The sequence below is a fragment of the Neoarius graeffei genome, chromosome 5 (assembly GCF_027579695.1).
Source record: "Neoarius graeffei isolate fNeoGra1 chromosome 5, fNeoGra1.pri, whole genome shotgun sequence".
Classification (NCBI taxonomy): domain Eukaryota; kingdom Metazoa; phylum Chordata; class Actinopteri; order Siluriformes; family Ariidae; genus Neoarius; species Neoarius graeffei.
The window spans coordinates 10,652,790-10,724,878 of NC_083573.1; the positions used below are offsets into that span (position 1 = coordinate 10,652,790).

A 72,089-nucleotide genomic window follows, 5' to 3' on the forward strand; every position below is an offset into this window, starting at 1 on the left:
GTTGGCAGAGTACTGCTTCCCCCTCCTGAGGCGCCGGACGGTTTGCCAGAATTTCTTCGAGGCCGACCGATAGTCCTTCTCCATGGCCTCCCCGAACTCCTCCCAGTTCCGAGTTTTTGCCTCCGCAACTGCCCGAGCTGCAGCACGCCTGGCCTGCCGATACCCGTCGGCTGCCTCAGGAGTCCCGGAGGTCAACATGGCCCGATAGGACTCCTTCTTCAGCTTGACGGCATCCCTTACTTCCGGTGTCCACCACCGGGTTCGGGGATTGCCGCCACGACAGGCACCGGAGACCTTGCGGCCACAGCTCCGAACAGCTGCGTCCACAATGGAGGTAGAGAACATGGTCCACTCAGACTCAATGTCCCCCGCCTCCCTCGGAAGCTGGGAAAAGCTCTCCCGGAGGTGGGAGTTAAAGACCTCCCCAACAGAGTGCTCGGCCAGACGTTCCCAGCAGACCCTCACCATACGTTTGGGCCTGCCAGGTCTGTCCAGCTTCCTCCTCCGCCAGCGGATCCAACTCACCACCAGGTGGTGATCAGTTGACAACTCAGCCCCTCTCTTCACCCGAGTGTCCAAGACATAGGGTCGGAGATCAGATGACACGACTACAAAGTCGATCATCGACCTCCGACCTAAGGTGTCCTGGTGCCACGTGCACTTATGGACACCCCTATGCTCGAACATGGTGTTCGTTATGGACAAACTGTGACTAGCACAGAAGTCCAATAACAAAACACCACTCGGGTTCAGATCGGGGAGGCCGTTCCTCCCAACCACGCCCCTCCAGGTGTCACTGTCATCGCCCACGTGAGCATTGAAGTCCCCCAGTAGCACAATGGAGTCCCCAGTCTGAGCACCCCTCAGTACCTCTCCCAGGGACTCCAAGAAGGCCGGATACTCTATACTGCTATTTGGCCCGTAGGCACAAACAACAGCAAGAGCCCTCTCCCCAATCCGAAGGCGCAGAGAGGCGACCCTCTCGTTCACTGGGGTAAACTCCAACACATGGCGGCTGAGCTGGGGAGCTATAAGGAAGCCCACACCAGCCCGCCGCCGCTCACCATGGGCGACTCCAGAGAAGTGGAAAGTCCAGCCCCTCTCGAGGAGCTGGGTTCCAGAGCCCAAGCTGTGCGTGGAGGTGAGCCCGACTATCTCTAGCCGGTACCTCTCAACCTCCCGCACAAGCTCAGGCTCCTTCCCCCCCAGCGAAGTGACATTCCATGTCCCAACAGCCAGCCGCTGTGTCCAGGGGTCAGGTCGTCGAGGCCCCTGCCTTCGACTGCCACCCAATCCACACTGCACCAAACCCCTACTGCTACCTCTGTGGGTGGTGAACTGTAGTTTATCATGGATTTCTTGTTTTTCAAATCAAAGCTAATATGAACCTGAGTAAGCTATCGATAGCTGGCTAGACTCCAAACTAACATTCTGTGTTGTTATCCACCGCCCACAAATTAGGCTGCATATCAGTAACTTTACAGCATGATAGTGGGCTCACAGAAAGTGTGACTGAGTAACTCTTGACTTACCTCCTGAAATGTTTTTTCTTGCGATCTTAAATCCGAACTTGCTTAGGTCTTGCTGTCCACTCCGCTTGGCCATGATGCTGCAATCCGCTGCTGTCACTGACGCCGAATGAAATAAAAAATAACGCAACCCCAACTGAATGTCACCTCCTCAAACGCTTCGCTTGCGCGCGCCCTCTCTCGCGGGAGCTTATTGTATGCTCAGTTTCAGCAAAGCTACGTGGAATGGCATTTCTAATTCCAATGTTAAATAGAAGTAATGTCCACATTTATTGATAAAATTGCTCAAGGGAAGGGAGGGGGGATGCCCGTTTTAGAGGGGGAATGATTTTGACCATTTTTTATTCCAGGGGGGATGGCATCCCCCCCATCCCCCCTCAACTCGAGTACAGCCTATCTCTCGGAGAAAAAAAGGTTGGAGATCCCTGGTTTACACTGTTATGCTAGACTGTGCACAGCATCAACAAGAGTCATTTAATTTAAGAGAATACACTAGTTTGTTTCCCTTTCTATTCACTAGCAGACTTATGTGCAGCAATAAGCTGACTCTAGAATAGGCCTATGTCCCCATGGGAAATGTAGCTCTTAAATGTTATTTCTTAAATATGAGTGTGCCTACTATTAACTAACTATTGTGCACCTTTATTCTTCACAGAGAAAGCATCCATCAAAACTTACTGATTTTAATGCATGTGCACGGAAGGCACAGGAGCAAGGAGGCATAAGAAAGCAGAACATGCAACCAGACAAGCAAGCCAAATTTGAGGTGGGTGGTGCGGTCCGTGTGTCTCAAGTGACAGTTGACAGGCTCCTTATCAGGCTTATTTGCGAAGGTCACCAACCCTTCTCCTTGGTTGAACTACCAGCATTTAAAGACTTCACTGCAGCACTGAATCCTCAATGCAAAGTGCTCTCCAGACCCACACTTAAGAATAGAATTGCAGAGGCTGCCGGTCAAATGAAGACAAAAATAATATCGCACCTTAGTAATGTCAACTATGTCAGCACTACCACAGATTGTTGGTCTGCACACCAAAAAAGCTATATAGGTGTCACATGCCACTGAACTGATGAGGAGACCTTCGAGAGGAGATCTGCTGCGTTGGCATGCAAGAGGTTAAGAGGGTCACACACCTTTGATGTGCTTGCAGGTGCCCTGGATGATGTCCACTGCCACTATAGAATACGGGGGAAAGTGGTTAGAACTACCACAGATAGTGGTTCAAACTCTGTGAAAGCATTCAGTATTTTTGGTGAGCATAGCCAGTCTGAGGATGCAGAGTCAGATACAGACGAAGACTGTCCAGATGACGAGTTTGATGTCGAATACCAAGACACATTCAGCATCCTAGAGCAAGATAGCGGCCTTGAGTACCAACTTCCCACACATCAAAGATGTGCGTGCAACTTATTGAACTTAGTTGCCACAACAGATGCTGACATTGCAGAACAGAAGAACGACACCTACAAGAGGTTGTCACGAGCCGCCTTTGGGAAATGCCAATGTGGAATAAGTCAGGCCGCTCACACACTGCAGCAGAAATTGTGGAAGATAAATGTAGTCTTCAGCTCATCTGACCCAACAAGGCACAATGGAACTCAACATACATGGCTGTGGAGAGAATCATTCGAATCATACAAGAACAAGGGGAAGATGCCATCAGGAGTGTTTGTGAAGAATTCAAACTAAAAATGTGAGTTTTTCACATTTGCAGCCAAACAAATTTACCGTCTAGAAGCAGACTCAATAGGTCCCCAAAACATCTCTCTGCCGCTTCCCAGTTTAAAAACTGGGACATCATGGAACATGGAATTCGAAAAAAATGGACAGTTAATGAAATGAAACGAAAACCCCAACGTTTATGCTGGTAGATGCTAGATTTCAATGCTTTTCCGACTTCAAACTTCCAACTTATGAGTACAACTGAACGCACCATTAGTCGTAGCAGAAACACCGCTGCTATCAAATGGATCAGCTGTGCAGTGTTATTAACCGAGAATTACGTGGAAAATTGAACACCTTGCTTTCCCAACTCTGCAAGGATCTGCTCCAGCCTTTCCCCTTCTTGAATCGGTGTAATGTGGATTAATCACAGACAAGGCTGCTGCTGCTGCCATTTCAACTTTGTGCTGCAATGTAAGTTAGCCTAACTAACGGAACATTAATCCTCACTTTTTCTACCTATGTTTGGCGCATTACGTAGGGACGGTGGGGGGGACAGATAGGGGTCACTATAAATCTGGGGGGGACATGTCCCCCCCCCCGTCCCCAGTGCCATCTGCGCCCTTGAGACTACAACTGCCATCATCATTTTCAGAATGCAGTTGTCATGAACAATTGTCAGGAACATCCAATGCTTCAATCAATTTTGGGTTTTTGTGACAGAACAAGCCAGTACAAGTGCTGTCTGTCATTCTGTCTAGAATGTACTTCAAGTGCACTGGGTGTAAATCTAGACGGTATTTCAGATGAGTAAGCTCCTCCGAACCAGAATATACTACATGTTGTGACAGGTACCCTCCAGACAAGAATAAAGACAAAAATACCTGCCAACGTGCTCCTCTGAAGTCAACCTGTCAAGCAAGAAATTTTGGCAGTTGTGTCACAGTCTTTTAATGATTCACACACAATAGGAGCAAGGTGCAAAACATGATGAACTTTTTGGAAATAAAACTATTGAAATGAAAAGCTGATGCTGAAAGTGGATTCTTTTAAAGATACTTTGAAGTCCTTCAATACAAAGATTTAAAGATTTTTAAATTGAGACAGATGCTTGAAAGTATTATGAAAAACTTACTTTTTCCATGCTTGTTGACAACAATTTTGTATCTAGAGTGCCTACCAACCCACAAACTCTGAAATAATACAAATCAAGTCAGATTATTTTGGGCTGCTTATTTCAGAAAACGTGTTTCAACAAACTGTTGAAATTTACCTGTCAGCAAAACCCTGTTTATGTATATCTGACAGTCAGTAATAGCACTGAAAACCTGAGTTCAGAGTAGCCTCCAAACATGGCCACTCCAGACTACAATTCCCAAGCACCACAGCACCCCTCAGCTCCAGAATTCTAGGATGTACACCTGTTTCCCATTTCCCCATAATTACTTCCCTATATACAACCCCGATTCCAAAAAAGTTGGGACAAAGTACAAACTGTAAATAAAAACGGAATGCAATGATGTGGAAGTTTCAAAATTCCATATTTTATTCAGAATAGAACATAGATGACATATCAAATGTTTAAACTGAGAAAATGCATCATTTAAATAGAAAAATTAGGTGATTTTAAATTTCCTGACAAGAACACATCTCAAAAAAGTTGGGACAAGGCCATGTTTACCACTGTGAGACATCCCCTTTTCTTTTTACAACAGTCTGTAAACGTCTGGGGACTGAGGAGACAAGTTGCTCAAGTTTAGAGATAGGAATTCTTGTCTAATGTAGGATTCTAGTTGCTCAACTGTCTTAGGTCTTTTTTGTCGTATATTCCGTTTTATGATGTGCTAAATGTTTTCTATGGGTGAAAGATCTGGACTGCAGGCTGGCCAGTTCAGTACCCGGACCCTTCTTCTACACAGCCATGATGCTGTAAATGATGCAGTACGTGGTTTGGCATTGTCATGTTGGAAAATGCAAGGTCTTCCCTGAAAGAGACGTCATCTGGATGGGAGCATATGTTGCTCTAGAACCTGGATATACCTTTCAGCATTGACGGTGTCTTTCCAGATGTGTAAGCTGCCCATGCCACACGCACTAATGCAACCCCATACCATCAGAGATGCAGGCTTCTGAACTGAGCACTAATAACAACTCGGGTCATCCTTCTCCTCTTTAGTCCGAATGACACGGTGTCCCTGATTTCCATAAAGAACTTTAAATTTTGATTCATCTGACCACAGAACAGTTTTCCACTTTGCCACAGTCCATTTTAAATGAGCCTTGGCCCAGAGAAGACGTCTGTACTTCTGGATCACGTTTAGATACGGCTTCTTCTTTGAACTATCGAGTTTTAGCTGGCAACGGCGGATGGCACGGTGAATTGTGTTCACAGATAATGTTCTCTGGAAATATTCCTGAGCCCATTTTGTGATTTCCAATACAGAAGCATGCCTGTATGTGATGCAGTGCCGTCTAAGGGCCCGAAGATCACAGGCACCCATTATGGTTTTCCGGCCTTGACCCTTACGCACAGAGATTCTTCCAGATTCTCTGAATCTTTTGATGGTATTATGCACTGTAGATGATGATATGTTCAAACTCTCTGTAATTTTACACTGTCGAACTCCTTTCTGATATTGCTCCACTATTTGTCGGCGCAGAATTAGGGGGATTGGTGATCCTCTTCCCATCCTTACTTCTGAGAGCCGCTGCCACTCCAAGATGCTCTTTTTATACCCAGTCATGTTAATGACCTATTGCCAATTGACCTAATGAATTGCAATTTGGTCCTCCAGCTGTTCCTTTTTTGTACCTTTCACTTTTCCAGCCTCTTATTGCCCCTGTCCCAATGTTTTTGAGATGTGTTGCTGTCATGAAATTTCAATATGTCTCACCTCCGACATTTGATATGTTGTCTATGTTCTATTGTGAATACAATATCAGTTTTTGAGATTTGTAAATTATTGCATTCTGTTTTTATTTACAATTTGTACTTTGTCCCAACTTTTTTGGAATCGGGGTTGTAAGCCCAGCATTCACAAATGCTCACTGCAAAGTATCGTTCTGTGTCCCCATGCCTGATCGTTCTGAACCTTCTGACAGTCTGCCTGACTTTTCGTGCTTTTGACGTTATGTTTATTTCTGACTTCATTTACTCGCCTGCCCTTTGCCATTCTGTTTGTGACTCGACCGACCTTTGCCCATGCCAGACTATGTCTTCAGGTTGCTGTATTGGATTTGGTTATGAGTTTGCGATGCACCCGCTCTCCCCTGCGCTTGCATCCGTAAGTGCCTGCACCCTGACAGGATACTTCGCCAGCAATGAATGCAGCAGAGGAAGTGAAGTAAACTGCTCTCAGTGCTCAGGGGTGATTGTTAGAACATCAGCAAATGATAAATGAACTTAACACCAGAATGTCGCAGTTAATGGCTGTTTTGCAGGTCATCCTGACATGCCCCTCATCCTCCGCCAGTGCAGCCCTGATGGCTCCTCGACCCGAAAAGTCTTCTGATGAGATGTCGGGGTGATCCAGCAATCCTGAGGCACAATGCACTCAATTTTTTGGATATTTTTGAGGGTTGTGCTCATGAAGCATTTCAAGGGTCTCCGGTGCCAATTTTCTGAGTTTGACACACAATTTGATGTTTGCTCCCTGGTCTCTGTTTGAGGTCTATAGTAAAACCGAAAATGTGCACCTGCACCTTGTCACAAAACTGTGTGTAACACGGTTTCCGATGTTGACAGGGCCTGATGTTGAAGTTAGTTATTGCTCCTGCTATAAGTCTCAGAACTTTTTGATTACACCCCATATCGGAACAAAAAAAAATTCAGAGAGTTCAAATTAAGAGGTGCGATATAATTTAGAGAAGGTGCATAACATTGTCCAACACATTCGGGAAAAATAGTGTCACCCTTGCAGAAAAAACCATGCCTATATGGGATTAGCAGACAATTTATCACAATTATCACAGCCACTCTCATACATCAGTTGCATGCTGTGATCATACTAGATATTATATCATGACAGTGAAAAGTAAATTTAACCATTCCAAAGAGGCACAATCATAACTACAGAACTGAACAGCAAAAAGTATAGCACTTCCATATTTTAAAGAGGAGCTAGTAACCTACCATTTAATATATATATATATATACAGTAATGTTCTTGAAGACCAAATGTCATACTATGCACAAATCATCAGCATCAATCAACTTTTTTTCATAACATCTTGTATTGACCATACATGTCCATGACCAAGATAAAAGTTTACAACAAATATGTATCCAAATTGCTGTCTGAACATAGAAAAATATCAGCAGCTCTTTTTTTTCTTTTAATCAAATCTTATTTGCTTAAAATTAGGACAGTTTAAAACAAAGACAACACGTAAATAAAGTAGCCATTTTTAATCATGTCTTGTGAAATACAATTTTTGAACACCTTGGGTTTATTTATTCACTTGACTTTTTTCAGCACAGAATGATAAGTCAGGACAATAAAGCACCCACCAAATAAAAAAAAAAGAAGGAATCATCCTTTGTCATGATTCATTCCAGAGTGCTCCTGAATTAATCTAATTGGTCAGAAGTGGTTTTCTGTAACAATTTATACATAGACTTGTTTGCAGGAAAATGTACATAATCTCAGGGTATTCATGTTATTTTACAAAGACGAATGTGTCTAATTATTGATATGCTGAAGTTTTCTGTCAATAAATGTTTGTTTAACATTTTATTTATAAATTAATATTTAATGCTCATATAATTGGTGACATTCTTCGATTATTCTTCAGATGGGCTTGTTCCTTGTTGTAGGCAATATTTGCACAATTAGATGAAAATGAACTAATTATAGAAAGCAAGTATAAACCATATAAAACAATCACCAACCTACTGTAAAAAAAATTGGGAAACTCAAAGTATTATGGTCTTTTTACAAACTGAAATAGGCTTTGGGGATAACAAGCGATAACAGTTACACTTTTAATTTTGTCTTTGTGGTGGAAATCATTGAGGCGCGTGAGTACATGGAGGTTGTTCTCTCTGAGGACTTGCTTTCAACTGTTGTGCAATGCCCAAAGCAAAGAGGAAACCACTCTTTCAGGATCTTTAAAAATAAATTCCTGAATTTCTGCCCCACAAAGGCATAGATTATGGGGTTGAGGCAGCAGTGACAGAACGCTATGGATTCCACCCACTGTACAGCCATGTGCAGGTCCTGATTGCAATGATGGCTGGTCATGTAGCCCAGTGCTTGCAGGAGCTTCAGGTAGATGACAATGTTGTAGGGTGTCCAGAAGAGGAAGAAAACCGTGACTATGACCACCATGAGCCTGACAGCTTTGTGTTTCTTCTGAGAATTCATGGTCATTAAGATGGGGATGATACGCAAGTAGCAGAACAGCATCACTGAGAGAGGAATAATAAAACCAAGGATGTTCAGCTCAATGTAATGGAATGGCTTCCATATGTTCCTTGGATCTGTCACACTGCATACTGATACATTTGATACATTACTCACATTTGAGATAATTATGTTTGGCAGAGAGGCTCCCAAGCTCAGTGTCCACACAAACAATGCTAGCGCTATGCTAGCTCTGACAGAGCGGAACTTGGAGATGAGGGAGGTATAAGTGTGGACAATGACAGCGTAGCGGTCCACCGTCATGAGGATCATGAAGAAGATACTTCCATAGAAGCCCAGCATGTAGAGTGCTGTCACTGCATGGCACATGAACTCTGGGAATGCCCAATAAGATTTGGCAGCGTAGTCGGCCCAGAAAGGCAATGACATAAGGAAGAGGAGGTCTGAAATGGCCAGGTTGAAGAGGCACAGATCTGACATGTTGAATGGTTTGTGATACTTGACCAGGACACACAACACCAGGCCATTGCCAATGAACCCCACAATGAAGACAATGCTGTAGACTGTAGGGAGGAAGACTTGGCTAAAATCCATTACATTGCTGTTGTTGCAGATGAGGGGCTCGTAAACACCTGGAACTAGGCTGTCGTATTCAGAGAAGTTGTCCGCTGTTTAAGAAAATAAAATGCCTTTGTTATCATGCATCATTAAATAATGTAAATAATATTTACATACAGTACATTACTCAGTAGATTTTTTTCATCAATCATCTGTTTCTAAAAATAATACAATGCAAAAAAATAGTAAAAAAATTCAAAATGCTAATGCATGTTTTTCGGTGACGAAACACTGAAAGAAGAAAGCCTATTCATAGTTTGGCTTCTTAACCAGTTGTTGAACATTTAAAAAGTTGAACAGTAAAGAAGAAAGCCTATTCATAGTGTTCTGCCCTCTGATAATAGTTGTGATTTGCCCTTTAATTTATTTCATTAAAAAAGAGGAGTTCATAATTTATGTAATGTTAAATAATATGATTTACAGCTAAAAGGTTTACATTGCTTTACATTATTTCATGATGTACTCTTTCTTTGAAGGCTTGTAAGGGATACGCTATGCATTATGGGATAGAGATTAATTGTTATAAATAAGTAGCTCCGATGAACGTGATGGAGGTTTTCCTTATGTCTCAAACTTCGTCAAGACACCTTCGAAAGCAACGGCTGTAAGTTTTGGTTGTTTAGTACCTTAAAGCACAAGTTTAAGTGTGTTAGATGTTTTTTTTGCATAGAGGAAAAGTTCGTTTTTTGCATATTGGTTTTGATAGTAGCTAACTGACTTTGCTCGCATTAATGCTAATCAAGAAGCATTTTAGCCTATTGTTTTACTGTGTTAGCATGCTAATAGTGTTTCAAGCCTTTTGTCACTACATTAGCATATCAATTATGTTTACCCTTCATATTTGCATATGACGTTAGTGTTTGTTTTTATCTTAAAGATCTCCTTGCATCGTTTTTTCATTAATTGTGCAGTGGTCTCTAGTATGAATGAATGCCCTGTGAGCCGGTTTTGGTGAAAAAAATGCTGTGGTTCTCCTGTTTCAGGCTGTTCTAGTTTGGTGGAGGAGTGGGTGGCGGGAGAACGACAGGATTTCAGCTCTTACTCATGAATATTCATTACATGTAAACGTGTTACCTCTGATTGGCTAACAGCACTGTGACGCTACCTCCAGTGAGTCAGAACAAGCGGATGTGGATGTCTTTGTAAAAACTGTTTTGATTGGCTATTATGGTCTTGACATCGATGTTTTGACCAATAACAATGTAGATAACACGAATTTTACATCACATTCAAGGAGATTTAAATGAGACTAAAGATGGCGACTTACAAATAATGTGTAAACATCGTTGGAGTTAATAAAGTTTGAATAGCATGAAGGAACATACCCCAACCCCCCGAAATTAATTAAAAAAATTCTCAACGGATTTGGCATAATATAAAGAGGTCGTTTTTTACTCAGAAAAAGCAGAAATCCGCCGAAAAGCAGAAAACTCTCATCCCTGCCTAGCTTGTGACCATGTCATGCATGCTAACATGGAGAATATGAACATGCTATTTTGTAACAAAAACCTTCGAACAAAAAGTTCATGCTTTACTTACAGCTTGTGAGCTGGTGGTCGATTGTCTTGACGGTATAGATTAAAAACAACCTCGAAGCAAAACCACTGCTGAAGGCACCAAAGTTTGAGAAGTCACTGTGGTTGAAATGATCAGAACACAGTACTAATGTTGCATTATACTTCGCTGGTGGTGTTCCAAAGATAAATTCCAACCATTTCTTCTTCAGCTCTTCTATCTTGGGTAAGAAATGCATTGTTGATGTGTTACTGCCACAAAGAACACAGGCACGAACTTGTTCAGACATGTTTTCAACTTGCTGTTAGGTCCTCTTCGTGAGCTACTGATGAGATGGGCTCTGCTATCTCTCCTCGCGCTTAAATCCGAACTTTCTTCCCGTGGGCGGTCGCAAGCCAAGGTGGGTGAGGCCATGAATACTAATTTTCAAAGTGACGTAACTTCATATGGCTTTTTCTGATCCGCTCGTTTTTCCGACTATTTTCTTTCATAAGCTAATACAGGGAATGGGAGTAGAATTACATTTTCACATGCAGCATGCATATGCAACTCGGAGTGAACTATGGTATTTCAAAAAGAGCCAGTATTAAACGTTTTTGGTGGAAGGGCACCTTTAATGGCTAACATTAGCATTTAAAGCTACCTATGTCAGGGATGAGAGTTTTCCGCTTTTTGGTGGATTTCCGCTTTTTGAATAAAAAACAACCTTTTTATATTATGCCAAATCAGTTGAGATTTTTTTTTTAATTAATTTCAGGGGCTTGGGCTTATGTTCCTTCATGCTGTTCAAACTTAGAGTAGAGTGGGGTAATACGCCCCCGTGGGGTAATACGCCCCCGGCCTGTTTTACCCAAAATAACCACCAGATGGCGCAAAGTTACATTTCTATTGTTGCTATGGACTGGCTTGACAACGGGGATATACAAATATCCACTGTGGATTGCATATCAGCAACGCAGCAGAGAGAAATCAAATTTCATGGTAAGTGATATAATTTTCAGATATCAGTAAAACTGTATTTAGATAGCTGCTATTTCGTCAGATATCACAGCTGTGTATGTGGTATGAGTAGACAAGTCAGTACATTAAAAAAATACATTAGGTATAAAAAGTTGAAACACATTTTGAAAGTAAGACCCTTTTTTGTAAAAGTGTAGTCTGTGGGGTAAAATGCCCCCTTAATGGCGGGGTAAATGGCCCCCAGGGGGCATCGTTTCCTTTTATCATAATTACTGTATTTCATTTATTTTTGAATAGCAGATAGATAGTTTTTAATAACATCTCGCTTACCTGGTTGAGTAAAGCAAGTAATTTGAACTTAATATTAAAAATAATTGAAATTAAAAAAAATTGAAATTAAAATGCGAAAAATAATAAAATAATGCATCTATTCATTAATTCAGGGATATTTTCTTGTTTCTTTCACATTATAGGCTTAAGTAAACACTTTTGCTATCCAAACAGCTTTTTTTGAGTGAGGGGGCCTATTGCCCCACCTCAAGGGGCCTTTTACCCCACTGGGGGGGTAAAAGGCCCCCTTGGCACAATGTTTGTTTTTGTTAAAAAAAAAAAAAAAATTATTAACTTTAGGCAAACTTTAGGTGGCATTATTGTTCATGTCACTGTTGTCAAAAACTATGATTAAAACTAAACACATGGTTCATTTCAACTTGGAGAAAAACTGAATTTTCCTTAAGGGGGGCTTTTTCCCCCATTCTCCTCTAATTAACTCCAAAGATGTTTACACATTATTTGTAAGTCACCATCTTTAGTCTCGTTTAAATCTCATTGAATGTGATGTAAAATTTGTGTTATCTACATTGTTTTTGGTCAAAACATCGATGTCGAGACCATAATAGCCAATCAAAACAGTTTTTACAAAGACACCCACATCCGCTTTCTTTTATCAAAACTTACACATGTTCGTGAGCTGCATATCAAAAATACACTCCTCTAATCGGCATGTTTTCTCAAGATGCCAAATACCATGGACAAGCGAGATAAAGCGAAGGTATGTGAAATTGATGCTGGTATAAAAAACAAGTTTAGCAAAGCAAAAGGAAAGCAAGAGAGGAGTGTGAGAGAGCGCAGAAGAGAGCCAGGTTAGAGCATGTAAATACACAGGAGGAGCTGGCTAATGAAAGAAAAAGGAAAAAAGAGAGGACTGATGAGCTTTTGGCTTTGGCCAAGAAGCTGAAGAAGTCTAAATGATCAAATGAAAAATTGTTTAAAAATAACTGGGAACTGTAAACAACTGTAAAAAGTGTGAATAGACATATGCTCTTCCTTTTGAAGAAAACATACAAGTGATGTGGACAATAAGATAAAGACAGTCCCCATAAAATATGCATTTGTTTGATTCAGTACATTGAATATATGATGAATTATAGCTGACAGTGTTGATAACTGTATAACTTTAAAGTTTAAATAGACATTGTGAAGAAATCATATACAAGTAATGTGGACATTAGGAAAAGGTCAGGCTCTAAGATATATATATATATTTTTTTATTTAATTCAATATATTGAATATATGAACATTTGAATTATTAATGGAACTGTAAATAACTATGGATTTTAATGGACATTTTTTAGAAAAACAAGTAATGTTGGCAATGAGTAATAACCAGTCCCCATAAAATGTACATATTATTTTGAATTAATGCAATACACATATTGATTTTGATACATATTGTTCTATTTAATCGTGTTTTTATTTCAGTAAGTATGAAAATAGGCATCAGGTGTTTTAATTAACTACAGCTCAGATTGCAGGAAATAGGGTGTGTAAGGTCTCATTTTGGAAAAAATTTCACGGAGGGTGTCCCCCCGGACCCTCCTTATTACTTCGGGCGCCTTCGGTGCCCTTAGGACATTTTACAGATTTTCTGCTTTTTTCATCAGGACCCACTCTCATCCCTGCTATGTTTTGTCATTCAGTAACAGTTTTATGCTAATAGAGATTTTAGCTGGTTTGGCTGGCTGTTTATCTACCTTAACATACTGGACGTATATAACACGTAGTGGGAACAGTACACCATAGTTTGGCTTCTTAACCAGTTGTTGAACATTTAAAGAGTTGAACAGGAAAGAGCAGTAATTAGTTTTACACTTTTATTATGCTGGAACACAATCTATCGGCAGAAACAGACTCTTTTAACACTGTTCTCTTGGGTTTCAAAGTATACCATGGTCTAACAATTGATTGCTATCATACCATGTACATTTATTTATGCCTGTTATTTTGGGGAAAATGAAATCCAACAGAGAATTTCACCTGCACTCAGGATTGGTGTCATGGGAGCTACCCCAACAACTGCAGGTCAAGCCTTTGGCATCATAATTAGGTTTTTATTAATTCGTTTATATTCATCATATTAAACATGAAAAGCTTTTTGATAAATTAAATGAAATAAAACCAAAACAAAAGAAAAAAAGCATGTTGCTGGTCATATTTGCATCAGGCCGCATTTGAAGATTTAGCTTGATTTGTTGTCATTACGTGAAGAAAAGCCCTAAGGGCTTATAAGGTACAGTTAGTATTCGCAAGACAGAATGGCACTTGGCACTAATGTTTGAGAGCAAGCCTGCAACTCTTCTTATCTCTTTTTAATTTGGCTTTCATGATCATTGTACAAAATGTTGAATGATTTTGGGTCTGTTTGCATTTATTTGGTAAGAGTACATGAATCTCACTTCATTTTAGTAGAATCATAAAAACATTTAGACGTCGTGTGAATAATTTTAAACGTGCAATTAGAAACACGAGGGTAAATTTGGGTAACGATTGTACGCAGTTGTATGAACATTTGACGTCGAATGTACATTCTCAATCTAATTTGTCCTTCACCATTGTACAGGTCTCATCTCATCTCATTATCTCTAGCCACTTTATCCTGTTCTACAGGGTCGCAGGCAAGCTGGAGCCTATCCCAGCTGACTATGGGCGAAAGGCGGGGTACACCCTGGACAAGTCGCCAGGTCATCACAGGGCTGACACATAGACACAGACAACCATTCACACTCACATTCACACCTACGGTCAATTTAGAGTCACCAGTTAACCTAACCTGCATGTCTTTGGACTGTGGGGGAAACCAGAGCACCCGGAGGAAACCCACGCGGACACGGGGAGAACATGCAAACTCCGCACAGAAAGGCCCTCGCCGGCCACGGGGCTCAAACCCGGACCTTCTTGCTGTGAGGTGACAGCGCTAACCACTACACCACCGTGCCGCCCCATTGTACAGGTGTGTTCCAAAATTCAGGATCTACTGGAGGCAGTAAGAGATTGGATCTGGAAACTAAAACCAGTGCACCCTTCAGGTCTAAATGTTAATGACGGGTTCTGTAGTCAGCTTAGAGGCCCACGTGCCACTCGTTCTTAACCGTTTTCTGATTGGCCTTTGGCTCGTTGTTCTTTATTGGTCAGTTTCCCGTTGTAAAAATTTTTTAGCTATTTTTGATTGGATGAACTTGACTTTCATAATTATTGGTTGAATTCATGTCATTCGTGCCACTTTGCTCATGTTTTGACACTATGGCTTTCCGTTGTGTGTATATATACCCCTCCTGTCTTTTCTCATTCACTCCGTGTACTGCTGTTTGTACATTTAAATACAGAGCCCAAAGAAGATCCTCGTGTGGGATGGAATCATACCTGTCAACTTTGAGGTTTGAAAAAAAGGGACATTTCCCAGATTTTTAACTCAAAATAAGGGAAAATTTCGGAAAGTCGGTAATCGAACTGACTTTTCTTCACAAAATTAAATTCGTCCTGCCATTTGGGCAAGTAGCAGCAATACACCTTTTTTGGTTTTGCCTCGCTCCTTTCTTTAGTCATGTCTCTAGTCTCGCCGTCTCCTGAAACTCGCTCCCTGAGGACAGTGCTTGAAGTGGAAAAAAAAAAGAAGTGCAGGAACCCTGATTTTCTGACAATGCCATTCCGGTCATTCAAATAAGTTCAAATCAAGTTCAAATTTTTTAATTGAAAACTTCACAGTTTTTGTATTGCCGTCACGCATTTTGCAAAACTTGGCTCATAAGGACAATGCTCTACTCGTTTCATCTGTTGTTGTGCTACAGTATTTGTTGTTTGAACAGATGTGTTTTCACAATGACTCTGAGATATTATTTTTGAACGAAGTGTCTTAGTTTGTAGACAACTGAAGTAAAAACAAATCAGAACCAAGAACCACAACCATATTGTCAAGTTGTGTATGATTTTCCCCAGTTTTGTGCCCCAACTTCAAAAGAGCTTTGATCACACAAGGAACACTCAGTTTTTCCCCTTTTTTGTTTTTTATTGAAGTTCAAAGGTGATGAAGGGGTTGTTTAGGGCTTGATTAGGTTGATAACCTTAAGAACAACAGAAAAACATTGCATCATTTTAAGTTTAAACTAATAAAGTCATCACAACATTACTTTAAGTTTCAAAAATAAAAAAATGAGTAATTAGTGCATGTATTGCACTAAAAGAAAAGCAAAAGAAGGTTTAACACCTTTAAGTTTACTATCATAAACATCTTTAAGTTTAACTAAGTTCACTAATCACCAAACCGCTCTCACGGTGCGCTCACTGGATGCGACCCAGCGCACGGAAAGGACGCAGCCAATAACAAGAAGGAGCTGCTCAACGCGCTGCGCACAGCTGCTCAGCTCGCGCTGATTTTTTTGGCGAAGCGTGATAAAGGCTGTACAGCTTGTCAAAGAAGATCTTAAAGTTGTTCATGCCATTGATCTGCTTTAAAACATCCCCAACTGCTAGTTCAAGCCTGTGGTTGAGGCAGTGCCAGACAAACAAATGGGGAAACTTCGCACACAACTGCGCTGCCACTCCGGTGAAAATAAAGAAGTGCAGGAACGCAGTTCCGGTGCGTTCCGGCCCACTTCAAGCCCTGCCTGAGGAAAGAATTACGACCATCTTTTAGTTTTGTGAGAATTTCCGAGCAGTGACCTTGGTCAGACTAGCGCTATGGTTCTGACAGTCTTCTTCACAGACATGCAATTAAAATTAATGTGTAATTACTAGCTTGCCACCTGCTGTACTGGAGAGGGCGGGGACGTGAATTCATGGCCCGACTTCCTGCTGTAAACTCCTGTCAGAGGCGCGTCATGAATTCTGGACCTACCGACTTTTATATAATGTGAAAATACGGGATATTTTCGGGAAAATAAAAAAACGGGAAGACAGCGGGAAATAAGTCAAAATAAGGGATTTCCCGGGAAAAACAGGAGGGTTGACAGGTATGGATGGAATGCACCCAATGATGACAAAAATAAGAGAATAAAACATAAACTAAAAATTGGGACAAGGGTGGAAGGACAAAAACAATGGTATTGCACTGTCCAACAATGAAGGTATGCAAACTGATGACAGTAATGTGCTTTTATGAGGTAAAGCCCAAACAGAATATAAAAATGGGAATGACGCTCTCGGTCACTCAGTTGCTCTCAAGACCAATTCATTTATTGCATGATTTTCTGGAACATCAATAAATCTATTCATTCTGCTTCCATGTTGTACCTGGGATTTTCTTTGAATTGGAGTTTTGGTTCTTTGCAACGACAAGTTAGATGCTATTTTTAATGTTTATAATTCTGATAATTATGTTCATAAAAAATATAATAATAATAATAAATTCATCCATCCATTATCTGTAGCTGCTTATCCTGTACAGGGTCGCAGGTGAGCTGGAGCCTGTCCCAGCTGACTATGGGTGAGAGGCGGGGTACACCCTGGACAAGTCACCAGATCATCACAGGGCTGACACAGAGACAAACAACCATTCACATTCACACCTAGGGTCAATTTAGAGCCACCAATTAACCTAACCTGTATGTCTTTGAACTGTGAGGGGAAACCAGAACACCCGGAGGAAACCCACGCAGACACGAGGAGAACATGCAAACTCCACACAGAAAGGCCCTCGTCGGCTGCTGGGCTCAAACCCAGAACCTTCTTGCTGTCAGGTGACAGTGCTAACCACTACACCACTGTGCCTCTCCAATAATAAAAATAATAATCACAGTGAAATGCTGTAAGATCTGATGCTTTGAAACCTTGATATTTACCGAGACAGTTATCATACCATGACAATTTCATACCACTGCAACCCTACTGTACCATAAGTTCCTCACAAAAACATATATTAAATCTTCCCTGAAATTTTACAAATCAGAATCATTAACAAAGAGTTAAAAAGATGTTAACGATTTTCATTTCCCTGATGTACAAAGGATCAGAGAATGTATACATTCATCATTACAAAAGCATTACTCAAGTGGTAAAGTATTCCTTTACTTCATATTATTAATATATTTGTGTGTTTTATTGTAAAGTACTGATAGTTTCAATTTTCAGTCATCTTTTACACTGCAAAATAAGGCAAGTAAAAGAAAATGTGCAATCAGCAAGTTTTGGAGACTCAGTATTAAATTCAGATCAAAGAAGAGGGAAGCCACTCTTCAGCTGCACACTGTCAGTTTTAATACAATTATCGATACATTTTAAACACACTTTACTCATTGGAGCAATGATCACAAATGGCTACCAAGCAGTTGCTGGATTTTACAATAATGTAAAAAGAAAAAGGTTCACCTACTGGTTGGCTTGCTGGAGTTATTCATGGCAACGTTTCCTCAGTCCAAGAATGATTGCTTGTGAAAGAAGACTGCGTGTATTAATACATGACAAGAGGCTGAGCTATGATGTCATGACATTTCTGAGGTGGGGCTTTGATCTGCTGAAAGAACAGTGAAGTCCATAATGGTGAAAGTACTTCAGCTAATTTTAACACATCCATGTGAGAACAAAACATGTACATGCAATTCTAAAAATATCCGTAAACTTGAAAATCCATGACCTTGACATTTCAAAGTCATTCAAGGTCATAGGTCATGGTGGCAAATGAAAGCCCCTATGGCACTTCCTGGAAGTTGATAATGGTAAACATCTGTCTACCATCGACCGTTTTCAAGTTATAGCTCTCTGAAAATACGTGATTCGTCTGACCACAGAACAGTTTTCCACTTTGCCACAGTCCATTTTAAATGAGCCTTGGCCCAGAGAAGACGTCTGCGTTTCTGGATCATGTTTAGATACGGCTTCTTCTTTGAACTATAGAGTTTGAGCTGGCAACGGCGGATGGCACAGTGAATTGTGTTCACAGATAATGTTCTCTGGAAATATTCCTGAGCCCATTTTGTGATTTCCAATACAGAAGCATGCCTGTACTGTATGTGATGCAGTGCCGTCTAAGGGCCCGAAGATCACGGGCACCCAGTGTGGTTTTCTGGCCTTGACCCTTACGCACAGAGATTCTTCCAGATTCTCTGAATCTTTTGATGATATTATGCACTGTAGATGATGATATATTCAAACTCTTTCCAATTTTACACTGTTGGACTCCTTTCTGATATTGCTCCACTATTTGTCAGCGCAGAATTAGGGGGATTGGTGATCCTCTTCCCATCTTTACTTCTGAGAGCCGCTGCCACTCCAAGATGCTCTTTTTATACCCAGTCATGTTAATGACCTATTGCCAATTGACCTAATGAGTTGCAATTTGGTCCTCCAGCTGTTCCTTTTTTGTACCTTTAACTTTTCCAGCCTCTTATTGCCCCTGTCCCAACTTTTTTGAGATGTGTTGCTGTCAGGAAATTTCAAATGAGCCAATATTTGGCATGAAATTTCAAAATGTCTCACTTTCGACGTTGGATATGTTGTCTATGTTCTATTGTGAATATAATATCAGTTTTTGAGATTTGTAAATTATTGCATTCTGTTTTGATTTACAATTTGTACTTTGTCCCAACTTTTGTGGAATCGGGGTTGTTGATTATAAATAATCTAATGTCGGTTTATTCTATAGAACTATTAGTTTGTGTGAGCAAAGTGACTGTGTACTATTACTCCAAAGCAAGCAGTGTCTTTGCTTAATTTTTTTTTTTTTCTGACAAGGTTTGAATCTAGGTATTGGAGAATTCATTTTGGGTTTTTTGTGACAGAACAAGCCAGTACAACTCTTCTGTTATTCTGTCCATAATGTACTTCAAGTGCACGGGGTGTGAAATCTTGATGGTATTTCAGATTCATAAATTCCTCCAAACCAGAATGTACTACATTTTGGGGCAAGTACACTCCAGACATGAAGAAAATATAATAATCCCTGCCAACATGCTCCTCTGAAGTCAACCTGTCAAGCAAGAAATTTTAGCAGTCGTGTCAGTCTTTTCATGATTCACAGAGAAAAGGAGCAAGGTGCAAAACATGAGCTTTTTGTAAATTAAACTATTGATTTGAAAAGTTGATGCTGAAAGTCGATTCTTTAAAGATACTTTGAAGTCCTTCAATACAAAGATTTAAAGATTTTTAAATTAAGACAGATTATTGAAAGTATGATGAAAAACTTATTTGTTCCATGCTTGTTTACAACAATTTTGTATCTGGAGTGCCTACCAACCCACAAACTCTGAAATAACACAACTCGTCAGATAATTTTTGGCTCCGTATTTCAGAAAAGGTGTGTTTCAACAAATTGCTGAAATTTACCTGTCAGCAAAACCCTGTTTGTATATATCTGACAGTCAGTAATTGCACTGAAAACCTGAGTTGGGAGTAGCCTCCAAACATAGCCACGCCGCACTACAATTCCCAAGCACCACAGCGCCACTCATCCCCAGAATTCTAGGAAGTACACCTGTTTCCCATTTCCCCAGAATTACTTCCCAATATAAGCCCAGCATTCACAAATGCTCACAGCAAAGTATCATTCTGTGTCCCCATGCCTGATCTAGATGCCTGACTTCCTGTGCGTTTGACATTATGTTTATTTCTGACTTAATTTACTCACCTGCCTTTTGACATTCTGTTTGTGAATCGACCAACCCTTGCCCATGCTAGACTATAGCTTCAGATTAGTGTATTGGATTTGGTTACCAGTTTGCAATGCACCCGCTCTCCCCTGCGCTTGCATCTGTAAGTGCCTACACCCTGACAGGATATTTTGCCAGCAATGAATGCAGCAGAGGAAGTGAAGTAAACTGCTCTCAGTGCTCAGGAGCAATTGTTAGGAGAACATCAGTAAGCGATAAATGAACTTAACACCAGAATGTCACAGTTAATGGCTGTTTTGCAGGTCATCCTGACACACCCCTCGTCCTCTGCCGGTGCAGCCCTGATGGTTCCTTGACCCAAAAAGTCTTCTGATGAGATGTCAGGGCGATCCAGCAATCCTGATGCACAAGACACTTAATTTTTTGGATATTTTTGAGGCTTGTGCTCATGAAGCATTTCAGGGGTCTCCGGTGCCGAATTTCTGAGTTTGACACACAATTTGATGTTTGCTCTCTGGTCTCTGTTTGAGGTCTTTAGTAAAATCGAAAATGCGCACATGCACATTGTCACAAAAATGTGTGTAACATGGGTTCTGATGTTGAAGTTACTTATTGCTCCTGCTCCAAGTCTCAGAACTTTTTGATCGCACCTTATGTAGGCACAAAATAAATTCCGGAGAGTCCAAATGAAGAGTTGCAATATAATTTAGAGAAGGTGCATAACATTGTCCAACGTATTCGGTAAAAATATTGTCACCCTTGCAGAAAACACCATGCTAATATGGGACTAGTAAACAATTTATCACAATTATCACAGCCAGTCTCATACATCAGTTGCATGCTGTAAGCATACTACATATTATATCATGACAGTGAAAAGTAAATTTTAACCATTCCAAAAAGGTACAATCATACAGAACTTAACAGCAAAAAATTACAGCACTTCCATATTTTAAAGAGGAGCTAGTAACCTAACATTTAAAATATACATCCAGTATTGTTCTTGAACACCAATTGTCATACTATGCACAAATCATGAGTGTCAATCAACTTTTTTTCATAATGTCTTGTATTGAGTATACATGTCCATGACCAAGACAAAAGTTTACAACAATAAGTGTCCAAATTGCTGTCTGAACATAGAAAAATATCAGCAGCTCTTTTTTTTTAATCAAGCCTTATTTGCTTAAAATCAGGACAGTTTAAAAGAAAGATGACACGTAAATAAAGTAGCCATTTTTAATCCATCCATCCATCTCATTATCTGTAGCCGCTTATCCTGTCCTACAGGGTTGCAGGCAAGCTGGAGCCTATCCCAGCTGACTATGGCTACATCCACACGACAATGGCAACGAGATGTTATTTAAAAATATATCGCGTCCAAATGGGCAACGATCAGTAAAATATCAGGTCCATATGGCAACGCAACGCTTGCTGAAAACGATGCAATACACATGCCACACCTCTAGGGGCGCTGTAAGATGGTCCCTTCGGAGACACCAGAACAATAGAAGAAGTAAGGACGCATGCGCATAAACTATTATGCGCGAGACTTCATATTAGCCACAAAGTCAGGAAAATCTGTTCGTAAAATTACATTATAATGACCAAATACAATGAAAAGTATTTTTCCAGTCTCACCTGTGAAAGGTAATCCCATGTGATCTCGTTTGGACGGCAAACCTGTTGGTACAGTTAAACGCAGCTAATCTTTATTCTCTGCTTTGACCTCTCCAAAATGGCGGCGAGGATGACGTATGATTCTACGCGGAAGGCGGTGTCTTTAATGGTCCGGAATAAATTGAATGATACACGTTGATGGATTAATTTGTTGTTTCTCACCTGTGAAAGGTAATCCCATGTGATCTCGTTTGGATGGTAAACCTGTTGGTACAGTTAAACGCAGCTAATCTTTATTCTCTGCTTTGACCTCTCCAATATGGCGGCAAGGATGACGTATGATTCTACGTGGAAGGCAGCGTCTTTAATGGTCCGGAATAAATTGAATGATACACGTTGATGGATTAATTTGTTGTTTCTCACCTGTGAAAGGTAATCCCATATGATCTCGTTTGGACGGTAAACCTGTTGGTACAGTTAAACGCAGCACATGAATCTTTATTCTCTGCTTTGACCTATCCAATATGGCGGCGAGGATGACGTATGATTCTACGCAGAAGGCGGCGTCTTTCATGGTCCGGAATAAATTGAATGATACACGTTGATGGATTAATTTCTTCTACGCCCTTTTTGAGGAATGTATTGTAGGACTTAAACCCACATCTGAAGAGGTGAGATCGCGCCTTTTTTTTTCCCCTATTTTTGCTGGCGGGATTGCAGAGTCTCTCTCTCACTTTGCACCATTACACAATAAATATTCACAGTGAAAATATTTTGTAAGCACGTTTCATGAACCAAGTTATAGGATTTGTTGACAACTCGCATCGAGTTCGTTACACTTCTACCTGGCGTGAAGCACTCACAGTCATGTGGTTGTGACGTCATCGTAAACAAATCCGTTCTACTCATCCAGACGACTTCACAACGGCAACGCTGCCAGATCTTTCCACTCTGGAACCCGTTCTCAAAAAGATTGCGTTTTGGGCACCCAAAACGCCGGTGCCGTGTGGACGCCAGGCCTAAACAATAAGGAATTGTATCGGAGTCACCTGAATCCGTTGCCGTGTGGACAGGGCCTATGGGCGAGAGGCAGGGTACACCCTGGACAAGTTGCTAGGCCATCACAGGGCTGACACATAGATACAGACACCCATTCACACTCACATTCACACCTACGGTCAATTTACAGCCATCAGTTAACCTAACCTGCATGTCTTTGGACTGTGGGGGAAACCGGAGCACCCGGTAGAAACCCACGCTGACACGGAGAGAGCATGCAAACTCCACACAGAAAGGCCCTCATCGGCCGCTGGGCTCAAACCCAGGACCTTCTTGCTGTGAGGCGACAGTGCTAACCACTACACTACCGTGCCACCACCATTTTTAATCATGTCTTGTGAAATACAATTTTTGAACAACTTGGGCTTAATTATTCACTTGACCTTTGTCAGCACAAAATGATAACAGTCAAAAGAATAAAGCAACCACCCAAAAAAAAAAAAAAACAGGAATCATCCTTCGTCATGATTCATACCAGAGTGCTACTGAATTAATCGAAATGGTAAAAAGGGGTTAATTCATTTTCTGTAACAATTTATACATAGACTTGTTTGGAGGAAAATGTACATAATCTCAGGCTATTAAGATTATTTTACAAAGATGTAAAAGTATTATGGTCTTTTTATTTCTGAAATAGACTTTGGGGATAACAAACAATAACAGTTACACTTTTAATTTTGTCTTTGTGCTGGAAATCATTGTGGCGCATGAGTATGATGTTGTAGGGCGTCCAGAAGAGGAAGTAAACAGTGACCAAGACCACCATGAGCCTGACAGCTTTGTGTTTCTTCTGAGATTTCATGGTCATTAAGATGGGGATGATGTGTGAGTAACAGAACAGCATCACTGAGAGAGGAATAATAAAACCAAAGATGTTCAGCTCAATGTAATGAAATGACTTCCACATTTTCCTTTTTGAATATTCCACCATGCATTTTGATACATTTGATATAGTATTCACTTTTGAGAAACTGATGGCTGGCAGAGAGGCTACCAAGCTCAGTGTCCACACAAACAAAGCCAGTGCTATGCTAGCTCTGACAGACCAGTGCTTGGGGATGAGGGAGGTAGAGGTGTGGACGATGACGGCATAGCGGTCCACTGTCATAAGGATCATGAAGAAGATACTTCCATAGAAGCCCAGCATGTAGAGTGCTGTCACTGCATGGCACATGAACTCTGGGAACGCCCAATTAGAGTTGGCAGCGTAGTCGGCCCAGAAAGGCAATGAGATAAGGAAGAGGAGGTCTGAAATGGCCAGGTTGAAGAGGCACAGATCTGACATGTTGAATGATTTGTGATACTTGACCAGGACACACAACACCAGGCCATTGCCGATGAACCCCACAATGAAGACAATGCTGTAGACTGTAGGGAGGAAGACTTGGCTAAAATCCATTACATTGCTGTTGTTGTAGACCTGGGGCTTGTAATCATCTGGCTTTAGGCTGTAGTAGTCAGAGTAGCCGTCCTCTGTTTAAGAAAAAAAATCCCTTTGTGATCATGCATCACTAAATAATGTAAATAATATTTATATACGGCGGCACGGTGGTGTAGTGGTTAGCGCTGTCGCCTCACAGTAAGAAGGTCCAGGTTCGAGCCCCGTGGCCGGAGAGGGTCTTTCTGTGCGGAGTTTGCATGTTCTCCCCGTGTCCGCGTGGGTTTCCTCCGGGTGCTCCGGTTTCCCCCACAGTCCAAAGACATGCAGGTTAGGTTAACTGGTGACTCTAAATTGACCGTAGGTGTGAATGTGAGTGTGAATGGTTGTCTGTGTCTATGTGTCAGCCCTGTGATGACCTGGCGACTTGTCCAGGGTGTACCCCGCCTTTCGCCCGTAGTCAGCTGGGATAGGCTCCAGCTTGCCTGCGACCCTGTAGAACAGGATAAAGTGGCTAGAGATAATGAGATGAGATGAGAATATTTACATACAGTACATTACTCAGTAGATTTTTTTCATCAATCATCTGTTTCTAAAAATAATATTCATTCATTCATCTCATTATCTCTAGCCGCTTTATCCTTCTACAGGGTCGCAGGCAAGCTGGAGCCTATCCCAGCTGACTACGGGCGAAAGGCGGGGTACACCCTGGACAAGTCGCCAGGTCATCACAGGGCTGACACATAGACACAGACAATCATTCACACTCACATTCACACCTACGGTCAATTTAGAGTCACCAGTTAACCTAACCTGCATGTCTTTGGACTGTGGGGGAAACCGGAGCACCCAGAGGAAACCCACACAGACACGGGGAGAACATGCAAACTCCACACAGAAAGGCCCTCACCAGCCGCTGAGTTCGAACTCAGAACCTTCTTGCTGTGAGGCGACCGTGCTAACCACTACACCACCGTGCCGCCCAAATCCGGTGCTGCCTCGTTTCCTCTCCCCCACTTGCCCTATAGGCAGACACAGATTCTTTTAATACTGTTCTGCGGGATTTCATGGTATACCATGGTATAAAACCTGATGGCTGTCATTCCACGTACATTGCCTTATTTCCGTTATTTGGGGGAAAATGCAGCCAAACAGAGAATTTCACTTGCACTCAGGATTAGCATCATGGGAGGCACCCCAATACCTGCAGATCAAGCCTTTGGCATCATAATTAGGTTTTTATTGATTCATTTATATTCATCATATGAAACATCTCACACACACACACACACCCTGCTGGTCATACTTGCATCAGGTCAGATTGGGGGAATTAGCTTGACTTGTCATTACGTCAACAAAAAAATACCCGCTCATAAAGCAGTTAGCATGAGCAAGACAGATGACGCTTGGCAGTAATATGTTTGAGGGCAAGCCTGCAACTCTTCTTTAGGTCAGCATATGCCTTTAATTCTCTTTATGATGCCAACCTTGGCTTTCATGATTATTGTGCAACATGTTGAATGAGTTTTGGGTCTGTCTGCAATTATTTGGTAAGAGTGGTGCCTACAGTCTCTTCCAAGTGATGTTTGAATGATGCGCACAATGCAGTGTGTGTGTGTGTGTGTGTGTGTGTGTGTGTGTGTGTGTGTGTGTGTGTGTGTGTGAGAAAGCTTACATCCTCACCCACTGATACAAACATGCAAACAAACATACTTTATTTATATAACATTATAGTTTGTAGGGACATTTCTCATTATTTTTCATGGATGGTAGGAAAAAAACAATGAGAAGCATTGTTCAAAAATGAAGAGAAGCACAAACTGAAAACAATAAATTGCTTATAACAGGGAAGGGTGAAAAATAATATAAAAAGGGAAATCAAGTAGTCAGTCGCTCAGTTGCTCTCAAGACCAATTCATTTATTCCATGGTTTGCTGGATCATCAAGAAGTCCATTATTTCTGCTCCCACATTGTACCTGGGATAATATTTGAATTGGAGTTTGGGTTCTTTGCAATGACAAGTTACCTGCAGTCTTTTTTATCTCATGTTTATAATTCTGTTTATAATAATAATAATAATAATAATAATAATAATAATGAAATACTGTAAAGTGTGATACCATGAAACCTTGACATTTTCTGAGACAGATATCATACCATCAAAATCTCAGACTATGGCAACCCTTCCGTACTTTAAGTTCCTCACAAAAACATATATTAAATCGTCCCTGAAATTTTGAAAATCAGAATCATGAACAGAAAGTTAAAAAGATACAAAAACTTAATGATTTTCATTTCCCTGATGCACAAATGTGAGTATGTATACATTCATGATAATAAAAGCATTACTCAAGTGGTAAACTATTCCTTTACTTCATATTATTAATATATTTGTGGATTTTATTGTAAAGTACTGATATTTTCTATTTTCAGTAATCTAGAACACTGTAAAATAAGGCAAATGAAAGAAAGTGTGCAGTCAGCAAGTTTTGGAGACTCAGTATTAAATTCAGATCAAAGAAGAGGGAAGCCACTCTTCAGCTGCACACTGACAGTTTTAATACAATTATCTATAAATTTTAAACACACTTTACTAATTGGAGCAATGATCACAAATGGTTACCAAGCTGGATTTTACAATTATGTAAAAAGAAAAAGGTTCACCTCCTGGTTGACATGCTGGAGTTATTCATGGAAACGTTTCCTCAGTCCAAGAATGATTGTGAAAGAATAAAAGTAATAAAAAACCCAGTATAGAGAGAAACAGAACGGTATCTCTGTAAGGGTCGCTCCACATGGGGCTAAAGTCCACATCACACCAACAAGAAACATTCAAAAAAGGGGAAAAAGCTAACTATGTCTCTCACTAGAACTGACACACTTCAAATAAGAAAGTCCACAATGTCATTTGTCATTTCACACAACTTGTGCTGTTTAGTAACCTCGCAGCGACTCCATTAATAGGTTACCTTGAATCAATAACCTATTGCCATCACAATGACAGGGCTACATTCTCCATTTAGTCTGACATAAGGACACCTAGTCTACTCAGTTGGCTTGTTAATTATTTTCTCAGTAACATAGTCCTTTGCCTTACTTGGGTCTTTGAATTTTTCAACTGTACCGTCTGGAAGTGTGATTTTCAGCTCAGCAGGGTAAACAGCGCCGAAGCGAAGATCCGTGATCTTGAAATCCCATAGCAGTTTCTTTACCTCATTGAACTTGGCCCGTTGTCTGCTAACCTCCAGGCTATAGTCGGGAAAAATGCGGATATCATCCCCATCGGTCCCCTGCAACCTTTTTGAGAATCTCCACTTTCTCTTGATAGTAGTGGCATCTGACAATGAAAGTTCTGGGTAGGCCTCCTTGGGGATCGTCCCTTCAGTCCGAGGTGTGCAGAGCTCGGTGTGCTCGGTCAAGCAGAGGCGCTTTCCCCATATCCAATGTTTCACCCAGGATGTGTGATATGTAGTTGACCAGCCCCTTGACACTCTCTCTTCCTTCTTTCACCCCAATTATACGCAAGTTGCAGTGATGCAATCTATTTTCCAGATCTTCGTTGTGTGCTTTCAAATTGGCTATGTCTTTCTTCATTGGTGCCACCTCACGTTCAAGAGTACTGACTATAGAAGACTGTTCACTAGCAGCATCTTCAACTTGTTGGAACTGCTGCTCCAAAGCACCGATTCTCCCGTTAACACTGTCCATGCCCGCTTTCAATTCCTCCCCGAGTTGGTCCACCTGACTTTTAATGTCTGCTGTCTGGCCTTCCATTTTCTCATTGATTTTTGCCAGGAGTTCTTCCTTTAGGGAAACAACCGCTTGGAGTATTGGTTCTTGTCCCAATGAGTCCTTAGCCATAGAGGAGCTCGTGCTAGCTGGAGTGTTAGCTGACTTAGCCAGTCTGCCATGACCAGACATAGTAACTAAATAACTAACAGGCTATACAAAGGAAAATATAGCAGCTTTATAGGTTAAGTCATGCGCTAATTGTCAACTAGTCATAATTTACATTACTCCAATCTGTGAACTATATACATAATTTCAATTCTAGCACAGCTCCACAAAACACGTCTACATGGCTCTGCTACCGGAAGCCCTCCCCTGGTGCCAAATGAAAGGCCATATGGGAGTTCCTATTTGCTCATAATAGTAAACATTTGTCTATCAGCAACCATTTGAGTGATTAGATTAGATTAGATTAGATTAGATTAGATTAGATTAGATTAGATTAGATTAGATTAGATTAGACAGAACTTTATTGATCCCTTTGGGCGGGTTCCCTCAGGGAAATTAAGATTCCAGGAGCATCATTACAGGATAAACAGAGAATAGAAAATAGAGAAAAAACTTCAAGATAAATTACATTAAGTATTTACATATACAAGTATAAAAAGAATAAAATATGGGGAAGAGAGGAAGGGGGGAAAAAGAAAAAAGGGGGGCCAGCAGGAGAGATATTGCACATTATATTGCACATTGTCCAGTATTGCTTATTGTTCGGCGAGGCTACTGCTCCTTCCCATCCTCTGTCCTCCTGTTACCCCTCCTCCCCCCCAGAGAGGAGTTGTACAGTCTGATGGCATGAGGGACAAAGGAGTTTTTAAGTCTGTTCATCCTGCACTTGGGAAGGAGCATTCTGTCACTGAACAGGCTCCTCTGGTTGCTGATGACAGTGTGCAGAGGGTGACTGGCATCGTCCATGATGTTCAATAGTTTGTTCATAGTCCTCTTCTCCACCACCATCACTGGAGAGTCCAGGTTCATGCTGACCACAGAGCCAGCCCAGCTGATCAGTTTGTCCAGCCTGGATGTGTCCTTCTTGGATGTGCTGCCCCCCCAGCACACCATGGTGTAAAACAGGGCACTGGTGACCACAGACTGATAGAACATCCACAGGAGTTTCCTGCAGATGTTAAAGGACCGCAGCCTCCTAAGGAAGGATAGCCTGCTCTGTCCCTTCCTGTATAAGTGTTTGGTGTTGCAAGTCCAGTCCAGCTTGCTGTCCAGCCACAGCCCAAGGTACTTGTAGGAATCCACAGCCTCCACCTCGTCTCCCTCAATCAGAACTGGTCGTGACCTTTGTCTGGACCTCCCAAAGTCAATGACCAGCTCCTTGGTCTTCAAGGTTTTGAGCTGCAAATGGTTCCTGTTGCACCACACAGCAAAGTCCCTCACCAGGCTCCTATACTCCTCCTCTCTGTCGTCACTGATACACCCAACAATGGCTGTGTCATCGGCAAACTTCTGAATGTGACACAGCTCCGAGTTGTAGCAGAAGTCCACAGTGTACAGGGTGAAGAGAAGAGGGGCCAGCACCATGCCCTGGGGTGCTCTGGTGCTGCTAATCACAGTGTCAGATGTGATGTCATTCAGCCTGGCATCCTGTGGCCTGTCGGTGAGGTAGCTGGAGATCCAGGTGACCAGGCAGGGGTCCACTCGCATCCTGTTCAGTTTGTCCTGAAGCAAAAGGGGCTGGATGGTGTTGAAGGCACTCGAGAAGTCCAAGAAGAGGATCCTCACTGTGCCATTTCCCTTATCCAGATGCGAGTGGGATCGGTGTAGCAGGCAGAGGATGGCGTCTTCGACACCAACATCTGCCCGGTATGCAAACTGCAGACAGTCCTGGGCATGTTGTACCTGGGGTCTGAGGAGGCTGAGGAAGAGCCGCTCCAACATCTTCATCAGATGTGAAGTGAGTGCCACCAGTCAGAAGTCGTTCAGCTCGCTGGGCCGATTCTTTTTGGGAACTGGAACGATACATGATGTTGAAGATGCGTTGGAGTGGTTCACCCAGTTCAGCAGCACAGGTCTTCAGTAGTCGGGGACACACCTTGTCTGGGCCTGCTGCTTTCCTGGGGTGAAGCTTCCTCAGTTGACCTCTGACCTGGTCTGCAGTAATGCATGGAGTCTGTGTTGAGGTGGGGGATGAGAGGGAGGAGGGGGCTGCTGTGATGACTGGGGGAGGTGTGTTGAGGGAAGGAGAGATGGCTGCAGTGAGGGAGAGGGTGGGGGGGATGTGGGCTGGTTGAACCGATTGAAGAAGTCATTCAACTCATCCACCCTCTCCACTGTCCCCTCAACAACTCTGGTCTTTGTATTGTGGCCTGGGATGGTTTTCACACCTTCCCAGACCTCCCTCATGCTGTTCTCCTTCAGCTTCTGCTCCACCTTTCTCCTGTAGCTGTCCTTAGCTTCCCTCACGCAGCGTTTCACCTCCTGCTATGCTGCTTTCATTGCCTCCCTGTCCCTGCTCCTGAAGGTGGCCTTCTTCCTGTTGATGACAGCTTTGACTTCCTGTGTTACCCATGGCTTGTTATTAGGGCAACACCATACAGTCTTAGCGAGGGAAACCATGTCTGCACAGAAGTTGAGATAATCTGTCAGACAGTGTGTCAGCCCCTCTATGTCCTCACAGTGTGGGCTAAGCAGCACATCCCAGTCTATGATGTCATAGCATTCTCTGAGGGGATCTTCCATTTCAGGGGACCACCTCCTGATGGAGCTAGTTGTTGCAGACTGCCTTTGAACCAGGGGGGTGTACTTCGGCTGTAAATGAACCAGGTTATGGTCAGACTTCCCGAGTGGGGGGAGGGGTGTGACCCTGTATGCATCCCTCACATTAGCAGACAGCAAGTCAATTGTCTTGTTGTTCCTTGTTGGACAGTCCACAGCCTGGTAAAAAGCAGCCAAAGTAGAGTCCAAAGTAGCATGATCAAAGTCTCCAGAAATTATCATAAATGCCTCAGGGTGCTGTGTCTGCAGCCTTGCTGAGACAGAGTGAATCCTCTCACATGCAGCAGCTGCATCTGCCCTCAGAGGGATATAAACACAGATGGTGATCACGTGACTGAACTCCCTCGGCAGATAATATGGCCGCAGGCTAATAGCTAGCAGCTCCAAGTCTGAGCACCAACCTGGGTTACACCAGCGGTTGTTAACATAAATGATGAGTCCCCCACCTTTGCCTTTCCCACATGCTTTAGTGTCTCTGTCGGCTCTCACAGCAGTGAATCCCCACAGGTTGACGTTAGCATCTGGTACAAGGAGTGTTAGCCATGTCTCCGTAAAAATAAATCGGCTGCTCTCCCAATAAATCTGCTGGTTGTTCAGTGCGGATAGCTCATCGACCTTATTCGGCAGCGAGTTCACATTCCCCATGATAACGGAGGGAATGGATGGTTTGTAGCACCGCCGGTTGTCCGCTAGCCTAGCCTTTAGCTTAGCTCTGGCTTTGCAGCCCCTGGATTTCCTCCTCAGCTCCGCTGGGATGGGGTGTTGTATTCCGGCTCGTCCCATTGTCTTCAGGGCCAGCAGCTCCTCTCTTGAATAAGCAAGAAAACTGGCTCCTGGTTGTGTGTTATAGTTAAAAATATCCATGTGATATGAGTAAAACACACTATGTCTTCGTAAGAAGAGCAGAAAAGTAAAAAGATGGGGGGAAAAAGAGATTTAAAGAGCTAAAAACTACAGAGCTACTGGAGAGGCAGCCGTCTCACACAGCGCCCCATGGAAAATGTGATTTTGACCAAAAGGTTGACCTTCCTGGTGACCTTCACCTTGATCTGATTACCCCCAAAATTTATTCTACAGACCATTGCCCACCTGCCCTGAAATTTTGAAGTCAATCGGTTTAACCATCTCTACGCTAGATTGTTAACAGACAGAGACACATGCAAACAAACAAACAAATTAAAGTTTGAAAGAAAACTATGAGAGATACCCCATCATGTAGCATATCAATGGAAGCAGAATTGAAAGATGAACATTTTGGAATTGGTTTGAACTAAATATGATGAATATGAAGGAAGATATAGAAAAAAAAACAAGATTTACCTTTTTGGTGACCTTGACCTTGACCGGATGACCCTCAAAATGTTGGAGGTTCTATTTGAGACTAATGCCCATCTATCCTGAAAGTTTCATGAAGATTGATCCAGCCGTTTTCCCGTAATGTTACTAACAAAGAAACAAAGAAACCTCACTGAAAACAATACCTTGCCCCCTGGTGGACTTCATCCCGGGAGAGGTCAGAATGAAGCATAATCCAAAAATGAATAATTTAAAAATCACAGAAGTAAAATATACCAAGTCTCTGTACTTTATATTATTCCACGCTTACCTCTTTCAGTTTTTGAAACTGAAACCTCTGAACCAAGGCTGAGGTACACACGCTGTCGCCATGACCAAAACTCTTATTTCCTGGAAATGGCCCAGCACTAGAGCTCAGTGGAATGCACTTCTCTCTTTGTAAGAAGCATAAACATGTCAGAAAGCAATTTCTTTAGTCTAGTGCGTAGTGGGCGAGGTAATAATAATAAATCAAAAAAAGTGGGAAAGTTTTTATCACTGGGGTTTAAAAGTGGGTGTGACCAAACCCCCTTCTTTTGTGTATGTAAATTAACCATCCAATGACAGCACAGTATATGCACATGAGGCAGGTAGTGATCCAATCAGTGTGTTTGAGGGAGGAGTATTTTCAAGGCAGCGCTCCTGCAGTCTGAGCTCAGAGCTTTTTTTTTTTACCTTTTTAGTTACCTTGACCTTGACCGGATGACTTTCAAAATGTTGGAGGTTCTATTTGAGAAAAATGCCCATCTATTCTGAATGTTTCATGAAGATTGGTCCAGCTGTTTTCCCATAATGTTGCTAACAAAAAAACAAAGAAACAAAGAAACCCAACTAAAAACAATACCTTGCCCCGTTTACTCTGTAGAAGGTGAGGTAACAAACAAACAAACAAACAAACAAACTAATGAAAAGTCATGCAGAGCATGATACTTGCAAAAATCAGAAAGAAACGGAAGTTATGGCCGATTAGGTATTTTTACAAGATTTGACATTGGTGACCATGACTTTTGACCCTGACCCACCAAAAATTAAGTATTTCTTTGTGTGACCCTAGTGACTTGTCCTGTGCATTTTGGTGAAGATTGGTCAAGAAATTATGATGCTAGAGCACCAGCAAACAAACAGATAAATAGACAGATCAACATACTTGCGAAAATCAGAGATTTTTGCAAGTAACAAAGAAATCCCACTGAAAACAATACCTTGCCCCCTGATGGACTCCGTCCCAGGCGAGGTAACAAATACATGACATACAAAAGCAATAAAATTATTGAATCAGTGATTAAAAATAGGCAAAGGAAGGATTCACAAACAAAGGACAGCATCAAAGGAAAGCAAATACTTGAAAAAAGGAACACTCCATTGTCACATCTGCCCCTACTTGCACTCAAGACTCCACTTCCCAGAATTCATAACAGCCTTCAAATATGGCTGCCATGGACTATACCAACCATCCTGCACTTCACCACTTACAGTCTCCAGAGTTCTAGTCACACACACATGAACTCAATCACTTCTCAGTCACACAGCCACAGGGTTTAAGCACTCTCATACCCCTTTTCCACCAAATCAGTTCCAGGGCTGGTGCTGGTTCACAACTCGTTCAACTTGCGAGCCAGCTGAGAACCAGTTTGCTTTTCCATAGTTCGCGGTGCTAAGGGAAGCCACGTCACTACATCGCTGTATACGTCAGTTACGTCGCTACGTTTGCATAAACCTTGGCGCAAATATCGAAGCAAAAACAACACGGAAGAAGCAGCAGCAGCAAAAACAACAATAATAATAATGGATGACTTTGCGTTTGTACAGCTGCGGCTTCTCATCACTTAAAAATGGCGATCTTTCGCGGTCTTGTTATTGTTGTTGGTCTTAACAACTCCGCCCCCCTGCTGACGTAAGCGGTTCTTTCCTCTGGCCCAGCAAAGAGGTGGTGCTTGCCTGGAACTGGTCTTTCTTGCCCCAGAGACAGTTCTTTGTCAGTGGAAACGGAAAACCCGGTTCCAAACTAAGCACTGGCCCCGAACCAGCCCTGGAACTGCTTTGGTGGAAAAGGGGCAACAGTGCACCGAGTTATTGTGATGTATATGTTCAGTTCCTTACAGCTGGCTTCATCGAGTCTTACATTATTACTCTGTTGATTCTGGTTTGCCTTTCTTTGTGCTTTTGATTTTGCCTTTTGGTATTACCTCTGATAGATTGTTTGTACCTCACCTGACTATTGCCTGTTTTGTGACTCTGCCTTTTCACTTAGGATTTGAATTTGTCTGCCCATCTGCCTGAATAAACTCTAGAAAATAAGAATATTCAATCAGGAGTAACCTGCATTTCATTCACTTTCAGGAACCATTTTATCTTGATCAAATTGATGTTGGATCCATATATTTCCTAGGAACACTGGGCACAAAGTGGAAATCAACCCTGGCTGAGATGTCGCTCCATCAGAGTCTTTGCAACTTTCAAATGAACAGAATAGCATGATTTATCTGTTTTGAATATTTATCTCATTGAATCCCAGGAAGACTTTCAGGAAACATGAAAAATTCCACAGAGACAACAATTCAAGCTTAGGCTCAAAATGCGGACCCTGGAAGTGTGAATCAGCAATGCTATGTTGTGGCCACTAAAGACTGAATTTGTGATGATATTTGTATTTTAAGTAGACATGTAAGGATATATCGTGCAATGATCAATCATGGTACAAATTTATGATGAAACAAATCCAATCGATGAAATAAAAAATAAATCATGATAATTATCAGGCTGCGTAATCTCTGAGTTTTCCTAGTTGTAGTTATGTTGTTGTGACAGTAAATGGTGCAAAATTTATAGGAATACATGTGACTTCACCATGAACAGAAGTAACACAGCACTAATGCAGCTACGCAAAAACGCACAAAAACAGATCTAAAATGGGAAACAGCTGTTGTGTGATTGAGTGTACAAATAGATTTAACAAGAAATCTGAGCTCACTTTTTACAGATTTCTTAAAGCAAAAGAAAAGAGAAACAAATGCAGGTCATGTGTTTATAAAAGTTTATTCAGAAACTATTTATTGGTGATTAACTTTTTTATTTTTAACAAAAGGAATATTTTAATCAATAGGCTATTATATTTACTCCAAAAATTACAAATTGCAAAGTAATTATTGTGGATCAATAATTACTGTTGGTTTGAAAGAAAATCAAACAAAAGTTATTTCTTGTTGAAATTTCACAAAGGGTATATTTACATTGATGAAGGATATGAAAGTAAATGTTGCTTTTTTGTAATATTGACACTTTATTTTTTAATATTGTGGCAAAATGAAATCATGAACCCAAAACTGAATCAAATAGAATCTTGTAAAGTTTTACATTTCAGACAGTGTATTTCCGGGTCAATTTGGCAACATGTAAAGAGGGCTGTAGTGCAGGCTAAATACAAATAAATGGCATTTATGCATCTCCTACATTTTTAAAATAACCTGTATGCACTTCTAAATAGTGTTTTACACACCTCTAAATTGTCTTTCCCCAACTTCAAAATTTCTGACAGTTTCTTCTACTTTTCCCAGTGCAATCCATTATATATTCAAAACTGCACTGCATTATCAGCATGACAGTATCTAGACTGTGTGACCACACATTTCAGCTTTTGCTAGAGGGTGTGCATATAATGTTACAGTATGCAGAAGTCACTGCAGTTACACTGAGTGGCATTCAGTATGAATGCCCCAAAACACACACACACACACACACACACACACACACACACACACACACACACACATAAATAAATAAATAAATAAAATGGGAAAAAAATCCCACCACATCTGCAAAATGGATTTAATGTTGTTTATGTCTGTAATGAAGCCAAAGTTGATGAAAAACTCTCACTGGTGATTACTGCAATGGCCTTTTCACAGGCTTGCCAAAAAAGACCATCAAACGACTTCAGCTGGTTCAAAATGCAGCGGTGAGGGTTCTCACACGAACAAAAAGAACAGAGCACATTACCCCAATTCTAAGGTCCCTTCACTGGCTTCCAGTAAGCTACAGAATTGACTTTAAAGTATTGCTGCTGGTGTATAAATCTCTAAATGGTACAGGGCCCAATTACCTCTCTGATATGTTGCAGCGGCCTAACCCAATCAGATCTACCAGATCGAAACAGAAAAATTTACTATTAAAACCAGTTGTTAATACAAAGTGTGGTGAAGCAGCTTTTAGCTACTATGCAGTACATCTATGGAACCAACTGCCAGAGGACATTAAAAATGCTCCTGCTGTTGGCAGCTTCAAATCTAGGTTAAAGACCAAGCTGTTTTCAGATGCTTTCTGTTAATTAATTAATATTTTTACATTTTTTATAATCTTTACTTTCTCTGCATGTCTCATCTCATTATCTCTAGCCGCTTTATCCTTCTACAGGGTCGCAGGCAAGCTGGAGCCTATCCCAGCTGACTACGGGCGAAAGGCGGGGTACACCCTGGACAAGTCGCCAGGTCATCACAGGGCTGACACATAGACACAGACAACCATTCACACTCCCATTCACACCTACGGTCAATTTAGAGTCACCAGTTAACCTAACCTGCATGTCTTTGGACTGTGGGGGAAACCGGAGCACCCGGAGGAAACCCACGCGGACACGGGGAGAACATGCAAACTCCACACAGAAAGGCCCTTGCCGGCCCCGGGGCTCGAACCCAGGACCTTCTTGCTGTGAGGCAACAGCGCTAACCACTACACCACCGTGCCGCCCTTTCTCTGCATGTTTTAAATTTAATTTAATTTTATTCTATTTTATTCCGCTGGTTTCTTTTTCTTTTTCTCCTTTTTTTTTCTTTTTGGCATTTTATTATTTTATTTCTACTGCTGTTTAATTCTTATTATTTTCTTTTAATTCTTTTAATTCTTTTAATTAATTGTTTTAGATTAAAAATAAAATTATTTTATGTAATTTTATTTCTCTATTGTTTACTGTTTTTGTTTTTGCTTCTGTAAAGCACATTGAACTGCCATTATGTATGAAATGTGTTATATAAATAAACTTGCCTTGCCTTGCCTTGGTGTGTATGCTCCATTCTATTTGCCTTCTTGTTTACTGTCTTCACTGGGAACGCGCAGGAAAGACAAAGTAAATCAGAGTGTGTGAATCAGCAGGCTGTCAATGAGTTTTTCCAGTAAATCTCTCGCTGTGCATGTGAATAATTTTGTGACGATATCTCATGAGCATGTGCAACACAAACATGAGGGTTCGTAGGAAAAGCACTTCCATGTCAGTACATGACCATATAAGTGAAGTCTTATCTTGGACGAGGCGCAAATATATTGATTACGGACCCCTTGCCAAAAAGCAAACCTTGTATGGGTTTGTCAAAAAGCTATCATATGAAAGGATACATTTTCAATCAGTGGCAGGGACATAATCATGTATTTCCAAAACATGGTGTGGCATGTGTTCTTAGCAAAATTATCTGCCAAGAGAACAATAATATTTCAAGCTTCAATTTAGTTAAAATGGCAATATGCTGTATTCAGATTATTGTCCCCTTATTAAATAAAATTCCGGTTAAATTTGGCTATATTCAAGGGATTTCTATTTAGTAAAGTGTTTAAGATTTATTAAAACGGTCTACAGAGGATTCATTCATTTATCTTCTGTAACCACTTTGTTCTCATCAGGGTTGAGAACTGGATCTTGTTTATGCACCAACTGGAACATCCAGAGAGTAGGTCTTCACAATCAGCCAATCTAGATAGAACAAATACATGAACTAGTTTTTCTGCATTTTGTAGTGACATTATATTTCTTATCGTAGCAATATTTCTGAGATGAAATAAGGCTATCTTAGTTATATTATCTATATGAGCTTCAAATGAAAGACTGGAGTCAATAATCACACGGAGGTCTTTTGCTGCTGCCCATGAAGAAACAGAAAGGTCATTCAGAGTTAATACATAATCCTAAAACTTGCTTCTAGCTGCATATGGTCTGAGTACAAGTACTTCTGTCTTGTCAGAATTAAGTAGAAGGAATTTAATAAGCATCAAGCATACCCTGGCGAAAAAAAATTACTTTATTGTATTTAAAGTATATTCATATTTTCAATAGTATATTGAAAATGTACTTACACAAATTGTACTTTTTGTAAATATATAAAAAGTATACTAACTTCACGCTAACACTTTTAACACACTTTAAAATAATTATACTATATTACACTTTATAGAAATATATTATACTAAAATCTACTTTAAGTGAAAGTTATGTGTAATTTCTAAAGTGTACTAATTTTTAAGGTACTTATAATACAAAGTATACTAATTAAGCATATATTAGTACATATAAAGTCATATCCTTAAAGTATACAAAATATACTTTAAGTTGTTCCACTTTAGCACATAAAAGTACACTAAATACACTTCAAGTTGCACTTTTCTACAATTTAATTACAATTAAAATATATTTAGTACAAAATTAGTTGTTCCAAAATAGCATGCCTCAATTTAACTAATCATAAACACACTTGAAGTATATTGATGATTAGTGTGGCTTCAAGTACACAAAAGTATGCTAAATTTTAGTACACTTAGCACATTTATTTTTCACTAGGGTATATTTTACATATTCCTCAATTTTATTAAGTTAGTGTCTTTCATCTGGCTTTGCTGAACCATGCAACTGTGTGTCATCAGCATAACACTGGAAGCTAATACCATCCTATGAATTATATTACCTAGAGTTAACATTCATAAAGAAAAAAGCAGCTGACTAACTTTACCTTAGTATGCATAGAGAAGTCACCGTTTACATCTTCACAGTCATAACGATCAGTTAAATGTGACCTGAGCCAGAAGAGAGCCATTCATTTAACTTCAACATTTTCTCATCTATCAAGGAGAATGGAGTGATAAATGGTGTCAAAAGCTGCTCTAAGGTCAAGTCACACAATCAAGGAGACACAGTTCTGATCAGAGGCCAGTAGTTGGTGATGTTTCTATGTGATGAGGCCTAAATCCTGACCAACACATTTCATGAATGTGATTACTACATAGACATGAGCAGAAGTGCTGAACTTCAGCCTTTTCTAGGATCTTGAAGATAAAGCAGTAGTTTGATAGTGGCCTGTAGTTGGACACTTGAGAGGGATCAAGGTCAGGTTTTTTTGTTTGTTTGTTTTTTGTTTTTAATCAGGGGTTTAATAACTGATAGTTTAAAGGATTTAAGGACAGAGCTGATGCTCATGGAAGAACTGATTATTTTTCAAAGAGATTTGATTGCATCTGTTTGTATCTTTTTGAAGAAACATTTCGGTAAGAGATCAAGCACACAAGTTGAAGATTTTGATGAGGAAATTAGTGAAATTAGTTCAGTCTGTCAAAGGGGAATAAAACATTCTAATCACTGATCTGCTATTGGTATGTAATCTAGAGAGTCACTTATTAAATTGTCTGACTTGAAATTAATAATATTAAAAAAAATTACATGTTGAAAGATTAAATATGCCCTACTAACCCTATTAGCTCTATTAAATAGGGCTAAATATGCCCAATTACTGGGGGAAGAAGGTGCTTTGTTATACACGTTTATGTGCTTATGGTCTAAACCATAGGTGGCCAACCCGCGGCTCGCGAGCCGCATGCGGCTCTTTGCCTGGTGTCATGCGGCTCTCACATTCACGTCCAAGTTGGTGTTCGTTTGTGGTTTTATGTGCGTTTTCGCTTCACTGCAGTTAATTACGGTTATTTTATTAAAGGTGCTTCGCTTGGTTTCATTACGGTATTTTCACATCATGACAAATGCGCAGGTGCGTGAGATGATATGCTAAATTTCAGATCTCAAAATGGCAGGGAAAAAATGCACTTCAAAAAGAAAATATGAAGATGAAAACAGGACGTTTTTAACAGAGTGGGAGGATTTATATTTTTTCGTTGAACGTTATGGCAAGCCATTCTGCCTTCTATGTCAGTCGTCATTGTCGCATTTCAAGGCTTCAAATCTTCAGCGTCACTTCAGCTCACTACATGCTAAAATCGACCAGGACTTTCCGAAAGGGAGTGAACTTCGTAAACACAAGTTAATCACGTTAAAAAGTCAATCACAAAAGCAGGTACAGCTCTTCAAAAAATTTACAAAACAGAGACAGTAACACATACTGTTTGAGGAAATTAAATTAGCACTTTGTAATTTCCATTTTCCGACTGACTGTATTTATTTGAATACTTATTTATTTGAATGCAGGTCTTGTGCAGGTCATGCAATTGAGAATTCAAGCTGAATCAAAATGGCTTTTGCATTTTCGATGTTAAACAGGTAACTCCAAAATGCACTAGAATACAGGAAATTGCATCTAAGAAATCCAAAATTTTTCGGGGGAGGCCCCCCGGAACCCCCCCAATGGGGGGAATCCCCACATGTAAACAATGTCTGCCTTTGTGCCCCACCTACAATTTTCTTCACCAGTCGCCACTGTTGAAAATGACTGGCCTGTGGTCTTGGTACTGCAGTAAATGTATCATCATGTTGGTGTGGGGCATTGGTTAAGTTGGAGTGTGACATCAATGTGGCTGTGTGTGTGTGTGTCCGCGCGCGCAGAAGGAAGGGTAATATTTGTGTGCCCATGTTCATGTGCCAATGTGGCTCTTTGCCGTAACACAGTAAGAATTGTGGCTCTTGGGCTCCGACTGGTTGGCCACCCCTGGTCTAAACCATATGGTCTGAATCTTTTCTGCTGTAGTTCTGTCATTTTTAGTTGTCTCTCCTGTACAGTTTGAATGTGAAGGAAATTGATTACATGTAGTTTTGGGGGTTTTTTTTGACAGAAAAAGCTAGCAAATATCTACACCATGCTCTCAGTTATGCTTTTTATAATTCATACTTCAAGCGTATTGGCTGCTAACTCTAGATGTTAATTCAGATTAGTCATTTGCACCTAACTGGTCTGTATATGTTGGGGCAGGTAGCAGAGAGAAGGGAGATTTGGAACAGTTTGTATTCCCAAAAATAATTTTCAACCAATTGGGTTTTAGATTACATCAGAAGTGAAATGTTGCCCCTTAGAGCAGTGCCGTATTAAGCCAATGCGGTGCCCCTGGGCACTATACCTCAAGTGCCCCCCCCCCCCCACCACCACCACCCTGCGCGCACACGTTCAGTAACCTCCTGCACACACTCACAAACCTTGCCCTTTGCTGTCAAAAACAGTAGCATATACATAAACAATAGTACACATAAACAAGGTCATTCTTCCTCATTGAAAATGTATTAAGTAGGCTACATCAGCCCATCAAATTCACTGAAAACAACCAACGATATGCATGTAGGCATATTGAAATGTCTTATTCAAAAATGAGCAGCATATATTTGTATGTCTCAAGGGGATCCTCGTCATCACTGACCCCTCAGCTAACACTGGCTGTGGTTGTAGCATCTCCCCGGCTAGTGCTAGCAGGGCCATCTCCCTCACTAGCATCGCTGATTTCACTAGCTTCGGCTTCAGCACTGGTAGTGACAGCAGTTGTCGATGTTTTTATAAAAAAACAATCTAACACTGGAACATTTTTAATTGCAGCTACACGCCTGGAGTCTTTCTCTTGTTTTATTTTCTCTTCGCACAACCACTCAATTGATGTCTGTCCATTTTTCATTTCTACCACGGTTTTTAAAAAATTGATACATTTCACCGTAGGTGGACTGGCTCAACTGACAGGTTGAGGAAAGGGGGGTTAATGGTCACATGATTATTGTTGTTGTTCTTATGAAATTAGTGTTCATAATGAATTATATATGACTATTTAACAATGTCAAGTGTATAACCATTTTAAGTGTACAAACATTCACGAAAAATATTTTTAAAGTTTCTGTCATGTGGTGCCCCCCCACTGGCTGTGAGTGGTTAGTGCCCCTGAGCATTGTGCCGCAGGCCCATATAGTTAATCCGGCCTTGCCTTAGAGTAACCTACATCCTTTGGAGCCACAAAGCTGGACACTGCAGCAAGGTGTTGGCAGTTAAATATTTGTGTCAACCAAAACTTGTATTTTCTATTTCACAATTGATCTCCAGTCTGTGCTGTAATTTGTTAGGAATTAAAGTATGTAGCCTAGAGTTACCATATATAAGATCATTTATTCAGCTCAAATACTGGAGAAAAACATTGAAGGATTTTTTTTTTCCAAAATGGCCAGACAGGGCAAGTTGGGACAGTTCATGGTACAGTTTTTGGTTTTGTTGTTGTTTTTTTCTTCATCTTATCTCATCTCATCTCATTATCTGTTCTACAGAGTCGCAGGCAAGCTGGAGCCTATCCCAGCTGACTATGGGCGAAAGGCGGGGTACACCCTGGACAAGTCGCAAGTTGGGACAGTTCATGGTACAGTTTTTGTTGTTTTTTTTCTTGTGGTTTACAAATATAAAATAGTTCAAAACATGTTTTGTTATAAATATGGGTGTGACCCTGCATGAAGATTAAACTTATTTCATTCCTTCTTGAGAACAGAACTCTTTTGTTTTGTCAGGTAAGCTGATATTTTTCTATCGCTGTGTGTTCATACACTTCATGTGTTACAAGTTTTGATAATAAATAAAAATTAAACATGTAGGCCGAGGGATTTAATTTTTGTTTCATGTATCCCCGCAAAAAATAATGACAGAAAAAGTGAAGCCTGGCCAGTATGTATGTCAAGCTGAGAAACTAATGTTGTGGCAAGAGAGTATAGTAAATACTCTCTACTACAACATGAATATGACACTACCTGCAAAGAATTATACACCATCAACAAAAGCTGAAAAGTTGTCCCAAGTCTCCCCATTCTCCCCTACCCTCCAAACAAGAATTAAGATAATATACGGTACCTACTAGCAACAGGTTTCTTGTTGTTTCAGTCTTTTACTGACTGACACATAATATTTATTCAGTATGTGTCATGGCAGTCTGTACCTCAAAAGGAGCCAAAAAATATACTAACATGAAAGAAGTTGCCTTAAATTATTTTACTGCACAGAAACAATGCAAGTGTGAGTGATTCCCAAAGAAACATTGAAGTTTGAGTTTCTTCCATTAGTTTTTAAGTCGAGTCCCTTTTTGGGAGACCTACTCAAGGACTGCCCCAGGACCGGTGCAAAACAAAATAGCAGCTCCTGTTAAAGTTCGTGTAAAAGAACTTTCCTTGTTGAAAACAAAGACTTCTGACTGGCAAAAACATATTTCTCACTATTTTTCAAAAGAAAACAGACATACTAGCATTTACCATGTGGCATTCTAAGGGTTTTACTACTTAATGACAAGTCTGTGTTTGTCACGTGGGATGCCTTTACAATGATAATCAGTGGTGCAACCCGTAACAATTTTATGTAGTAACTACATACTTACAACGTAGTGGTTTGGTGTTACGTAGTGTTTTTATGTAGTTACTACGTAAAATTCTGGACTACCAGCAACATTTTTACTATGTCATAAAGTTACGTAGAGAAATTACGTACCCACCATCTTCCCACTACCTTATGGGCACCTTCCCACTACCTTATGGGCACCTTCCCACTACACTATGGATACTTTCACACTCATATGGGCACGTTCTCACCACCTTACATTTTCACATCCTTTCTACTACCTTACAAAACCTGAGTAATATTATGCAGAAAACATGGAAGAAGCAACAATATTTTCCATAGTCAGTGCATTTATTTCAGCAAAAAACAAAATCGCATAAAATGGCATAAAAACCTACAGAGACTGACTGCAATATTTACACACAACCATAATTTTTGTTCTGGCTATTGAAAATATTTAATGGTGAACCAGTATTCAATAATAGAAACTCTAGCATTGAAAGAGCTAACAGATGTCTCTGGTTTCTGAATCAGATGAATGGTGGGTTGGTACAGTAGTTGACTCCTTCGTTGTTGCAGCCACAGCAGCGCGAGCCTGCAAATATAATTATAATCAATGATAAATTGGGAAATCCTTGTTTACCATTATATGGTCAGATTAAATGATGTATGTACACATAAAATATTTTGCAAGAGGTACAGATAATTTTCTACACTGAACATGAGAAAATACTCTCTTATCCAATCAATATTGAAGATCTTGAAGACTTATTACCCCATTTGCATTTTGCAATATCACAGAAAAATAGTAATGTTGAACTCGGAAGAGATTTCCATTAGAATATCACAAAACTAAAGAAGAACCATGAGCATGTCATGTGTTTTACTACATAATAATATACCAGTCAAGCATCATGTCATTGGAATCGAGACCCTCACCAAATACTAACCTGAAAGAGGTATCCACCCCTCTTGCTTGGGGCACGCTTCAGTGTCTCTGCCACTTGCAGCTCAATGTTGTGGTCTTTACAGGTTGGGTGGCTCTTTCTGCGTGCTTTTGTTAGTATATATAACACACCTTGATTACAACCAGTCCCAATTAATTAAGGTACTCAAAGTGTTTAAATTGTCTATATAATTATTTATGTAATGTTTAATGAATTTATTTCTGAATTTATATATGCAGAATTCAGGTTTATTCTGCAGGTAAACTTAGTCAAGAATTTCTTAAATGTCTGCAATTTTGATTCATGTTGTCATATTTAAACTGTTGCTAATCTTATCATCAGCATCGGACCGAGAACCATGCAGGGTCAAGTGGCCACTGGCCAGAGCTAGAGAACAGCTTCCCTTATAATGAAAAGTGTATATCAACCAATGCTTACCATCATCCTCATCTTTGGTATCCATCATTTCACCAAATTCTTCAAACTTTCAATCCTTTAAACCAGCTTATCAAAATAACTTTATTCACTGAAACTCCTACCAACCATACATCTGTACATATAAGTTGGAGCATAATATAAGTGAGCCTCCATGACAGAGTGGTAGATTCACACCCGAGTCTGGGGATCGTTTCATCCTTCATCTCATTATCCCAGGAGGTCTCTTGGGCTGCATGAGCCTTAGTTGCTAAAAGGTGGGCAAAAATCCAATTCACCACCACTTAGAGTGCAAAAACTAACCAATATTGCTTGAGTGCTGTTCACCAGTTTAATTTCATACTTTTGGGTCTTTAGGCCTGAATTAATGCAATGTAAATATTATTTCCTGAGAATAAATTATTTCTACATACTATATATAACTCTGTTGAGTGGCAGGGCCTCAAATGACCGCTTCTTCTTCCTTCCTTTCATGTTGAACTGAGACCACAGTTGGGAAGTTCCCAACTTTTTCATCATCCTTCGGATGGTGTCTCCCACATCACGCCCACCGATAGCACTCAATAAAGTCACCTACAAACATAAACGAAATTCTTTCAGGACAATTTGTTAAGAAAATATATGCAGACTAAATGTTTTTATTTCATTAAAATCATATGAAAATTTGTTGATATAATAATATTGGTTATGTTTCATACTAATAGTTCCCTACCATATTTACTGCATTTGCTTTCATACAGTATAGTTAGAAGAACAGAGTTGAGGGTTATAATCACATGTTGTGGATAGGCCAATGCAGCATTGATTTTTATCGATGTAACAAAGTGGCCTGTAATCTGTCATTGGCATCTCATCAATATAAATATATAATTACCAATTTGGGCGGCACGGTGGTGTAGTGGTTAGCACTGTCGCCTCACAGCAAGAAGGTCCTGGGTTCGAGCCCCGGGGCCGGCGAGGGCCTTTCTGTGTGGAGTTTGCATGTTCTCCCCGTGTCCGCGTGGGTTTCCTCCGGGTGCTCCGTTTTCCCCCACAGTCCAAAGACATGCAGGTTAGGTTAACTGGTGACTCTAAATTGACCGTAGGTGTGAATGTGAGTGTGAATGGTTGTCTGTGTCTATGTGTCAGCCCTGTGATGGCCTGGCGACTTGTCCAGGGTGTACCCTGCCTTTCACCCGTAGTCAGCTGGGATAGGCTCCAGCTTGCCTGCGACCCTGTAGAAGGATAAAGCGGCTAGAGATAATGAGATGAGATGAGAATTACCAATTTCTTCCTTAGAGCTGGATCTGCCAGCTTTTCACAGAACCTGTCTAACTCTTCAGTTGATGTTAGAGGATCCTCCAACTTGTCTTCAATAACATCATCATCAGGCCCTGCTGCTGAACCTTTTGCCGATTTGTTTCAAAAGATTCATCTGAACCTTCTGATTCTGCACAATTTCATCAAGGCGCATCAGAACCTTTCTCTGATAATCTATAAAAAGACATAAAAAGGAAATGGTTAGTGTCACGGGCCACATAAAAACGAGTGAGCATTATGCATTTATGAATTAAAGACATAAATTTTAAAAAATTGTTGGATTTTATGATAAAATGCCACACATCAATTAGTAATATTATTAGTACTGGATGTCACTACACAGATATTCAGACTGACAGATCACAAATGTAAGTCATTTATTCAAGTAGTGTTTCTATCTTTTCATAAAATGTGTATGCTAGCATGTCTCTTTTGTAAGTAAGAATAGAACTCACTGTCTGATCTGGTATTTTGCCATGTATCTGTACTCCTCGGCCTGAACAGCTCTTCAAGGTCCTCTGTATCTGAGACAAATTTGCAAACCAATTAATATCATGCAGAACGAATGGAATTAATTAAGCTAATGGTAAGATTTTACTGTTTGTTTTTAATGAATGTAATATGCAAACCTTGGAGATGAATGATATTCCCAAGAGATAAAAAGAAATTCCACCTAAGTGAATTTTTCTATAGATTGCATAATGAATGCATGTAACAGTAAAACAAACTGAAATAGTGTGGAACAGTTTTATGAAACATTCCAAATACCACAATAAGTAGTCTACATATGTTGTTCCAGAATAAATTTTGTGAAACAATTTAGTTTTTAAATTTCACCAAACATTCATATTAGGATGCATGTTTATCAGTTTATATTGTAACAGTACTAAACTAGACCGGACAATTCCCCGGGGGAAATTGTGAGAGGATGCAGTGCGCGAAGCAATTCGGTCACGCATGTTTGCTGGCCGTGAACGTGTGACCCGCAATGATGTTTCAATGCAATGATTATGTGTGTGCTTGAGACAGCAGCCGTCATGAAGAAGAGCTATTCAAGAGTATAAACAAATTGACTACAGGCAGAAATTAGCATGTACTGCTATAACCTGGGACAGACATCTGTCCTTACCACAAGGATAATGTTTAATTTGTGCACTGTCCCTTTTAAAAATAAAATAAACTCTAAACTCTAAGAAGAGTGTTTGTAGTTTGTATGTACGAACAGAAGTGTTCCTAATAAAGTGGGCGGCTAAGGTGAGGCTAAGACACACAAGGGCTGGAGTTTTCTACTGTTTTTTTTATGAAGGACCAGGCCTCGAACAATGACAAATAACTCGACAACGGAAGCAGCTATTCACAAAATTCTTTCACACTGAGTGCTAGAAGGGTCTCCTGAATAAAATGATGTATTTTTTTGTTTGTACTCTTTAAAATAACGACACTAGAGCGATTTAAAAACGAGTGACTTTTCACTCACGTTTATAATGTGTGTCAATGAGCTAAGACACACAAGGTCTTGAATATTGTGCTGTGTTTCACTACGGACCAGACCTCGAACAATGACAAATAACTCGACAACGGAAGCAGCTATTCACAAAATTCTTTCACAGTGAGCACTAGAAGGGTCTCCTGAATAAAATGATGTATTTTTTTGTTTGTACTCTTTTAAAATAACGACACTAGAGCGATTTAAAAACGAGTGACTTTTCACTCACGTTTATAATGTGTGTCAATGAGCTAAGACACACAAGGTCTTGAATATTGTGCTGTTTTACTACGGACCAGACCTCGAACAATGACAAATAACTCGACAACGGAAGCAGCTATTCACAAAATTCTTTCACAGTGAGCGCTAGAAGGGTCTCCTGAATAGACTGATGTAATTTTTTTGTCTGTATTGTTAAAAATGAGGACGCTACAGGGAGTTAAAAACGAGTGACTTTTCAGCAACGTTTATAATGGGAGTCAATGAGGCCGCTCACCTGTGCTCTCCTCACTTTGAGGCTTGTCATTCAAAAACCGTAAATCCTATCGTTTAGGTAGACACATTGTGTGAATCAGGACAAGTTTTCCTACTACTTTTGAGAAAATCATGTCTGTAGAGTGAAATTTGTGGCTGAAAACACAGTTTAAGCGAGAAAGTTTGAGCTTTTTTTTCAAACTGTCTGCACTCTAAGCTTAACGACCCTCACTGGTGTGTAACGCAATAGACACCCATTCAAAAGCCGGATTTTCTCCCGGAACCCACATGGCGTTTGAGCTGGGACTGATCCGAAAGTGTAGAACCCAGCAGAAAAGTTGAATGCCAGATCCACAGAGGAGAAGTTTTCCTACGTTTTAGAGTTTGAATCACGTCTCTAGGTGAAAGCATGCCAGAGCAGTGGATGTTTGAAAAAGTGCTTTTTTTTTCAATTAATTCCATAGAAATTAATGGGGGTTTTTTGGACGATTTTTTCGCGACTACGTCGCGAAAAAATCGTATTCTGTAGAGAAAAGTAATAGCATAGCGAGTCCGATCGAGCCGCACGTTTTGATATATTGTTTGTCTGTGTGCGACGTACGGTTATTGAGTTAATCGAAATCGAAATTTGCGTAGGAATAAGATGAAGAAGAAGAAGAAGAAATACGTAGAAGAACAATAGTTGCAGTGCTTTGCACTGCAACCTATGGGCTCCCCTAGGGGAGCCCATAGGTTGCTGTGCTGCAGCACTGCATCCTAATAACTGACCAAAGTCATCTTTTGATTGAAATCAAGAGGTAGTTAAACCTTCACAGCTTTAAACCATGGTTTAAAAAAGTGAATGAAATTACCCTATAAAGAATCCACACTAACATTCAATAACAGGGTTGCCACTCAAGTAATATTTCAAAATTTCCTGATATGTCCCTGCCATTTCCCTGACTTCGCTTCATTGTTGCCTGAATGAATAAATTAATTGCAATTAACATACTTGCATGTTGCAATCAACTGTTTACAATATACAGCTGCAAATTAAACTTTCAGATTTAGTACAGGAAGGCGTCTTACAGATCGGTGGGAGACAATTCTACATCTAATAAAAATACATTAAAATGGGTCAGTAAGGTGTTATTCCTAATAGGTCTCATTTTAGTGTAAACATTGATTCTCACTCAGTTGTGGTGGTGTTGGCAATGTTCCTGGCCTTGACCTTGGTGCAGGTGTTTCCGGTACCTCTGGTGCACTGGTCAACTGCCTCTTAGGTGGGGGGGGGGGCAACATCGTTATCATCAGTTCCCTCTGGAGGAAAACAGAGATCAAGAGATAGTGATTACTTTGATAACCGTAAATGAGAGAAAAAAAAATCACTAAATACAGTGACAATTCAGATGAACTCCTAGGTACCTGGACAAATGCTGCAATTTGAGAGAGAACAGTGTTATTCAAAGGATCATCCCTGTAATTTACATTTTAATATCCATAACTGAGCCTACATCTAGTTCACCAACATTTTGCATATGCCAGATATGATGTTGGAGCTTGCTGTGTTGATGTGTAAAATAGTTGACACAAAGAATAATTACCTTCCCCACTTTGTTCAGATGCATCATCTTGCATGAATTTCTTATTTGGTTTAGCCCTTCGTTTGGTACGTTGCTGCTGAGGCTCATCTGTGGACAGGTTGGACGTGTTCTCTGCCTTCTTTGCCCGCCGCAACACCTGTGAATAGTCCTCTGCAAAATAAATGTTTTGGAGTGTTAGGTACTTTATTTAAAATGTCAATATAGAGCTTATGGCATGTAATACAAGCTTTTAAAAATATGGTTTCTTTTTATTGCTGACTGTGTGTTTTTGCTGCATACTTGATTACAGTCCATGCCTTTAGGTGAATGTAAAATTTATTTGCATTATTGCCCTAAGTATCATGTCAGAAACTGCACATAATACTGTAAACATCTTAAAGTGCAATTTGCATGTTAATATCATGTTTCCAAACAAATTTTAACTGACCTGTAAAAGACATTATATTGATTTGGTAGCGTGACCAGTTCTGCTTATCTGGCAGCTCCCTCTTCTCTGCTCTCCTTGTGGGTCTGTCCCGAGGCCAGTAGCTGTAGAAACCCTTCAAACGTAAAGTGGGGGGGGGGGTTTCATTATTTTTTAAAATTTATCCCAGTAACATTGGAGCACACACTTGGTTAGCAGGCAAGATTTTGTGTATAAATCAAATGTGATTTTATAGAATACAATTCTGAAGGCTTTAGAAACAAAACTAAGTTGTTCTATGAACAACTTCCAAAACAAGTTTACAAGTGACTAGAATGACAGGGGCCCCAATTCTTGAAATTATTAATGTACACCTATTGAATTTTCCTTACATCTTTGTCACTCTCAATCCATTCTCTGGGGACGACAGATATTGAACCCTCAGCCAGGAACTCAACCACAGCATACCAATATGTCATCTGTTAAATAAGAGAACATTTCATTCCTGATTACTTTTCAAATGGTCATATAGATTAATTAATCCAATTGGCTTAATATGGATATGTTCACTCACAAAAATGATTGAAATTATAAACAAAACTTCATTGCAAATGTGATTTCAATGATTCACGTTAATCAGTGCCAAGATGCATAACTATGTTAGGGTGGAAGCTATATCAGTGTCAGGATAAGTGATTACAGCCAGACCTGTTAACAACACCCATTCAGTGTGCCAGAAGTAGTCTATCCTAAGAGGGTAGGGTTAACAGCCTGTAGTGGAGCATTTGTTGTATGGTTTATGGGTCTCCCAAGAGAGGTGTTCTTTACAATAAGGATATCTAAAAATAGGGCTCACTGTATAGTAAGTTACCTACAGTAAACTACATATAGTTCTACATAGCTATGGTAGGAAAGGAGCAAACAATTATGTAACGATTCTGTGTTGGTGGGTGGAGCACAGAGGACGGCAGGACAGAGATAAGGTTTGACAGACTGTTTTATTTTACACTTTTCAGCGTTAAACATGCACTCTCCCAGTCTAACACACACACACCAGTCTTCGGGTTGGGGGAGCTCCTTTCGCTCTTGCTCTCCCTCCTCATATAGGGCGCGGTCACTGGGAAGACACACAAACAGGTTAATTGCTCTCAGGTGTAGTGATTCTGCCACTTACCTTCCCTGACTCCACCCTCCTGTCACAGATCGGCGCTTGACCACGCCCCCGCTGCCACACCCCCCCACCGCCCGACTCAGGCCGGGCGGCCGTCCGGCCTGCAGCCGACTCCCCCCCCCCCCCCCCCCCGACGGGAGAGGAAGTCCGCCACGACCATCTGCGCCTCCGGCCTGTGGACCACCTTGAAATTAAAGGGTTGGAGCGCCAGATACCAACAGGTGATCCGCGCGTTGGAATCTTTCATGCGGTGGAGCCACTGGAGGGGCACTTGGTCCGAACAGAGGGTGAAAAGACGCCCCAGCAGGTAGTACCGGAGGGCGAGAACCACCCACTTGATGGCCAAACACACTTTCTCTATGGTGCTGTAGCGCCCCTCATGCACCGACAGCTTCCTGCTGATATACAGGACAGGGCGGTCCTCCCCCTCCACCTCCTGGGACAAAACCGCCCCCAGCCCTCTGTCCGACGCATCGGTCTGCAACATAAAGGGGAGAGAAAAGTCAGGGGAGTGTAGAAGTGGCCCCCCACACAGTGCAGCCTTTACCCCAGAAAAAGCCCGCTGGCATTGCTCCGTCCACTGGACCGGATCTGGTGCCCCCTTTTTAGTGAGACCAGTCAGCGGGCTGGTGACATCCGAATAATTAGGTATAAACCTACGATAATAGCCAGCCAGCCCCAGGAACTCTCTCACCCCCTTTTTGGTCTTGGGCCTCAGGCAGGCAGCAATTGCTGCCGTCTTATTAATTTGGGGACGCACCTGCCCGTTGCCCAAGTGGAAGCCCAGATACCGTACTTCCACCCGCCCAATCGCACACTTCTTCGGGTTGGCTGTGAGACCTGCTCGCCTCAGCGACCTAAGGACGGCCCTCAGATGTTTGAGGTGCCTCGGCCAGTCATTGCTATAGATAATAATGTCATTGATGTAGGCGGCCACATAGGTGGCGTGGGGGCGGGGGACCCTATCCATCAGCCGCTGAAACATAGCGGGCGCCCCAAACAGCCCAAAAGGAAGTGTGATGAATTGGTGTAAGCCGAACGGTGTGGAAAAGGCCATTTTTTCCTGGGATAATGGATTCAAGGGGATCTGCCAATAACCCTTTGTTAAACCCAGTGTCGAGTAAAAATGAGCCGTGCCTAGCCGATCGAGCAACTCATCAATACAAGGCATTGGGTACGCATCGAATTTAGACAATGCGTTGACTTTTCTATAGTCCACACAGAACCAGACCGACCCGTCGGCCTTGAGTACCAAGACCACCGGGTTGCTCCAGTCACTGTGGGACTCCTCGACGATGCCCATTTCGAGCATGGCCTCGAGTTCTTCCCGAACCACTTTCTTCTTGTGCTCGGGTAATCTGTAAGGGCGGCTACACACTACCACCCTCGGGGGCATCTCAATGTGGTGCTCTATGAGGTAGGTGCGGCCGGGCAGGGGCGAGAACACGTCCGAAAATTCGGTCTGCAACTGGGCAACCTCCGCGAGTTGGGTCGGGGAGAGGTGGTCTCCACAGAGGACCAGAGAGGTGCGCGATGCCAATGTTCCCTTTTGAACCTCCGGCACCAGCTCCGCCTTCTGCGGAACCACCGACACCAACGCCACGGGAACCTCCTCGTTCCAGAGTTTGAGCAGGTTGAGGTGGTAAATCTGTAGCGCCCCACTCCTATCCGTTCACCTCACCTCATAGTCAACATCCCCGACTCGCTGTGTGACCTCAAAGGGTCCTTGCCACTTGGCGACCAATTTGGAGCTCGATGTGGGCAACAGTACAAGAACTTTATCTCCCGGTGCGAACTCCCTAAGGCGCGTACCCTTGTTGTACAGGCGGGTCTATCATTCTTGGGCCTGCCGCAAATTCTCCTGAGTTAGGTGCGTGAGTGTGTGGAGTTTTGCGTGCAGGTCAATAACGTATTGGATTTCGTTTTTACTTGGTGAAGGTCCCTCCTCCCAGTTTTCCCGCAGCGCATCTAGAATGTTGCGCGGCTTACGCCCGTATAACAATTCAAATGGGGAGAACCCCGTGGAGGCTTGGGGGACCTCTCGCACTGCAAAGAGCAAGGGTTCGAGCCATTTATCCCAATTACGTGCGTCCTCACTTAAGAATTTTTTAATTATGTTCTTGAGGGTGCGATTGAATCGTTCAACTAAAACATCCGTTTGTGTGTGATACACACTGGTGCAGATCGGCTTAATACCCAACAACCCATACAGTTCGCTCAGTGTACGTGACATAATGAGGTGCCTTGGTCAGTCAGAATCTCTTTCGGGATTCCAACTAGGGAGATAACGCGGAAGAGTGCCTCCGCAATACTGCGTGCTGAGATATTGCGAAGAGGCACTGCTTCCGGGTATCGCATTGCATAGTCCACCAGAACTAATTGTAGCGGCTCTTACGGAGGGGTGGAGCACAGAGGACGGCAGGACAGAGATCAGGTTCAACAAATAGTTTTATTGTTACACTTTTCAGTCTAACACAATATGTTGGGCACAGACACATGCGCACACACACATCAGGTGTCTGGTTCGGGAGAGATCTCCTCTGCTCTCGCTCTCCCTCCCTAAATAGGGCGCGGTCACTGGGAAGAGACACAAACAGGTTAATTGCTCTCAGGTGTAGTGATTCTGCCACTCACCTTCCCTGACTCCGCTCTCCTGTCACAGACCGGCGCTTGACCACGCCCCCGCTGCCACATACCCCCACCGCCCGACTCAGGCCGGGCAGCCGTCTGGCCTGCAGCCGACTCCCCCCCCCCCCCCCCTTGACGGGAGAGGAAGTCCGCCACGACCATCTGCGCCCCCGGCCTGTGGACCACCTTGAAATTAAAGGGTTGGGGTGCCAGATACCAACGGGTGATCCGCGCGTTGGCATCTTTCATGCGGTGGAGCCACTGGAGGGGCGCGTGGTCTGAACAGAGGGTGAAAGGGCGCCCCAGCAGGTAATAACGGAGGGCGAGGACCGCCCACTTGATCGCCAGACACTCCTTTTCAATGGTGCTGTAGCGCCCCTCACGCACTGACAGCTTCCTACTGATGTAGAGGACGGGGCGGTCCTCCCCCTCCACCTCCTGGGACAAAACTGCCCCCAGCCCTCTGTCCGACGCATCAGTCTGTAACACAAAAGGGAGAGCAAAGTCAGGGGAGTGTAAAAGTGGCCCCCCACAAAGTGCAGCCTTTACCTCTGAAAAAGCCCGCTGGCATTGCTCCATCCACTGGACCGGATCTGGTGCCCCCTTTTTAGTGAGATCGGTCAGTGGGCTGGTGACGTCCGAATAATTAGGGATAAACCTACGGTAATAGCCAGCCAGCCCCAGGAACTGTCTCACCCCCTTTTTGGTCTTGGGCCTCGGGCAGGCCGCAATCGCTGCAGTCTTATTAATTTGGGGACGCACCTGCCCATTGCCCAAGTGGAAGCCCAGATACCGTACTTCCACCCGCCCAATCGCACACTTCTTTGGGTTAGCTGTGAGCCCCGCTCGCCTCAGCGACCTAAGGACGGCCCTCAGATGTTCAAGGTGCCTCGGCCAGTCATTACTATAGATGATTATATCATCTAGATACGCGGCCGCATAGGTGGCATGGGGGCGGAGGACCCTATCCATCAGCCGCTGAAACGTCGCGGGTGCCCCAAACAGCCCAAACGGAAGTGTGACGAATTGGTGTAAACCAAATGGTGTGGAAAAGGCTGTTTTTGCTCGGGATAGTGGAGTCAAGGGGATCTGCCAATATCCCTTCGTCAAATCCAGTGTTGAATAAAAGAGAGCCGTGCCTAGTCGATCGAGCAACTCATCAATATGAGGCATTGGGTACGCGGCGAATTTAGACACCGCATTGACTTTTTTATAGTCCACACAGAACCGGACCGACCCGTCGGCCTTGGGTACCAAGCCCACCGGGCTGCTCCAGTCACTGTGGGACTCCTCGACGATGCCCATTTCGAGCATGGTCTGAAGTTCTTCCCGAACCACCTTTTTTTTGTGTTCGGGTAGCCTGTAAGGGCGGCTACGCACTACCACCCCCGGGGGCGTCTCTATGTGGTGCTCTATGAGGTTAGTGCGACCGGGCAGGGGCGAGAACACATCTGAAAACTCGGTCTGCAACTGGGCGACCTCCGTGAGTTGGGTCGGGGAGAGGTGGTCTCCACAGGGGACCGGAGAGGTACATGATGCCAATGTCCCTTTTTGAACCTCCGGCCCCAGATCCGCCTTCTCTGGAACCACTGACACCAACGCCACGGGGACCTCCTTGTTCCAGAGTTTAAGGAGATTGAGGTGGTAAATCTGTAGCGCCCCACCCCTGTCCGTTCGCCTCACCTCATAGTCGACGTCCCCGACTCGCCGTGTGACCTCAAAGGGTCCTTGCCACTTGGCGATCAATTTGGAGCTCGACGTGGGCAACAGTACAAGTACCTTATCTCCCGGTGTGAACTCTCTAAGGCGCGTACCCTTGTTGTACAGGCGGGCTTGCCGTTCCTGGGTCTGCCGCAAATTCTCCTGAGTTAGGTGGGTGAGCGTGTGGAATTTTGCGCGCAGGTCCATAACATACTGAATTTCGTTCTTGCTTTGTGAAGGTCCCTCCTCCCAATTTTCCGGCAGCACGTCCAGGATGCCGCACGGCTTACGCCCATATAATAATTCGAATGGGGAGAACCCCGTGGAGGCTTGGGGAACCTCTCGCACTGAGAACAGCAAGGGTTCGAGCCACTTATCCCAATTACGTGCGTCCTCACTTACGAATTTTTTAATAATATTTTTGAGGGTGCGGTTGAACCGTTCCACTAAACCATCCATTTGTGGGTGATACACGCTGGTGCGGATCGGCTTAATCCCCAATAACCCATACAGTTCGCGCAGTGTTCGTGACATAAACGTAGTGCCTTGATCAGTCAGAATCTCTTTCGGGATTCCAACTCAGGAGATAACGCGGAAGAGTGCCTCTGCAATACTGCGTGCTGAGATATTGCACAGAGGCACGGCTTCCGAGTATCGCGTTGCATAGTCCACCGGAACTAATATAAAGCGGTACCCTCGTGCTGACCGATCTAATGGCCCGACGAGATCCATCCCAATTCTCTCAAATGGGGTCTCGATTAATGGAAGAGGGCACAAAGGCGCTTTTGGAGTGGCCGCTGGATTTACTAACTGGCATTTGCGGCATGCCGTACACCACCGACGGACATCGCCGCGAATCCCCAGCCAATAGAATCGGGCCATTATTCGGGCTAGTGTTTTATCCTGCCCCAAGTGTCCAGCCATGGGATTAAAGTGAGCCGCCTGGAATACCAATTCCCGGCGGCTCTTCGGAATTAAAAGCTGTGTGACTCGCTCTTTAGTTTGAGTGTCCTGCGTCACCCGGTATAATCTATCCTTCATAATCGCGAAGTAGGGGAAGGACGGGGTGGCGTTCGGCTGGAGCGTTTGACCATCGATTACTCTCACTTGGTCAAACGCATGCCGCAGAGTCTTGTCTCGCGACTGCTCTAGTGGGAAATCCGCGAGGGGTTCCCCAAGAGAGAGAGGAGGAGCTGGCGGCTCCTCACTCTGACGCGGAGATGACGTAGACGGCTCTGTGACAGCTGCTCCCGCCAAAGCGACACCGGGACCTCCCCCTGTCAAATGGCAGGACCCACTCTTGACTAGGCGTGTCATTAAACCCCGAAATCCTGGCCAATCAGTCCCCAAAATTAAAGAGTGGGTAAGGCGAGGATTAACCGCCGCCTTCACTATAAATTTTTCCCCTCTGAAAATAATGTGAACCGACACCAAAGGGTAGCGGTGAACATCCCCGTGCACACACAACACCTTCACCCCTTGTGCTCCCCCCAATGCCTCATCTTGAACCAGGCTTTGGCGAATTGAGGTCTGATTACAACCAGAATCCACCAACGCCTGATATGTAGCCCCTTGGATACTCACCGGTATGCGATACGCTACGGCCCGATCGAGGGCGGCCTCTGGCGTGTTGGGGATCCGAACCACCGTGCCCACCTCCATCGCCGTGCACTGCTGTTGAAGGTGGCCCGGCTGCCCGCAGCGCCAACAAACCGGCCCGGGCTTTCCCTCTGCACCGGTGATCTGGGGCTCACTCACCTGAGGTGGGGGAGAGACAGACACAGAAGGGAGAAATGGGAGGGCACCGCGGGTGCGGTGGGCCGGCTGGGGTGGTGCCGGCCCCCGCCTCCGCGGTGGGGGAACAGGGAGAGGATGGGACCCAGGAGGAGGAGAGAGAGAGAAGAGGAGAGAAGAGAAGATGCCATCTGCTGTCCTGCTGCCGGGACAGCCGCCAAATGGTCCTCCGCCAGCTCGACTGCCCGATCCAGCGACGCCGGGCGGTGGCACCGGACCCACTCCGCAGTTCCTGCCGGCAAGCGAGCGACGAACTGTTCCAGTACCACCTGGTCGATGATTCCCTCGGCGTCGCGGTTGTTGGCCCTCAGCCACCGCCAGCAGGCGTCCCGGAGCTGCTGGCCAAACGCGAACGGCCGGCCGACTTCCTCCAAGCGCAACGCGCGGAAGCTCTGGCGCTGCTGTTCTTGAGTGCGCCCCACGTGCTGGAGGACGGCCCGGCGGAGGTCCGCATAGGCCAGCCGGTGGTCGGTGGGGAGCTGTAGCGCGGCCAGCTGTGCCTCTCCCGATAGCAGAGGGAGGAGGCGCGCTGCGCGCTGCTCCATCGGCCACCCCGAGGCTTCGGCGACTTGCTCGAAGAGCGTGATGAATGCCTCGGGGTCGTCCTGCGGGCCCATCTTGGTGACAGTGAGGGGAGACGGGCCAGCCGTCGGAGCGCTGGTGGACCCCGCCGATGCGAGGAGGTGCCGGAACGCCTCCCGATCTTCCTGTTGGGCCAACACCAGGGCCTCGAACCGCTCTTCTTGCTCCTTTCGATTACGTTCATTATGTCTTATATTAAATATAGTTAGTTTTTTGTTTCTTTTTTATCAGACATCTAGTTTTTGGGTTTCTTTACCTGACATGTTTCGACGTACGACTGTCGTCTTCCTCAGAGTGTCACCGGATGTTATTGGTGACGCATCTTTTATCAGCTGATGATTCCGAAGGCGTGGCCTTCCTGTCTGGATTGACAGGTCGGTCACGCCTTCTACTGTCAGTTCGTCCCCTGCAAGATGGCACTCCAGGTATGGGAGAGCATGTATGCTCCCTCATCTCGGTTGATGGTCCTCGGGCTTCGCTTACGGATCTCTATGGCCTCCCTGATCCAGCGCTGATGTTTATTATCTTCTGTGCGGATGACTCTGGCATTCCCCCAGTCCATAATATGATTTTCCCTTTTGCAATGATCTGTTATGGCTGACTTATAATTTTCCTGTTGTGCCTTTTCTTTTATTGTTCGGGTTTGTCTTATAGCTGTCTCCTTTTCGCACTCTTTCTTATGTTCATTTTTTCTTATGTTGAAACTCCTTCCTGTCTCCCCAATGTAAGTTTTATTGCATAATTGACATGGAATCTCATATATGGTGTTGCATCTGTTGTCCGGATGTATTCTGTCTTTGGGATGAACCAGGATCTGACGGAGTGTTGTGTATGGTTTGACAGGTGTGTTAATGTTGTGTTTCCTCATTGCTCTTTGAATGCGTTCAGTTATTCCCCTAATGTATGGTAATGTAACTACTCCCCTGTGTTCTTGTTTGTTAGTTTGTTTTTTCTCTTTCTTCTGTGTTTTGTTGTTCTTAACCTGTTCCACCCCTTTGGACATTGCCCATTGTGGATATTGACATGCCTTCAGTGCGTGTTGTATATGTTGTTCCTCCTGTTCTTTGTCCTGTGGATCTGTAATTATTGCTGTGCGTTCATGTAATGTTCTGACTACTGATATTTTGTGCATTATGGGGTGTTCGGAAGTCCAGTTTAAATATTGGTCAGTGTGTGTGGGTTTTCTGTGTACTTTTATTTTGATGTCCCCATCTTCTGTGTGATGTATTTTTAAATCCAAAAATGCTATTGACTGCTCCGTTTCTTCTTCATGTGTGAATTTTATATTACCGGTATTATCTATGGTGTTGAGATGGTTGGTGAGTTGTTGAGTGTGTCCCCTCTTAACTTTTTCTAATATGTCATCCACGTAACGTTTCCAGAGTGTTGGCCTGTATTCTGCTGGTATTGTAGTGAGTGCTTTCTGTTCCAGATCTTCCATGAAAAAGCCGCACATGATGGCTGATAGTGGGTCTCCCATGGCAAAACCTTCCTTTTGTCTGTAAATTGTATTCCTGAACTGAAAGTATGTGGATGTGGCGATGAATTGAAGGAGCTGAGTGATGTCTTGTACAGTGAGGTTTGTGCGTTTCTTGAGCGTCCTGTATGTTTTTAATTTTTCTTGTACTATCTGTATGGTGGCTTCCGTGGGTGTTCTGGTGAAAAGAGATATGACGTCGTGTGATATGAAAACTTCGTCTTGCTGCATTTTGATGTTTTTTAGTTCTTCTGCCAGTTGTTTTGAGTTTTTGCAGTGTTCGTCTGTGAGTCCTAGTAATGGTTTAATTATTTCGGTGAGTGCTTTTGATAAGTTGTATGTGACTGAACCAATGCTATCTACTATGGGGTGTAATGGTGTTCCTGGTTTGTGTATTTTTGGTGTGCCGTAAATCCTGGGGATGACGTTGGCTGTGGGTACTAAATGATTGTATGCCTGCTTATCTATTTTATTTTCATCGAGTAGTGGTTTGAGTAGTGCTTTAAGTTTCTTTTTCTTGTCTTCTGTTGGGTCTTTTTTTAATATTTCAAATGCGTTGTCACTGAGTAATTCAATCATTTTTCGTTCATATTCATCAGTGTCCATAATAACTGTTGTCCTGCCTTTATCTGCTGGGAGGATTGTGATGTCTTTATTTTTAGCTAATGTTCTCATGGCTTTGGCTTCCTGTTTGGTGATGTTACTGGGTGGTGGTTTGGCTGTTTTCAATATACCAGCTATTGCGCTTCTTAGTGCTGCTTTTTGTCCCTGATCCTGTATTTTCTCACATGCTAATTCAGTTGCCAGAATGAAATCATCATGAGGTATATTGTTCGGTGTGACAGCGTAGTTGAGTCCTTTTGCTAATATACTGCGTTCTGCTTGTGAGAGTTTGTACCTTGATATATTATGAATCCATTTGTCGTTGATGTGTGCGTGCTCCGGTTCTGCCTTCTTTTTCTGTGCGATGAGTTTGTCCAGTTTTCGTATTTGTCGGGTTTTTGTCATGGTGAATTCCTGTTCGTGTATGTCTGCCAAGTGTCCGTGTAATGCTAATTCCATTTCCTTGTTTTGGGGAAACCGGCGTTTGAAAGTTTCCATCTCCCTATGTAGTTCGCTGTTGATATTATTTAGTTTGTCCGTTGTGCACCGTATCCGTTCTTTTACCAGTGTCATCCGCACTTTCCTGATCATCTTTTCCGCGTTTCTGGTTGGAATTGGGTTCTTGATGTTCAGGCTGGCCGGTACGACTTCCTCATCCCGGCAGCGCAGATTGAATCTCAGGTGATTCCTGTAGCGTGCCCGTTTTCATGTCAATCTCTCTATGCGGTGAAACTCCTTGATGCTTTCGTCTCCATAACTTATTCTGAATCTTTCGATTACATTCATTGTCTTATATTAAATATAGTTAGTTTTTTGTTTCTTTTTTATCAGACATCTAGTTTTTGGGTTTGTTTACCTGACATGTTTCGACGTATGACTGTCGTCTTCCTCAGAGTGTCACCGGATGTTATTGGTGACGCATCTTTTATCAGCTGATGATTCCGAAGGCGTGGCCTTCCTGTCTGGATTGACAGGTCGGTCACGCCTTCTACTGTCAGTTCGTCCCCTGCAAGATGGCACTCCAGGTATGGGAGAGCATGTATGCTCCCTCATCTCGGTTGAAGGTCCTCGGGCTTCGCTTACGGATCTCTATGGCCTCCCTGATCCAGCACTGATGTTTATTATCTTCTGTACGGATGACTCTGGCATTACTGACAGTAGAAGGCGTGACCGACTTGTCAATCCAGACAGGAAGGCCACGCCTTCGGAATCATCAGCTGATAAAAGATGCGTCACCAATAACATCCGGTGACACTCTGAGGAAGACGACAGTCGTACGTCGAAACATGTCAGGTAAAGAAACCCAAAAACTAGATGTCTGATAAAAAAGAAACAAAAAACTATCTTCTTGCTCCTTTCGGAGGGTGAGTAGCGCCTGGTGCTGGCGTTGCTGGGCCGTGGCGAGGGCATGGACCAGTTCGGCGAACGGGGAGGACTCCATGGGGCTGTTAGGCTGCTGTGCTCCAATTTTCCCGGGTTTCGGCACCACTGTAGCGGCTCTTACGGAGGGGTGGAGCACAGAGGACGGCAGGACAGAGATCAGGTTCAACAAATAGTTTTATTGTTACACTTTTCAGTCTAACACAATATGTTGGGCACAGACACACACGCACACACACATCAGGTGTCTGGTTCGGGAGAGATCTCCTCTGCTCTCGCTCTCCCTCCCTAAATAGGGCGTGGTCACTGGGAAGACACACAAACAGGTTAATTGCTCTCAGATGTAGTGATTCTGCCACTCACCTTCCCTGACTCCGCCCTCCTGTCACAGACCGGCGCTTGACCACGCCCCCGCTGCCACACTAATATAAAGCGGTACCCTCGTGTTGACCAATCTAATGGCCCGACGAGATCCATCCCAATTCTTTCGAACGGGGTCTCGATTAACGGTAGAGGGCACAAAGGCGCTTTTGGAATGGCCGCTGGATTTACTAACTGGCATTCGCGGCACGCCGTACACCACCTACGGACATCGCCGCGAAGCCCCAGCCAATAGAACTGGGACATTATTTGGGCTAGTGTTTTATCCTGCCCTAAGTGTCCAGCCATGGGATTAAAGTGAGCCGCCTGGAATACCAATTCCCGGCGGCTCTTCGGAATTAAAAGCTGTGTGACTCGCTCTTTAGTCTGAGTGTCCTGCGTCACTCGGTATAATCTATCCTTCATAATTGCGAAGTAGGGGAAGGACGGGGTGGCGTTTGGCTCGAGCATTTGCCCATCGATTACTCTCACTTGGTCAAACGCATGCCACAGAGTCTCGTATCGCGACTGCTCTAATGGAAAATCCACGAGGGATTTTCCAACAGAGAGAGGAGGAGCCAACGGCTCCTCACTCTGACGCGGAGCTGATGTAGACGGCTCTGTGACAGCTGCTCCCATCAACGCGACACCGGGACCTCCCTCTGTTAAATGGCAGGACCCACTCTTCACTAAATGTGTCATTAAATCCTGAAATCCCGGCCAATCAGTCCCCAAAATTATCGAGTGGGTGAGGCGAGGATTAACCGCTGCCTTTACTCTAAATTTTTCCCCTCTGAAAAAAATGTGGACCGACACCAAAGGGTAGCTGTGAACATCCCCGTGCACACACAACACCTTCACCCCCTGTGCACCCCCCAATGCCTCGTCTTGCACCAGGCTTTGGTGGATTGAGGTCTGATTGCAGCCAGAATCCACCAACGCCTGATATGTATCCCCTTGGATACTTACCGGTATGCGATACGCTCCAGCCCGATCGAGGGCGGCTCCTGGCGCGTCGGGGATCTGAACCACTGCGCCCACCTCCATTACCGAGCACTGCTGTTGGAGGTAGCCCGGCTCCCCGCAGCGCCAGAAAACCGGCCCGGGCTTCCTCTCTGCACTAGTGCTCTGGGGCTCACTCACCTGAGGGGGGGGAGAGACAGACACAGAGGGGAGACACGGGAGGGCACTGCGGGTGCGGCGGGCCGGCTGGGGTGGCGCCGGCCCCCGCCTCCGCGGTGGGGGAATGGGGCGAGGAGGAGACACATGAGGAGGGGAGAGAGAGAGAGAGAAGAGAAGAGGTCGTCTGCTGTCCTGCTGTCGGGACAGCCGCCAAATGGTCCTCCGCCAGCTCGATTGCCTGATCCAGCGACACCAGGCGGTGGCACTGGACCCACTCTGCGGTTCCCGCTAGTAAGCGCGCGATGAACTGCTCCAGTACCACCTGGTCAATGAGTCCCTCAGCATCGCGGTTGTCGGCCCTCAACCACTGCCAGCAGGCGTCCCGAAGTTGCTGGCCAAACGCGAACGGCCGACCGACTTCCTCCAAGCGCAAAGCGCGGAAGCGCTGACGTTGTTGCTCAGGGGTGCATCCCACATGCTGGAGGACGGCCCAGCGAAGGTCCGCGTAGGCCAGCCGGCGGTCGGCGGGGAGCTGTAGCGCGGCCAGCTGCGCCTCTCCTGTTAGCAGGGGGAGGAGGCGCGCCACGCACTGTTCCACCGGCCACCCCGAGGTCTCCGCTACCTGCTCAAAGAGCGTGATGAATGCCTCGGGGTCATCCTGCGGGCCCATCTTCATGAGGGTGAGGGGGGAAGGGCCCGCGGCAGTGGAGATGGTGGACCCCGCCGATGCGAGGAGGTGCCGGAACGCCCGACGATCTTCCTGTTGCGCCAGCACCAGGGCCTCGAACCGTTGTTCTTGCTCCTTTCGGAGGGCGAGCAGCACCTGGTGCTGGCAGCACCTGGTGCTGGCTCTGTTGGGCCGTGGTGAGGGTGTGGATCAGGTCGGCAAAGGTGGAGGACTCCATGGGGCTGTTCTCTTCCGTGCTCGGCTCCCAGGTTTCAGCACCACTGTGACAGTTTATGTAGGTGGGTGGAGCACAGAAGGACGGCAGGACAGAACTGAATTCACAAAACTGGCTTTATTCAGCTTTTCAGCCTATGCACTCTCTCTCACACACACACCCAGACACACGCACACACATCAGTCATCTGGTTGAGGAGAGAGCTCCCTCTGCTCTCGTTCTCTCTCCTTAAATAGGGCGCGGTCACTGGGAAGACACACAAACATTAATTAATGACCGGTGTAGTGATTCTGCCACTTACCTTCCCTGACTCCGCCCTCCTGTCACAGACCGATGCTTGACCATGCCCCCGCTGCCACACATCTCATAAAGAAAGAATAAATGGGTTTACATATAAAGTTAATATGAGAAATAAAGTTTGAAAAATTCATTTGATTTGTTTTCTGTTTGGTTCGTTTTCACACCGAACATAAATAAACCAAAAAATACAGCATTTTGTCTGAGGCTGAAAATGTTCTCATAAAACTGTCATTCATCAGTCAGAAAAACACAGTGTGTGGAAGTCACAAAAAAAAAATCAACCAAGCACAGAGAGCATGGAGTCAGTGCTAAATAAACGCTGAGGTGATGAGATGAAGAACTGGTTTAAAACAGTTTATGTCCAGAGATTGTTTTCTTCAAATCTCCAGAGCAGATGGCATTTCTGCAGCACTACATCCCTGTTTTTTAGCTCAGTTTAACAGCTTACAAAAAAAAGCCACTGAAACCCAAAAACACACACCATGTTTGAGTCACTTCCTGCAGTAAAGTCAATTCAGAGTCAAATCACTTTCACTTGGAAATGACAGACACTGAGAACCTCACTCACACAAGTTCTACTAACTAAAGAACCACATGGAGCTGGAGAACACACCAGGGATCCACCCAAACACAGCGTATGTGAACGAACCGTTCTGACTCGCAACACTGAATTCAGAAAACAGAAAGACTTTTCCTGAACTGAATCAGTGCTGAGGCTTTGAATGACCCTGGGAATCGGAACAGTGGATGAGAAACATCATCGAGGAGCGATGAAAGACGTCTGACACCGTTATTGTTTTATTGTTGTTCCCAAACCCATTCAATCATTTAGCAGCTTTGATTCAAGCAAATTCTCCAGTCTTCTGTCTCTGCATTCAAATAAAAATGACCAGCTTTACTGCATAGTAAAAATGTAGCTTTACTGCATCGTAAAATCTCGCAATCTGGCCTCAAATTTCAGCTTTTCACGCTAGCGTCATTCAGTTTACATTAAAATGGAGAACCTCAGAGGTCTTCTCTTATCACGGATGGAATTTGCATGTGAAACAACAGTGCAAATAAGAAAGTCTGGTTGTGACACACTGTTCAATCATCGTCCTTGTTAAATCCTAAATTACAGATACAGTTGCTGCCCCGATAGCAGAGGGTCGTTGAAACGACGTAGAGTTTTGGTCAGAATGGTCGGTTTCCGTCGTACGTCAGAAAATCAACGTTGAAACGGCGCCGTGAAACGTCGATTTCTCCGCCGTCTGAGAGGGTCGATTTATCACCGTTGAATCAACGTGGGTAAAGGTTGATCTGTCGACCGTCAGAGAAGGTTGAATATACGACGTTGAACCATCGTCACTTTTGCCGGCCAGTTTTCAACATTGGTAGGATGAGCAAATTCTGGCCCGTAGCCAGGGGGGATCGGAGGGTTCGTTCGATTCCCCCCCCCCCCCGCGACACCGCGCCCCGGACACACACGCCCCTCAAGATTACTCAAGATTTATTCATTTGTTCATGTCCGATGAATATACATTGATTCACATTTAAATTTACAATATCAAATCCAGACTAATCAAAAAAGAAAAGTAGACTAAGTGAGGACGAGTTAGAAAAACGGGTTCATTTCTCCTATGTTTATGTTTACACGTTTTGTTCAGACTGCTTTACACCCCAATCCAGTGGGTGGCGGTAATGCCCCCATTAGACCCCTTTCACTGACGTCACCCGAAACTGGAAGTAAACAAACCCTGCGCCACATTGGAAGACCAACAAACTCGTGATTTGGGGGAAATAAAGGCAGCGCGCGGTATGTGAACCCACGAGGCACTTGGTTTATCATAAACCTACAATGGTAAACTTTTGTGCTGTGTTAGGGTTCTAACAAAGCTGATGGGAAAGGTGAAAAGAAGTCTTTCTACAGAATACCAGCTGTGATTGAGACAACAAGCAAACCAAGGAGCTTTCTGCCAGGAGACAGAGAGAGGATTTAGCTGCTTTATGCAGAGCGGATCTGAATACTTCAAGTCTATTTTGTTACTGGTAAGTCACTAGGCTAGAGTGTTGTAGAACATTTTTTTAAATGTTTACTGAATAAAAACATCCTTAATTTTATCAAATATACTCTACTCTATATTTCATTTATTTCTTTTGTTTTAATTTTCCTCCCTCCATCCCTCTTTGGATTTTAAATATAGTTTTTCCCCATGTCCAAATAATGAGGTAGGGTGGCATTTAGAAACCCATAGCCTACTGCTGACTTTCTTTATCAATGCTGCATCAAATTAATTTTGGTTATGTTTTTCTGTTTCCATGTACAGGTCTGCGCCGCAGGAGGAATAGGCCACAATTATAAATAAATCATAAAATGTTTCTAAGAACTTGTTCAAGTGTGTTCTGTTCCTTATAAATGTTAAAAGTTATGCCTCATTAGATAGCTTGACAAACATTAGGAGAGGTGCATTGTTGCATGCATTTTTATATCCTGTTGTACATTAAACAGGACGTAGCCTACGCACATTGATATAAATTAAGTTTCACTTTCATGGTTGAAGTATGCATGTGTGTGTTCATCCTAGGCAAGAGCCCCGATGCTTTATTGTTAGCTAGTTTAATTTAGCCTGTTTTGCTTAATTTGTAGCCTTCCTGTTGTACATAAAACAGGAAGTAAAGTTGGATGAATCATCGCCGAAAATTCAACTATAAATCGACCGAAATACGTAGTTGAATAAAGGGTGAAAGGGGGTCTATTCTCTGTCGACCACCAGCCACTTTTCAATGTCGTTTCAACGGAAACTCGTATGAGCAAAGCGGTGTTGAATCAACGTCGGTGATCGACGGTGATTCGACGGCGTATAGGTCGAAGAACATGCCGATGATTCCACGTCGAATCAACGACCCTCTGCTATCTGGGTGGGAGCCTCAGCGTTAAAGCCTTCTCTCTTATTTAAAGAAAATGTTTTGAATTTAATGATCATGTCATATCTCAGAGATGAATGGAGTGGAGGCTGCCAAACTGACATTAATTTATGCTTCCTCCCTCCTGCTCTGTCTCTCTCTCTCCCATTTATTTTTTCTTCTTTTCTTTCTCTCTCGCACTTGCCGAGGCTTGTGACCTGCAAGAATTTTCTGCAGCCCATCATTGCAATAAAGGTATAATATTACCAAATCACATCTCCCTCCATTCCCTCTCATCTTCCCATCTTGAATATATTTTTACAGATGGAGTGACTCTTCTGCTGCAGTTCTTCTTGTCCTCGTTTTAAAGATGGAAGACTTGCTTGCTTACTTGCTTAAGGCTGTCCATCGATATCGATGATGACGTCACTCCATGTCGTCTCTCTCTTGGTGAGTTCTTTGATGACTGATCAGTCCAATTCGGGCGGCAAGGACTCGGCCGCACACATCACATACGTGGTTGGACTGGCTGATGGTGTTTTACTCTTCTGGCATGCGGACGGTGTGTCCGACCCATCTGAGCTGCCTGTGCAGGAGTATGGTCTCTAGCAGCTCAATGTTGGCCCTATGTCAGATCTCTATATGAGGGACCTTGTGCCACCACTTGAGGCCCAGTATTCTCTGGAGGCAATGGGTATGGAAGTGTTCGAGGGTGCGAATGTGGTGTCTGTATTGAGTCCACGTTTCGCTGGCGTACAGCAAGATTGAGAGGCAGACCGCCCTGTAGACAGCAATCTTGGTCTTGATTGTCAGGTTTCTGTTTAGGAAGCCTTTACTTGCAAGTTTACCAAAGGATGCAGATGCTAGTCCTATATGCAGTTGTACTTCATCTGTTATGTCGCAGTTGGCATTCAGCGTTGATCCAAGGTAGATGAAGGAGTGCACGTTCTTCAGTGTGGTGTTCTTGATCTGGAAGTTTGTTGGGGCTGTGTGGGATGCTCTTTGACTCATGACTTCAGTCTTCCCCATGTTGATACTGAGCCCAGCCCATGTGTAAGCATTGTCCAGGGCATTGAGGCTCCTCTGCAGTCCTTCAGCTGTGCAACTGGCAACAGCAGCATCGTCTGCATACTGCAGTTCGAGAATAACCTCTTGTTGGACTTTTGTTGGTGCTCTGAGTCTGCGCAGGTTGAACAGGTTGCTGTCAAGTCTGTAGGTTAATGGGACATAGTCCTCTGGGTTTGTCGTTCTTTGCTGCCAGCATCACTGCAGTAAGGAACAAGTTGAAGATCACGGGTGCAATCACACAGCCTTGCCTGACACCGGTGCATACAGGAAATGCATCAGACTTTTCTCCTCCGCCCAAAACCCTTACCACGGCTCCGTCATGCAGTGACTTCAGTACAGCTAAGAACTTGCTGGGGCAGCCAAAGCGCTTAAGCACTTCCCACAACAGAGGTCTATTCACTGTGTCAAAGGCCTTAGTAAGGTCAATGAAGACCATATAGAGGTCTTGATGATGTTCCCTGCGTTTTTCCTGGATCTGCCTCGCTACAAATATCATGTCCGTGGTGCATCAGTCTTTTCTAAACCCACACTGGCTTTCTGGTAGTACATATTCAGCTGCAGTTTTGATTAGTCTCAGCAGCAGTATCCTTGTGAGTACTTTCCCAGCACACAATAGAAGAGAGATGCCTCTGCTGTTACTACAATCTGCACTATCTCCCTTCTTCTTGTAGATGCTCACAAGCTCAGAGTCTTTCCATTGTTGAGGGATACATCCAGAATTCCAGGCAGCAGTGATGAATGAGCCTTTCGCCCGTAGTCAGCTGGGATAGGCTCCAGCTTGCCTGCGACCCTGTAGAAGGATAAAGCGGCTTGAGATAATGAGATGAGAATGAGATGAGTGATGAATGAGTGGAGGCAGTGAACAACTGGCTCACCCCCAGCTCTCAGAATTTCTCCAGGCACTCCATCAGGTCCTGCGGCTTTGTTGTTCTTGAGAGAGTTCACTGCCGCTTGTACTTCACTAACTATTGGCAGATCATCCATCTCTGTCATTGGTGGGAGCTCTGGGATGTCCTCCAGAATGCTGTTGTCCATGTCTGTTTAAGAGCTGTTTATAGTGCTCTGCCCAGCGAGCGAGAATGGCAGTTTTTTCAGTAATAAGCGTTGAACCATCAGCGGTCCGAACGGGGAAGTATGACCCACGTCTTGGTCCATACGCTGCTTTGAGAGCACTATAGAAGCCCTGCTGGTTGCCACTATCTGCAAATCCCTGAATCTCTTTAGCCAAGTTTGACCACCAGTCGTTTTTCATCTTTCTAAGCTCGCGTTGAGCGTGGGACCGCAGTGCTGTTAGTTTGACACAGTTAGCTGGGGTTGGGTTTCTGAGTATGGTGGCGTGGGCTTTGTGCTGTTCTGTAAGGAGGGTATGGATGTCTGTTCTCTGTTCGTCGAACCAATCCCTATTACGCTTGGTACTTGTACCAAGGACTCTGCGGGCAGTGGTGATTAAGGTGCTAGCCACACTTTCCCAGGCTTCAGAGAGATGTTCCATGCTGGGAGGAGTTTCATCAAGGTTGACGGTGATGCAGTGTTCAAGTTCCGTTTGTAGCTCGGCATACTTTGCCTGGTCCTTGAGCGTCTGAAAGTTGAGCCTACCAGGTCTTGAGGTACAGTGGTGCTGCTTCAGTATATGTAGTTTGAGCTGTGTACGTACCATTCTGTGATCTGTCCAGGCATTGGCACCTCTCATAACTCGTGTGAGTTTGACATCTTGACGATCACGTTGTTGTACAAGCACATAGTCCAGCAGGTGCCATTTCTTGGATCTAGGATGCATCCAGGTGGTCTTGTGTAGGGTGCACAGCTTAAACAATGAATTTGTAATGACAAGTGAGTGTTCGGAGCAGAGAGTAAGAAGATGCAGACCATTAACATTACAGTTTCCCACACTATGGCCACCTAGCACTCCTTTCCACAGGTGCTGACTGGTGCCGACGCGTGCGTTAAAATCACCCATGATGGCTAACTTGTCTGCAGGAGGCGCTGCTCTGATTGCCGCATCAAGAGAGTTGTAGAACTCGTCTTTGTCTGCTTCGTTGGCCACTAGTGTGGGTGCGTATATGCTGATGATTGTCAGGTATCTGTTGTTCTGGACTGGGAGGCACCAGGTCATCACTCTCTCATTGATTCCCTGTGGATCTGCTGGTATGGATCGCAGGAGCTCTGTCCATACTGCTATGCTCCATGTAGCCTTCTGTCAGTTTCGGGTAGTCCTTTCCAAAAGAAGGTATAGCCCTCGCCCTCCTCAGTTAGGGAACCTTCATCTGCCAGCCTGGTCTCAGCCAGCACTGCAATATCAATGCCGTATCTGCAAAGTTCTGCTGCAACCAGGGCAGTTTGTCGTTCGGGACACTCAGATTGGTCTGAGTCCAGGAAGGTGCAGATATTCCAACTCGTAAGTGTCAGGTCTAAAGTCTTTGTCTTTGTTGTATTTCGGCCACAACAACTGGAATGCCATGACGGGAGTGGCAACCCGTCCATGGCAAACCGTTTTAAAGATGGAAGAAGGTATGTTCTGGTTTACATTTTTGCATTGCTTTTTGTTAAATCAGCATCTCTAACAAGCTCCAAAACTGTGGCCACACACCAATACAGACATGAATATGAGCACCAACACCGACACTCGTTAGTGTCTAATTAAAGCTGTAGTTTCGTAATCTCGAGCGGTGCAGAGAGAGATGATGTTTTCTAGAGGGTCACGGTTCCAGAAATGGGTCAATGTCAACTGAAATAACTTCTGAAAACCATCAAGCTCACCATCATTTGTTCTGCTGAAGCAAATACTTCCTCTGTTATTCTCTCTTCATGCAGATTTTGTTAAAAACTTCCAAAACGATCACATGCTCTCGTAAAACTGTCATTCATCAGTCAGAAAAATACAGAGAAGTGTGTGGAAGTCACAAAAAAAAAATGAACCAAGCACAGAGAGCATGGAGTCAGTGCTAAATAAATGCTGAGGTGATGAGATGAGGGCGGCACGGTGGTGTAGTGGTTAGCGCTGTCGCCTCACAGCAAGAAGGTCCTGGGTTCGAGCCCCGGGGCCGGCGAGGGCCTTTCTGTGTGGAGTTTGCATGTTCTCCCCGTGTCCGCGTGGGTTTCCTCCGGGTGCTCCGGTTTCCCCCACAGTCCAAAGACATGCAGGTTAGGTTAACTGGTGACTCTAAGGCTACGTTTACACTAGACCGTATCTGTCTCGTTTTCTTCGCGGATGCACTGTCCGTTTACATTAACCCCCCTGAAAAAGCGGGGAAACGGGAATCCGCCAGCGTCCACGTATTCAATCTAGATCGTATCAGCTCCGGTGCTGTGTAAACATTGAGAATACGCGAATACGCTGTGCTGAGCTCTAGCTGGCGTCTCATTGGACAACGTCACTGTGACATCCACCTTCCTGATTCGCTGGCGTTGGTCATGTGACGCGACTGCTGAAAAACGGCGCAGACTTCCGCCTTGTATCACCTTTCATTAAAGAGTATAAAAGTATGAAAATACTGCAAATACTGATGCAAATACTGCCCATTGTGTAGTTATGATTGTCTTTAGGCTTGCCATCCTTCCACTTGCAAGTAATAAGTGATATGCGCTGGGATCTCACACACAGCGGCTCAGTCCCGAATCGTGGCTTGTTCACTTCACTCGCGCGCTCTGTGAGCTGCGCAGGGCCGGAGTGCACACCCTCCAGAGGGCACTCGCTGTTCAGGGCGGAGTGATTTGGAGCGCAGGATGCCTGCGGAGCCGA

General features: G+C 43.4%; 2 protein-coding genes and 1 long non-coding RNA gene across 3 annotated transcripts; all 3 read right to left on the reverse strand.

Annotated features, from left to right (window-relative positions):
- Positions 1-7,585: 7,585 nt before the first annotated feature.
- LOC132886500 (C-C chemokine receptor type 5-like) lies at positions 7,586-18,401 on the reverse strand. The gene is made up of 2 exons (XM_060921203.1): positions 18,296-18,401; positions 7,586-9,226 (listed from the first exon to the last, which is right to left on the reverse strand). Exons 1-2 carry the CDS (start codon positions 18,318-18,320, stop codon positions 8,169-8,171), a joined length of 1,083 nt encoding a protein of 360 aa, XP_060777186.1. The 5' UTR covers positions 18,321-18,401; the 3' UTR covers positions 7,586-8,168.
- A 4,710-nt stretch (positions 18,402-23,111) lies between these two features.
- LOC132886501 (C-C chemokine receptor type 1-like) lies at positions 23,112-47,002 on the reverse strand. Its single transcript, XM_060921205.1, has 4 exons — positions 46,889-47,002; positions 46,398-46,607; positions 45,548-45,707; positions 23,112-24,680 (listed from the first exon to the last, which is right to left on the reverse strand). The coding sequence occupies exons 3-4, from the start codon at positions 45,651-45,653 to the stop codon at positions 23,830-23,832; spliced, it is 957 nt and encodes a 318-aa protein (XP_060777188.1). The 5' UTR covers positions 45,654-45,707; positions 46,398-46,607; positions 46,889-47,002; the 3' UTR covers positions 23,112-23,829.
- A 3,443-nt stretch (positions 47,003-50,445) lies between these two features.
- On the reverse strand, positions 50,446-51,571 carry LOC132885876 (uncharacterized). Its single transcript, XR_009654632.1, has 3 exons — positions 51,434-51,571; positions 50,772-50,858; positions 50,446-50,515 (listed from the first exon to the last, which is right to left on the reverse strand). It is a non-coding gene; the product is annotated as an uncharacterized LOC132885876 (long non-coding RNA).
- Between the last annotated feature and the right edge of the window lie 20,518 nt (positions 51,572-72,089).

Excerpts from the sequence above, each read along its gene's own strand:
- LOC132886500 (XM_060921203.1), bottom strand. The coding sequence starts at position 18,320 with ATGAATAACTCCAGCAAGCCAACCA. Across the intron at positions 9,227-18,295 it reads TAACTCCAGCAAGCCAACCA|CGGACAACTTCTCTGAATAC; the intron begins GTAGGTGAACCT and ends TTTCTTAAACAG.
- LOC132886501 (XM_060921205.1), bottom strand. The coding sequence starts at position 45,653 with ATGATGAAAAAGTTGGGAACTTCCCAACTGTGGTCTCAGTTCAACATG. Across the intron at positions 24,681-45,547 it reads ACTCAACAGAGTTATATATA|AGGACGGCTACTCTGACTAC; the intron begins GTATGTAGAAAT and ends TTTCTTAAACAG.